A 71,254-nucleotide genomic window follows, 5' to 3' on the forward strand; every position below is an offset into this window, starting at 1 on the left:
AGGTCTTGGCTGATTTCATTTGATTTTCCCATGATGTCAAGCAAAGAGGCACTGAGTTTGAAGATAGGCCTTGAAATACATCCACAGGTACACCTCCAATTGACTCAAATTATGTCAATTAGCCTATCAGAAGCTTCTAAAGCCATGACATAATTTCCTAGAATTTCCCACAGTCAACTTCGCGTATGTAATCTTCTGACCCACTGAAGTTGTGATTCATTTAATTATAAGTGAAATAATCTGACGGTAAACAATTGTTGGAAAAATTACTCGTGTCATGCACAGAGTAGATGTTCTAACTGACTTGCCAAATTATAGTTTGTTAACAAGACAAGATTTGTGGAAGTGGTTGAAAAATGAGTTTTAATGACTCCAACCTAAGTGTATGTAAACTTCCGACTTCAACTGTATATACTGAAACCCTCAGTGTAATAGAATCGAGATGTAAGTTTCCAGGGGAAAATAGGATAGGTACTGTCATAACTGTAAGTTAAACAGAACTAGTAACCACAGCTACACACTGTACAAGACAGCAGTGTAATAGCTGAAAAGTGAGTTTCCAAGGGAAACTAGGATAGTCACTGGAAACTAGCATAGTTACTTCATGTAGTCTACTGTTAGAGGTGCAAAAGAGAAACTAAGGTAAGCCCAGCTACACACTGTGTGAAAAAAACAGTAGTGTCATAAAGCTGTCAGTTTCCAATGAAGTTGGATAGTTACTGTTTGTACTGTAAAGTAGTGAAACATAACTATAGTAAACACAGCTACACACCGAAACCGTCAGTGTAAAGAGCTGTGATATGCTATGATAGTTACTGTCTGTACTGTAAAACAGTGTAAAAACAACTATTGCAACCCAGAAACTGTGTGAAAATAACACCAGTGTAATCTCACTATGGTTGGGCTAACATAAACTCAGCCCAATACTGGAAAATGAAGCCAACAGTGTAATATTAATGGTCTATAGTATACATTGTGCAATACTGTATGATCATATAGAATGGGACCTACAGTATCAGCATTTGTCTCATACACTATCTGAATGAAGGAGAGGAGACATGAATGGCTGTAGCTTTTTCTTGTGGAAAAATAATTCATCTCACTGGCTGTAGCTTTTTCTTATGGAAAAATAATTAAGCCAACAGTGTAAACTGCCTCACCATGAAGGGGTAGGGCGTGAGTTTAGGGTGGGCAGTCTATGCAGAGCTGAGCGGCGGCGATATGAGGAGGCAGCACGGCAGCGCGACAGGTACGAGAGGCAGCCCCCCCAAAAAATTGGGGGGGAGGCACACGAAGTGTGGGGCTAAGCCAGGTAGCAGACCTGAGCTCACTCCTCGTGCTTATTATAAGCAGCGCTTTACTGGTCAGGCACCGTGTTATGCGGTTAAGCGCACGGTGTCACCAGTACGTGCCCATAGCCCGGTGCGCTATAGGGCAGCCCCCCGAAAGTGTCATGCGAGTGTGGGCATCGAGCCAGGGCGTATGGTGCCTGCTCAGAGTATCTGGTCGCTGGTAAGCAGTTTTGGTCCAGGGTATCCTGCGCCGGCTCTGCGTACTGTGTCTCCAGGCGCTGGGAGGGTGCAGTGCATCCTATGCCTGCGCTCCGCTCGTGCCGGGCAAATGTGGGAGTGGAGCCTAAGGGAGAGGTGCGAGTAGTAGGCACTAGATCTCCCGTGCTTACCCACAGCCCGGTTCAACCTGTGCCTGCACTCTGGAGGGTCCGGGCTAGAGTAGTGATCCAGCCTGGGGGAGTGGTGCCAAGGCTGCGCACCAGAGCTCCAGTGCTCCCCCACAGCTCGGTCCTTCAGGTGCCTCCTCCTAACACCAAGCCTCCTGGAGGTCTCCCCAGCCTGGTGGGTCCTGTGGCAGCCCCACGCACCAGGCTCTCTGTCTCCTCCCTACAGGTGTTCCCGCCTGTCCGGCGCTGCCAGAGCTTCCGCCCCTCAGTCCAGAGGCGCCAGAGCTCCTCCATCCAGCGCTGCCAGAGCTTTCCTCCTCTCCAGCGCTGCTGGAGTCTCCAGTCTGCCCAGCGCCTCCTGAGCTACCCGTCTTCCCACCGCCATCAGAGCCGCCAGTCTGCAAGGAGCCGCCAGTGCCGCCAGTCTGCAAGGATCCGCCAGTGCCGCCAGTCTGCAAGGAGCCACCAGTGCCGCCAGTCTGCAAGGAGCCGCCAGTGCCGGCAGTCTGCAAGGAGCCGCCAGTGCCGCCAGTCTGCCAGGTGCCGCCAGTGCCGCCAGTCTGCAAGGAGCCGCCAGTGCCGCCAGTCTGCAAGGAGCCGCCAGTGCCACCAGTCTGCAAGGAGCCGCCAGTGCCGCCAGTGTGCAAGGAGCCGCCAGTGCCGCCAGTCTGCAAGGAGCCGCCAGTGCCGCCAGTCTGCCAGGTGCCGCCAGTGCCGCCAGTCAGCCAGGATCCGCCAGAGCCGCCATTCAGCCAGGATCCGCCAGAGCCGCCAGTCAGCAAGGATCTGCCAGAGTCAGCCAGTACGGGGCTGCCCCTCTGTCCCGAGCTGCCCCTCTGTCCAGTGGGGTCATTTAGAAGGGTTGCCGTGGTTAGGAAGCCACAGAGGCGGACAAAGACTATGGTGAAGTGGGGCCAGAGCCGCCACTGCGGACAGACACCCACCCAGACCCTCCCCTATAGGTTAAGGTTTTGCGGCCGGAGTCCGCACCTTTGGGGGGGGGGGGGGTACTGTCACGTTCTGACCTTTATTTCCTTTGTTTTGTATTTATTTAGTATGGTCAGGGTGTGAGTTGGGGTGGGCAGTCTGTTTGTTTTTCTATGATTTGGGGATTTGTATGTTTCGGCCTAGTATGGTTCTCAATCAGAGGCAGGTGTCATTAGTTGTCTCTGATTGAGAATCATACTTAGGTAGCCTGGGTTTCACTGTTTGTTTGTGGGTGATTGTCTATGTTAGTTGCTTGTGTCAGCACAGGTCTCATTTATGGCTTCACGGTCGTTATTTGTTTATTGTTTTTGTATTCAGTGTTCAGTGCTTTCTTTTATTAAATATTCATCATGAACACATACCACGCCACATTTTGGTCCTCCGATCCTTCTCGCCTCTCCTCTTCAGATGAAGAGGAGGATGCCCGTGACAATTTGGGAACTTCACAGTCCCATTGATCAAACAACCATGAAAAGGGAGGCTCTCTTTACAATTCCACAACAACTACCTAATACACACAAATCTAAGTAAAGGAATGGAATAAGAATATATACATAGAAAAACAGTATATGGATGAGCCATGACCGAGCGGCATAAGCAAGATGCAATAGACGGTATAAAATACAGGATATACATGTGCCATGAGTAATGTAAAATATGTCAACATTATTAAAGTGGCATTATTACATTGACGAGTGATCCATTTATTAAAGTAGCCAATGATTTCAAGTCTGTATGTAGGCAGCAGCCTCACTGTGTTAGTGATGGCTGGCTGTTTAACGGTCTGATGGCCTTGAGATAAGAGTGGCTCGGGTGGTTGTTGTCCTTGATTATCTTTTTGGCCTTCCTGTGACATCAGGTGCTGTAGGTGTCCTGGAGGGTAGGTAGTCCCCAGTGTTGAGGATCAGTGAAGTGGAGATGTTGTTTCCTACCTTCACCACCTGGGGGCGGCCCGTCAAGAAGTCCAGGACCCAATTGCACAGGGCGGGGTTGAGACCCAGGGCCTCAAGCTTAATGATGAGCTTGGAGGGTACTATGGTGTTTTTTAATGAGCTGTAGTCAATGAACAGCATTCTTACATAGGTATTCCTCTTGTCCAGGTGGGATAGGGCAGTGTGCAGTGTGATGGTGATTACATCGTCTATGGACCTATTGGTGTGGTATGCAAATTCAAGTGGGTCTAGGGTGACAGGTACGGTGGAGGTGTTATGATCCTTAACTAGTCTCTCAAAGCACTTCAAGATGACAGAAGTGAGTGCTACGGGGTGATAGTCATTTAGTTCAGTTACCTTTGCCTTCTTGGGTACAGGATCAATGGTGGCCATCTTGAAGCATCCTCCCAGAAGCTAGCTAGCTAGCTAGCTAACGTTAGGCTCTGTGTTTTTAGCTTGATCAACAACTAATGCTAGCCAGAGCGAGAGCCAGAGCAAGATGAGCTAACAGTGCATTCGGAAAGTATTCAGACCCCATGACTTTCTCCACATTTTGTTACGTTACAGCCTTATTCTAAAATTGATTAAATTGTGTTTCTTTCTTTCATCAATCTATACACAATGCCACATAATGACAAAGCAAAAACAGGTTTTTAGAAATTGTTGCAAATGTATTTGAAATAAAACACTAAAATATCAAATTTACATAATTATTCAGACCCTTTACTAAGTACTTTGTTGAAGCACCTTTGGCAACGATTAAAGTCTTGAGTCTTATTGGGTTTGACGCTACAAAATTGACACACCTGTATTTGGGGAGTTTCTCCCATTCTTCTCTGCATATCCTCTCAAGCTCTGTCAGGTTGGATGGTGAGCGTTGCTGCACAGCTATTTTCAGGTTTCTCCAGAGATGGTCGATTGGGTTCAAGTCCAGGCTCTGGCTGGGCCACTCAAGGACATTCAGAGATTTGTCTCAAAGCCACTCCTGCTTTGTTTTGGCTGTGTGCTTAGGGTCGTTGTCCTGTTGGAAGGTGACCCTTCACCCCAGTCTGAGGTCCTGAGCGCTCCGGAGCAGGTTTTCATCAAGAATCTTTCTGTACTATGCTCTGTTCATCCTTCCCTTGATCCTGACTAGTCTCCCAGTCCCTGCCGCTGAAAAGTCCTGACAGCTAGATGTGGCCACCACCACGCTTCACCATCGGGACGGTGCCAGGTTTCCTCCAGAAGTGATACTTGGCATCAAGGTCAAAGAGTTCAAGCTTGATTTCGTCAGACCAGAGAATCTTATTTCTCATGGTCTGAGAGTACTTTAGGTGCCTTTTGGCAAACTCCAAGTGGGCTGTCATGAGCCTTTTACTGAGGAGTGACTTCCGTCTTGCCACTCTACCATAAAGGCCTGATAGGTGGAGTGCTGCAGAGATGGTTGTCCTTCTGGAAGGTTCTCCCATATCCACAGAGGAACTCTGGAGCTCTGTCAGAGTGACCATCGGGTTCTTTGTCGACTCCCTGACCAAGGCCCTTCTCCCCCGATTGCTCAGTTTGGCCCGTCGGCCAGCTCTAGGAAGAGTCTTGGTGGTTCCAAACTTCTTCCATGTAAGAATGATGGAGGCCACTGTGTTCTTGGGGACCAGATCTGTGCCTCAACGCAATCCTGTCTCGGAGCTCTATGGACAATTCCTTCAACCTCATGGCTTGTTTCTTTGCTCTGACATTCACTGTGAACTGTTGGAGCTTATATAGACAGGTGAGTGCCTTTCCAAATAATCTCCAACCAATTGAATTTACCACAGGTGTACTCCAATCAAGTTGTAGAAACATCTCAAGGATAATCAATGGAAACAGGATGTACCTGACCTCATTTTGAGTCTCATAGCAAAGGGTCTGAATACTTATGTAAATAAGGTATTTCTGTTAAAAAAATTTTAAATAAATTAGCGAAAACGTCTAAAAACCCGTTTCCCCTTTTTCATCATGGGGTATTGTGTGTGTGTATTTAATAAATTTTTGAATAAGTCTGTAACATATCAAAATGTGGAAACAAGGGGTCTGAATACTTCCCAAATGCGCTGTAAGTCATGGAATTTTTAAAACCTCTTAAAAGTTGGTTTTGAAGCACAAACTTGTGGTTTGATATATCTTTTTTTATATTATGATTCTGTTTGTTTCATGTCTGCAAAGTAGTTAAAACGCAGTCAGTTCCATTCTGTGGAACATTCATACATTCATCATCGACCTCTGAGCCTTACATAAATATAATTAACTCACAAGCCATACTCTTGAATTAAAAACACTATGATGGGACACAGGAAAATACAACTTTATTTAATTCCTGTGATGCTTTTTTTTATTGTCAGGAAATACCAGCCATGCCCTTGTGTCACTGCAGAGCAACACTGACCTTCCTACTATTTCTGGGAAATAAATAACATAAAGATCCATTGTGCTGGTGTAAACGTGTCTAGACAATGGGTTTTTCCTCCACTGCATACCAGTTGAATGAGAGGGATGGGGTTTTCCAGACCTGCCACTATATACCTTACCAAACCAAAAGTGCTAACTAACCAACACATCATATCTACAAGGACAGTAGTTACCTGGAATTATACTGCAACTTACAAGTTATTTATATGACAAGGGCACAGGACAGAGGATGTGCAATGATGAGTTATGGAGTGATTGACTGGGGTTTGTTACCTTGGACAGGGAAGTTATTTATTTTTGGGTCATCACGAAACTCTGGGGAATATACACGTTTGGTATATAGAATGTGGTTATCTGAGTTGGTTATATACAGTGGGGAGAACAAGTATTTGACACACTGCCGATTTTGCAGGTTTTCCTACTTACAAAGCATGTAGAGGTCTTTATTTTTTATCGTAGGTACACTTCAACTGTGAGAGACGGAATCTAAAAAAAATCCAGAAAATCACATTGTATGATTTTTAAGTAATTAATTTGCATTTTATTGCATGACATAAGTATTTGATACATCAGAAAAGCAGAACTTAATATTTGGTACAGAAACCTTTGTTTGCAATTACAGAGATCATACGTTTCCTGTAGTTCTTGACCAGGTTTGCACACACTGCAGCAGGGATTTTGGCCCACTCCTCCATACAGACCTTCTCCAGACCTTCTCCACTATCCATCTATCGGTGATATCTTCATGGATGGGAGGAATGAAGCATGCATAAGTTATCCCAAAGAAGGGGCATCATTCCTGTTATAGGCTATTTGTCTCAGCTATACCGCTAACTTAGGCTACCACTTGTTCACCTTATAGAGAGAGGCAAGTGGCTATACCTGTTTGCTGTTAGGTTATAATAATGGAACATACAATTACTCTTCTCAAAGGGGGCTTTACCCAAACCCCTGCCCATGCTCCGTGGCTATGCAAGGTCCATGACACTAGTTTGGGGGCAGCCCTTGAGCCCGACAGGGACACGTAATCCTTCTCCACGCAATTCATGACATTCACAAGATAATAAGCATAGGCCTATGAGCTACTTCATTGGAAGTGTAGCCAACATTAAACACCATGCCATTACGCACACGTTTGTAACTTAACCTTTCGTTTCGACATATAGGCTGCTGATCTAGCTGTTACTCTCTAGTCTAAAATATACTGTACAAGGTGTTGACATACCCAGGGGATTGAGGATAACATTGTAGCGAATTCAAAGGGCACAGTGAAGGAAAGGGAATTACCTAGTCAGCTGTACAACTAAATACATTAAACTGAAATGTGTCTTCCGCATTTAACCCAACCCCTCTGACTCAGAGAGGTGTGGGGGGCTGCCTTAGTCGACATCTACGTCATCAGCGCCTGGGGAACAGTTGGTTAACTGCATTGCTCAGGGGGAGAACGATAGAGTTTTACCTTGTCAGCTTGGGGATTCAATCCAGCAACCTTCCGGTTACCAGCCCAACTGTCCTACCTGCCAGTCCCTGTGACTGATGCTCACAACTCCATGTCTCTTCGCAGTCTGACAACTCACCATTGCTGTTAGAATGGTATTGCTTTTGGGATACTGTGTGTGTGTATTCTTGAAATATTGCCACTTCATTCTTGAAATATTGTCACTTTATTCTCAAAATATTGCCACTTCATTGTCGAAATATTGCCACTATATTCACAAAATTTTATTTTGACATTCTCTAAATATTTTTGTAAAGCACTATACCGCAAAATAAAAATATAATATAATATATTATCCAAGTACCACCACCCCTCACCATTTATAAATGTTTTTCTCTTCACTAGGCCCTAATAATCTTCAATACTTTTCTCACACCCAAGGCAAAAAAATTGTATAATAATAAAAACATTCCAAAACATAGACAACAAAGCTATTTACAGGTGTCATTAGATCCGGTGGACATGAGAACAGAATTAGCAGAGTTCCTTGAAAGCTTTTCTGAACAACATGGTCTTGAGCTGTGCTTTAAAGGAGGCCAGAGACTCTGCAGCCCTAATAGTCTCCGCTGAGCTGCGCAACTGAAAGCCCAGTCACCCATAGTTCTAATTACATATAGATTGTCATATTTATACAGTGGGGAGAACAAGTATTTGATACATTGCCGATTTTGCAGGTTTTCCTACTTACAAAGCATGTAGAGGTCTGTAATTTTTATCATAGGTACACTTCAACTGTGAGAGACGGAATCTAAAACAAAAATCCAGAAAATCACATTGTATGATTTTTAAGTAATTAATTTGCATTTTATTGCATGACATAAGTATTTGATACATCAGAAAAGCAGAACTTAATATTTGGTACAGAAACCTGTGTTTGCAATTACAGAGATCATACGTTTCCTGTAGTTCTTGACCAGGTTTGCACACACTGCAGCAGGGATTTTGGCCCACTCCTCCATACAGACCTTCTCCAGATCCTTCAGGTTTCGGGGCTGTCGCTGGGCAATACGGACTTTCAGCTCCCTCCAAAGATTTTCTATTGGGTTCAGGTCTGGAGACTGGCTAGGCCACTCCAGGACCTTGAGATGCTTCTTACGGAGCCACTCCTTAGTTGCGTGGAGAAGGATTACGTGTCCCTGTCGGGCTCAAGGGCTGCCCCCAGACTAGTGTCATGGACCTTGTATAGCCACAGAGCATGGGCAGGGGTTTGGGTAAAGCCCCATATAATAATTGTATGTTCCATTATTATAACCTAACAGCAAACAGGTATAGCCACTTGCCTCTCTCTATAAGGTGAACAAGTGGTAGCCTAAGTTAGCGGTATAGCTGAGACAAATAGCCTATAACAGGAATGATGCCCCTTCTTTGGGATAACTTATGCATGCTTCATTCCTCCCATCCATGAAGATATCACCGATAGATGGATAGTGAAAGGAGATATTATGGTAGGCTACCAAGTCATGTCAGATAAGTGATTATTTTGTTATTGCCTATAAGAATTTATCTAATAGGCCTATATTTAGATCAATGACTATTTCAAGAAAGGGAGAATCCAGCCATAAATATATTCAAACTATCACGTTTTAAGGTATGACCCAGGTGCAGACAGTGTTGAAGAAACAAAAGTTTATTCCTCAAACAGGGGCAAGCAAATGACAGGTCAAGGCAGGCAGAGGTCAATAATCCAGAGAGGGTGTAAGGTACAGGACAGCAGGCGGGCTCAGGGTCAGGTCAGGCAGAGGTCGGTAATCCAGAGTTCGTGGGGCAAAAGTACAGGACAACAGGCAGGCTCAGGGTCAGGGCAGGCAGAACGGTCAGAACCGGGAAACTAGAAAACAGGAGCAAGGAAACTGCGGGAGCAGGGAAACAAAACGCTGGTAGGTTCTATGAACAAAACAAATTGGCAACAGAGAAACAGAGAACACAGGTATAAATACACAGGGGATAATGGGAAAGATGGGTGACACCTGGAGGGGGGTGGAGACAAGCATACCTGGTTGAGCGGGGTGCCGGTGTTGGAACTCTGAGATGAGGCCTGTGTCCAGGGTGTCCCTAGCGGAGACCCAGCACCTCTCCTCCGGGCCATAACCCTCCCAGTCACCCAGGTACTGGAATCTCTTGCCCCGAGGTCGAACCTTCAGGAGACGTCTCACCATGTACGCTGGTTGACCATTGATGAGACGGGGAAGAGGGGTGGGACTGGATACAGGAGACAAAGGTCTGTAAGACATGGTTTTAGTACTAGACACAGGAAAGGTAGGAAGTATACGGAGGGCACGGGACAACAGAGGACAAACAGCAGAGAGGCTAATGATCTTGGAGCGGGGGGGGAAGGTCTCGGCTTCCGGGGGTGTAGCGGCGTGCCAGCGCATCTGGCTTGACCTTCTTCGATACCGGTCGGTGCTGCGGAAGTAAAGTGGCCCGGTCCCTACTGAACCCCTCCAGGAGGTCCTGGTAATCGGCGGGGCTGGCGGAGAGGTACAGGGCAATTTCCAAGCCCCCACGAAGACCTCCTGGGGCAGGCAGAGCTGACTTCAGGCAATGAGTGTGGCAGGACGGGCTCGAGCCCACGATGGCACCAGTAGCCTAGTCAATAGAGGGATTGTGTCTCTGGGCCTAGAGAATTCCAATACCATGGGAACCTGTGGAAATTCAACTAGCAGGAATTGGATCATCTCGCTGTGGTTCCCTGACACTCGTAGGTTGATGGGGGTGGTATGGTGGGTGACCTGGCCTACAGAGCGCCCGTCCAATACTCTAACATCCATGGGAATGGAGAGGAGTTGAGAGGGGTACCTGGAGAGACTTCGACTGGTCGCCCCACAGCAGGATGGCATGTAGAGGGGGGCGAATAAGGAAAGAAGAAAATTATCTTTAAGACCCACCAGAGTACCTACCCCAACAATGAGCTATGTCTCTTGAAGGGACAGGTAAACACCAGCAGTACCGCAATACAGACAACTCTGGGTGTCAAGTCTGCCTACACGTTCAGCTGGAGACAGCCTAGCCCTGCCGAGCTGAGGTGAATCGGCAGTCTTCGGAGGTTCTTGGAGGAACTCGGGTAAGCTCGGATCCTCTCTGGGACGTAGACGCCAGGGACTTCCGGAGTTCATCAGATGCAAGGTGGGATCCTTGAGTGAGCTATTGGGACCGCAATCAGACCTCTTCTCCCTCCTACATTCCCGTAGCCGACTATCGATCCGGCTGGTTTAAGCGATGAGTGAGTCGAGAACTGTCGGTAGTTCCTGGGCTGCAAGCTCGTCCTTTACTTCCTCCGATAATCCATGCAGGAACGTGTTGAACAGCGTTTCCGGGTTCCAGGCGCCCTACGCTGATAACGTGCGGAAATCCACCACATAGTCTGCCACATTGAGGGAGTCCTGCCGAAGCTGGAGTAGCTTACGGACAGCCTTTCTCCCGGACACCAGAGCCTCAAATTTATTTTTTGCCTCCGCCACGAATCCCTCCAGACTGAAGCAGGTGGCCGGCCGACTGTTGTTCCCACACGGCCGTAGCCCAGTTTTATGTCAGTTTTTTATGTTTTGTGTGGACCCCAGAAAGAGAAGGTTCTGCTTTCACATCAGCTAATGCGTGTCCTATTAAAATACCAAACACCAAATAAGCGTAACTCCTTGTTTGAACGAGTGTTTTAGATCAAAATTGATGGCCATTTGTTTGTTTTGCCACAACTTTTTACGGCCCACACACACACCTGCATACACACAACGCGCGATTGTAAGAGATGCTCTGAGGGTGATGATGCCCACTGTGGACAAAGTGAAAGCAGTTGTGGAGTACTTCCACAGGTGCTGAAAAATTACACAACGCCAGATGGGGATGCCTGAGCTGAGGCCTAAACAAGACTGTACTACAAGGTGGAATTCAACATTTTATATGTTGAAGCGGTTTCTTGAGTCAAAGGATGCCACCATCTCTACCCTGGCCAATGTCAATGCACCTGTTGATGCTCTGACCCAATAGGAATGGGAGGTGGTGGAGGAGGTGTGCAGAGTCCTGGAACCCTTTGAGCAGGTCACTGTGGAGATCAGTGGAGAGAGGTACCATAAGCAGTTATTACTACATCATTATTTAATCCAGTATTATATATGTATATGAGCAGTAGATGAGAATGTAGTTTCAGTAGACAAAACATGAACCTGAACTAATGTTCTCTCTTTTCAGCTATGTGACAGCCTCAAAAATGATACTCTGTGTAAGGGTCTGCAGTGAATCACATCCAGCCGCCAGAGAGAAGCAAATGTAACCACAGGACACAGTGACAGAGTTGATGGACACCCTACGTTAATCAATGGACAGGAAGTTCCACAGAGTGGAAAATAATCACGTGCTATCAGAAACCGCTGCACTTGACCCTAGGTTTAAGAAGTTAGCCTTCAGTGATAACAGAGCGATTGATGAGGCTCTTCAAAGAATAACTTCAGCAGCAGGGAGGGACAGCCCCAGCAGTCAGCAGGCTCAGGCACCAGGGCAACAGGAAGAAGAGGGATCAGATGGAGCAGAAGCACCAGCAGTAGTGCCACAAACGTCTGCTGTTTGGATGTTGTTTGACGAGAGAGCAACTGGGGATGCATCACAAAGATGCCATAACGGAGGTCAGATCCTTTTTGTTTTAAGTGGGATGCTGCAGTTTTTCACATTGTTATTTATTTTTATTTGATATGGTGCAACATTCTATTATTATGCTGTTCAGATTATATTAGTCTTGAATTGTTACATTTATATGCACTTGGTTTATATACATAAAAAAGTTATACTTTAAATGCAAATGTTTAATAGCATTATTTTTCATAACAAACCAATGCATTTTTAAATATGATTTTATTTAATAATTGAATTAGAGTTGTTTTAACACCAATCATAGTCAAACTATCGAAAACTGTGTGACTTGAAAAAACACAAAACATTTTTTTTTAAAGAGCCGTTTGGGAGCCAAAGGAGCCGTTTGGGAGCCAAAGGAGCCGTTTGGGAGCCAAAGGTGCTGGCCCTTTTTGGTGAGCTGAGTCGAACAAGCCGGCTCACTGAAAAGAGACGGAATGCCCATCACTACTATTTTCACCTCTTAATTTCACCTACTGTTCTAACTTGGTAGCGCACAAATAGCCTATAACCTGTTTTAGAGCAATGTAATCATTGAATATTGTTAGCGCTTTCATTGTCTGTTTATATGCCCCATTTATTTATCCTACGGTTCTAACTTGTACAGGGAGTACACTGTAAGAACGGCCCTTGTTCTGAATTCTGTCACTGTACATTTTCAAAAGTGCTAAACAAATAGTTATAGTGACTATTTCCGTCGTCACTTGCTCATGTCTTAATCGAAATTACGGTTTGCCTCTTATCCGCTTGTCTTCCCATTATGCCATAGTTTGTACATCTCAAATGTCAGTATTAAGCAAGTCAGCCATATCAGATATGTTTTTTTTAAAGACAGTAAATGAGGCTGAATGAATTGTTTCGATAACAGACAAGGCTCCGCTGAAAGCTAGGTGTAGCGGTGGTAAGGTGTTGGGACTCTGCTGTTCGGACTCTGCTGTAGGGACGGCTTTATCTAGGCCCTAACAGTTTGTGGGCACCGTTTGTCACCGTTATAGTGCAATGAATGTATTGTTTAGTGTTGTGTTGTGTCGTGTCGTGTCGTGGCTTTGCTGGCATGCATCACACATTTTTTGTTTGCTCCACCAAGATTTACATGCTAAAATCACCACTGCATCCACCCATCACGGTTGTTATTTTTCTCTTTTCACCTGGCCCTAATACTTCCATAGAAAACTGCTTTACAAATGAATTACTATTATTATTACCTTCACAAATAAGCAGTTTATTCATCAATCCTGTAAACGTTTTTATTTTAATGTTTAACGTTATATTATCAAAGAATAGATAGCAGGGTTGTATCAATGGGGTTTGCTCTACAAGTCTTTTGCTGTTCTCTTGTGGTCATTTGAAAAATATCAACAACTTTGGTCCTGATTTCAAGCACTGCCCTGGGGTTTATCCAGTGACCTGGGGTTTATCCAGTGACATGGGGTTTATCCAGTGACCTGGGGTTTATCCAGTGACATGGGGTTTATCCAGTGACCTGGGGTTTATCCAGTGACCTGGGGTTTATCCAGTGACCTGGGGTTTATCCAGTGACTGTCACGACTCCCGCCGAAGTTGGCTCCCCTGCCTGTTCGGCGGTGCTCGGTGGTAGTCGTCACCGGCCTACTAGCCGCCACTGATCCCTTTTTCCTTTTTCTGTTTGTTTTGTCTTATTAGTTACACCTGTGTCTAATTGTGTTTTCCTGATGTGCTTCCTTATTTAAGCCTAGTAAACCCGCCCTTGTTTTGTGCGGGATTAATTTTGTGTTATGTGTTGTGTCGTTGTGTTTGTTAGTAGTCCGGACCGTGTACCCTGTGTTTTGGGCATTGTATTTTGGTGCCAGATTAAAGTGCACTTTTCCCTTTGCAACTCTCTGCTCTCTGCGCCTGATTCTTACCTCACACACCCAGTCCCTCGTGACAGTGACCTGGGGTTTATCCAGTGACCTGGGGTTTATCCAGTGACCTGGGGTTTATCTAGTGACCTGGGGTTTATCCAGTGACCTGGGGTTTATCCAGTGACCTGGGGTTTATACAGTGGAGTGCACTGTACTGTATATACAGTGAGCTCCAATAGTATTGGGACAGTGACAAATGTAGTTATTTTGTGTCTGTACTCCATCACTTGGAATGTGAAATTATATAATAACTATTTAATTTGAGGGTTTTTGCATCCATATCAGCTGAACCGTTTAGAAATTACAGCACTTTTTGTACCTAGTCCCCCGATTTTAGGGGACCAAAAGTATTGTGACAAATTCACTTATGTGTACTAAAGTAGTAAAATGTTTAGTGTTTGGTCACCATATTCCTAGCAATGACTACATCAAGCTTGTGACTTTACAAACTTGTTGGATACATTTGCGATTTGTTTTAGTTGTGTTTCAGATTATTTTGTGCCCTATTGAAATGAATGGTAAATTGTGCATCACCGCCTGGTACGGCAACTGCACTGCCCGTAACCACAAAGCTCTCCAGAGGGTGCTGCGGTTTGCCCAACGCATGGGGAAAAACTTCCCGCCCTCCTGGACACCTACAGCACCTGATGCCATAGGAAGGCCAAAAAGATCATCACGGACATCAACCACCCGAGCCACTGCCTGTTCAACCCACTATCATCCACAAGGCGAGGTCAGTACAGGTACACCAAAGCTGGGACCGAGAAGCTGTTTTTCAGTCTCTATCTTAAGGACACCAGACTGCTAAACAGCCATCACTAGCACATCAGAGGCGCCTGACAATAAGCATAGATTAGGAATGTATAAACTGCACTTCACACTATTCTACAGTATCTTAGTCACTTTAAATTGTGTTTACACATTACATCACCCATTTCATATGTATATACTGTATTCTATACTACACCACTGACTGTTAAACAGCCACATCCAGCACATCAGAGGCTGCTGCCTATAGACATAGATTAGGAATCACTGGCCACTTTAAGGAAATGAAACACTAGCCACTTTAATAATGTCTCCGTATCTTGCATTACTCATCTCATATGTGTGAACTGTACTCTATACTATTCTACGGTATCTTAGTCACTTTAATTGTGTGTAAATACTGCATCACCCATCTCATATGTATATACTGTATTCTATACTATGCCACTGTATCTTAGTCCAATGCTGCTCTGACATATACAGTATTCTTAATTCATTCCTTACTTAGTTTTACGTGTATTTTGGGGTATATGTTGTGAAACTGTTAGATATTACTTGTAAGATATTACTGCACTGTCGGAACTAGAAGAACAAGCATTTCGCTACACCCGCAATAACATCTGCTAAACACTGGTATGTGACCAATAAAATTGATTTGATTTGGATTTGATTTATACCCTCTAGGCCTACTTTATATTGGCAGCTCATACCCTCTAGGCCTACTTTATATTGGCAGCTCATACCCTCTAGGCCTACTTTATATTGGCAGCTCATACCCTCTAGGTCTACTTTATATTGGCAGCTCATACCCTCTAGGTCTACTTTATATTGGCAGCTCATACCCTCTTGGTCTACTTTATATTGGCAGCTCATACCCTCTAGGTCTACTTTATATTGGCAGCTCATACCCTCTAGGTCTACTTTATATTGGCAGCTCATACCCTCTAGGTCTACTTTATATTGGCAGCTCATACCCTCTAGGTCTACTTTAAATTAATTGTGAGAGGACAGAAGATGTGGTTTTTGAGTCTCGCCTCATAAATGGAAGTGGAAAACAGTGGAATTGAATCACATGTTGTTAGTCTCTGAAACACTGTTACCCCCCTCCCATCTGACCACACATGCTTGGTGTTTAAGACTTCCAATAGGTGTCCTCGAAATAGTGATAAGATAGTACTTTATTAATCCCCCAGAGGGGAAATTTGATTGCACCAGCCAACACTTACACTGAAAACCTTCCTAATATTGAGTTGCACCCTCTTTTGCCCACAGAGCAGCCTCAGTTCATTGGGGCATGGACTCTACAAGGTGTAAAAAGCCTTCCACAGGGATGCTGGCTCATGTTGACTCCAATGCTTCCACAGTTGTGTCAAGTTAGCTGGATGTCATTTAGGTGGTGGACCATTCTTGATACACACAGGACAACTACAAATACCTAGATTTCAGGTTAGACTGTAAACTCCTTCCAGACACATTAAGCATCTCCAATTCAAACTTAATTCTAGAATCGGCTTCCTATCGCAAGAAAGCCTCCTTCACTCATGCTGCCAAACATACCCTCTTAAAACTGACTATCCTATCGATCCTTAACTTTGGCGATGTCATTTACAGAATAGCATCCAACACTCTACTCAGCAAACTGGATGTAGTCTATCACAGTGCCATCTGTTTTGTCACCAAAGCCCCATATTCTACCCACCACTGCGACGTGTATGATCTCGTTGGCTGGCCCTCGCTACATATTTGTTTGTTGCCAAACCCACTGGATCCAGGACATCTACAAGTCTTTGCTAGGTAAAGCTCCGCCTTATCTCAGCTCACTGGTCACCATAGCAACACCCACCCGTAGCATGCGCTCCAGCAGGTATATTTCACTGGTCATCCCTAAAGCCAACACCTCCTTTGGCCTCCTTTCCTTCCAGTTCTCTGCTGCCAATGACTGGAACGATTTGTAAAAATCACTGAAGTTGGAGTCTTATATCTCCCTCTCTAACTTTAAGCATCAGCTGTCAGAGCAGCTTACCAATCGATCACTGTACCTGTACACAGCCAATCTGTAAATAGCCCACCCAACTACCTCATCCCCATATTGTTATTTATCTTTTTACTCTTTTGCACCCCAGTATCTACTTGCACATCATCATCTGCACATCTATCACTCCAGTGTTAATGCTAAATTGTAATTACTTTGCCTCTATGGCCTATTTATTGCCTTACCTCCCTAATCTTCTACATTTGCACGCACTGTACATAGATTTTTATATTGTGTTATTGACTGTACGTTTGTTTATGTGTAACTCTGTGTTGTTTTTGTCGCACTGCTTTGCTTTATCTTGGCCAGGTCACAGTTGTAAATGAGAACTTGTTCTCAACTGGCCTACCTGGTTAAATAAAGGTGAAATTAAAACATTGTTTTAGAAATAAACTTTTTGTGTGTATGGAACATTTCTGGGATCTTTTATTTCAGCTCATGAAACATGGGACCTACACTTTACATGTTGCGTTTAGATTTTTGTTCAGTGTAGTATGATATGTTGGACAGATGGTTACTTGAGGCAAACATGATTAACGCAAACGTTTAGCATATGTGAGTTCGAAGCTCATCACGGGTAAAATTTAGCATCTAATGATTCTCCATTCCATTTGTATTTGGGAAAATGAACATAAAGTCAGGTGTAAAGAACCAATATCGCCAGGCACCCCTATTTGGAATAACCCCACTGTACCTCCAGCGTTGACCTTTAAATTCTGCTTCCAAAGCAGCATCATACATTTTGAGCATGTGTACTATGATGGATCTCTGCTGTCATTCAATCAATTACAAGAAAGATTTGGATTATCCAAAGCCAATTTCTTTATGTTCTTACAACTCAGAAATATTATTCAATTCGCTTCAACAAATCTGGATGAACCTAAGGGCATCTAGAATAGAAGACATAACGAAAGAAGCTTCTACGCCAAAGACGTTGATCGTCAAGTTATATCAAGGGTTGATTGAAACTACCTGATCTAAAGGAAGAAATGGAGAACTATTGGTCACAGATATTTGAAAATGCTCATACCGTCTCCTACAACATGGGACAGAAACTACAGTGATTTAAGATCAATCATAGGATTTACCACATTCCTGCCAGAATTAATGTAATGCACCCAGAAATGTCACATCGCTGTTGGAGATGCAAAAAGTTTCCATGTGTTTTCTGTGTTCAATACCTTTCCATGTATTAATTCCAGCCATTACAATGAGCTTGTCCTCCTATAGCTTCTCCCACCAGCCTCCTCTGAACACTATTTTGGGATAATGTATGTGCTATCATTTTATTGTGTCTAGGAATTTGATATCCACCCATCTCCAAGATTGTCTGTTGGGAAATGTAAATATTGATCAATATCAGAGAAAGTTTTGTAATCCAGGTCTAATTGCTACGGAAAAATGAAGAGAGATCAATTGGTACGCCTCATATTCACCCTTAACTACCAAGCTACACCCCATTAGATTCTATATAATATAACATCGAACATAAACCAGACACATTTGACAGAATTTGGAAATCGTATGTTGACTATTTTAGGGAATGATTTGTATAGTGGGCGTTTTGTTTTTGTGAACATAAACAAAGTAATTGGTTACTTTTTACTTTCACTAACCGCCAACGATTTAATGAAGGCGATTAAGCCAAAATATAAGCCTGTTTTTATGTCAGATCAGATCGATGTAGAAACAGAGCTTCGTTTTTCTTTATTTTCCAGGTGTTACCGGTCGAAGCGTCCTTGGGTAAGGAATCCTTTTTTTCGTTATGACCCAGATTACTTTGTAAACTATTGACACAACATTGTGTATCAGATAGTTACGACCACTAGAGGGCAGTGGTTTGTAGGTAGGAACAGGGAACCAAACACTGCACACATTTTTCCCGCTGTGTATTCTTGACCTTGATGTGGTTCAGAATATACAACCAGATAGAATATTTATTTAGTTCATTGTAGGTGTTTGTATGAAGAAATATAAAGAGCAGGACTCATTGCTAGTATGTCATTGCAGTACAGTTAATACAACAGTCATTTATTTTTCAAGAAAAAGACAAGGCGTTTTGATATGATTTACTCCATTCCTCATAGTCACACCAATCTACTTTCAGTCCACACACACACACACATTTTGATAAGCTTTAAAAAGATGGCACCATTCCATGGCAAGGGACTGCTTTAAAAGGCAATTAGACACAATATTTCCTTTAATGAGAAAGAGACACGTTTAATACTATCATAATAGAATAAATCTGTTTTCTGAAAACGAGTTGTATGGTTGAAGTCAGAGTTGTACTGTTAAACAATGTTGCATAGTTAACGATGAGGGGGCATGGATTTTTTGTCAGTGAAAAGTAAAACGCTGCCGACTGCATGGGGCTAATAACATGATTCCATGTCAAATCCAACCAGGATCTATCTACGTGTGGCGTATGTACACTGAGTTAGCAGTGTTGCACTGGAGTTAAACGTGTGGCAAATAAATCCAGTAACAGAAGCAATCATGAATGTTACCTCGTTAGTCAGAGACCTCCAGACACTCATTACTCTGTCTTCTGAAGCTTTAGAATGGGTAGCTGAAGATATAACTTGCAAAATCTCTTCACAGGCAATCAGAGAAGTTAGCTGAGATTTCCAATAAAACAATAACACTGTCATTCAATGAGCTATAAAGTCTTTAAAGCTCCAATCCAAAAGATGCCTGACCTGTAGTTCAAAGATCAGTAAACTTTATTCCAAACGCTGACATTCAGCTTCAAAATTGACCCAGCATTTGATAGAGTAAAATTCTAGAAGAATCCTTGTCCAATATCTGTTCAGCTGTGATTGGATAACAGCAGACAAGTCCCCAAGAGGGAATCTTCAGCTGTATTTATAGTGTCCAAAGATAAGTGCTGTAGTAATGGAGTCCAGGACTCGACCTCAAAGCAGCAGAGTGAAAGAAAACAATATATTTTAAACCAGACATTAAAACAAATTAAGAAATTATAAAGCATCACACTGCTGCAACTGTCTGCCCCAATCTTACGACTGAAGTTCCTGCCTGCCCTGGGGCAGAGCAGTCCTTTCCCTCAGTCTTTTGCATCCATCTTTCCATCTCTTAATCTGTGAAAGCTCCAGCCTAAAAGACCTCCTTCCATCTGTCCATCAATAAATCCATAATTTCCTCAGACGTACTCTTGGTAATCGTAACAACAGTTTCCATGTTCCCTTCTCCCCAGTCCTTCCCCAGCCTCAGTAGCTTCTGCAGGCCTTTACAGTCCTTCTGAGCCAACAGAGCCACAATTCCTGGGTCACCGAAACTCATAGATGGCTGCACTGTGTTCTGGAACATGGGTGAGGTTCAGAGACTGGTACCTGTGAAGGAGACAGACAGAGTCAGACAGTGCTAGTTACTTTGGAAAGTCAAGAGAGGAGAGATGCATTGGCCTGTCCCAAATCAACCTCTAGTCCTTGACTCATATCTAACAGAAAACAGTGCATTCTGTTTAACTTGACAAATAAAAATCACATAACTTCATGCCCTGTTTCTGTGGGGCATGAACACCATTCTGACCTTGATAACACAAATATTTGCAAAACCAGTCTAAATAAAAAAAAGATTAATTTAGAGAAAATAAATCATCAGAACTGATGATGCACAGGAATATGTTCTAAGTTATCAGTCTCAAATGTTCATGAATTAACCCGTTGGTATTTAATGTCCTGTTACCATTCTGAGCTCCTGTGGTAGTAGTACCCCTCAATGGTGGCTGTGGACTTCTGGAAGCAGATATAGTAGAAACCAGCAAAGGAAGCACCGCTGATGTCTTTAATGGTGTGATCAGGGACCAGGAACTGCTCCTGTGGAGGAGGAAAACAACAGTTAGTACATCCTTATAACAACATTATACAGGGGAAATGTTTCCAAACTTCATATGCATGTTTCAGGTTTTCCTTGGTCGGGGAAGAAAATGTGATATGCGGTCAGGTTTAAGCTTACCTTCCACCTCATGAAAATGTAGTCAGAGTTCTTCAGCTCATCATAGTCAAACTCATCCGAGTTGAACGTTTTTGCATACTGGTAGAAGGCTTGGAATTTTCCCTGAAGCCCAAATAGAAAATGGTTAAAACACACCACAAGGGGTCCTTTTGCTGGAACAGTACAATCTGTTAATCAGAACTATTGTTGACGACAATTCTACTGATATCAGACAGTAAAAGCCAAACCACTGTTCTGTAGCAACCTGATCTCAGAAACACAGAACTAGAATCCTGTGTAATTGCATCAGATGCTGGTTAAGGGGAGATATTAACCAGACTAGTGAAGTGCCCCTACTTTCAGCACAACCTTCACTCAATCCTGATATGACCAAATAAGCAGTGACTGCAAACCAACATCAATCATGGGGGGTGGGGGGGGTAATGCCCCCACATTTTCACCAGACAACATTAGCCTACTTTATTTGGATCTGAGGTCTAAAGCAGAGCAATGTTGGTGGAATCACGTTTTTCTTTTTAAAGGGCTAAATTAAAGATCACATCTTCAATTTACCCAGTGCTTGCGATCCACATCCTCATCTGCATCCCACTTCCTGGTTAGAAATGGACGCTTCCTGCTGATGATCTCCCCAGCAAAGAACGTAGTCAGAGTGGGGTACTCCTATGGAAGAAAATCACAACAGAGAAACAAGTTATAGGCTGGGAATCAAATCAACCCACATTTTATTTGTCATAAGTGAAAAGCTTACTTATACAAGCCATTAACCAATAATGTGGTTCAAGAAATAGAGTAGAGAAAATATTAACTAAATAAACTACAGTAAAATATTACAATAAACAATAACGAGGCTTTAAACAGGGGGTACCGGTACCGAGTAAATGTGCGGAGGTACAGGTTGAGGTAATTTTTTACATGTACAGTTGAAGTCGAAAGTTTACATACACCTTAGCCAAATACATTTAAACTCAGTTTTTCACAATTCCTGACATTAAATCCTAGTAAAAATTCCCAGTCCTACATCAGTTTAATTTAATAATTGTGAAATGTCAGAATAATAGTAGAGTGGTTTATTTAAGCTTTTATTTCTTTCATCACATTCCCAGTGGATCAGAAGTTCACATATACTAATTGAGTGTTTGGTAGCATTGCATTTAAATAGTTTAACTTGGGTCAAACGTGTCAGGTAGCCTTCCACAAGCTTCCCACATTAGTTCGGTGAATTTTGGCCCATTCGTCCTGGCAGAGCTGGTGTAACCGAGTCAGGTTTGTAGGCCTCCTTGCTTGCACACCCTTTTTCAGTTCTGCCCACACATTTTCTATAGGATTGAGGTCAGGGCTTTGTGATGGCCACTCCAATACCTTGACTTTGTTGTCCTTTTTGCCACAACTTTGGAAGTATGCTCATTGTCCATTTGGAAGACCCACTTGCGACCAAGCTTTAAATTCCTGACTGATGTCTTTAGAAGATGTGGATATATTGAAGCAACATGTTCCTGCCTCATGATGCCATCTATTTTGTGAAGTGCACCAGTCCCTCCTGCAGCAAAGCACTCCCACAATATGATGCTGCCACCCACATGCCTCACGTTTGGGATGGTGTTCTTCAGCTTGCAAGCCTCCGCCTTTTTCCTCCAAACATAACGATGGTCATTATGGCCAAACAGTTGTATTTCTGTTTCATCAGACCAGAGGACATTTCTCCAAAAAGTACAATCTTTGTCCCCATGTGCAGTTGCAAACCATAGTCTGTTTTTTTTAATGGCGGTTTTGGAGCAGTGGCTTCTTCCTTGTGGAGCAGCCTTTCAGGTTATGTCAATATAGGACTCATTTTACTGTGGATATAGATACTTTTGTACCCGTTTCCTCCAGCATCTTCACAACGTCCTTTGCTGTTGTTCTGGGATTGATTTGCACTTTTCGCACCAAAGTACATTCATCTCTAGGAGACAGAACGCGTCTCCTTCCTGAGTGGTATGACGGCTACGTGGTCCCATGGCGTTTATACTTGCGTACTATTGTTTGTACAGATGAACATGGTACCTTCAAGCATTTGGACATTTCTCCCAAAGATGAACCAGACTTGTGGAGGGCTACAATTTGTTTACTGAGGTCTTGGCTGATTTCTTTTGATTTTCCCATTATGTCAAGCAAAGAGGCACTGAGTTTGAAGGTAGGCCTTGAAATACACTGCTCAAAAAAATAAAAGGGAACACTAAAATAACACATCCTCGATCTGAATGAATGAAATATTCTTATTAAATACTTTTCTTTACATTAGTTGAATGTGCTGACAACAAAATCACACAAAAATTATCAATGGAAATCAAATTTATCAACCCATGGAGGTCTGGATTTGGAGTCACACTCAAAATTAAAGTGGGAAACCACACTACAGGCTGATCCAACTTTGATGGAATGCCCTTAAAACAAGTCAAAATGAGGCTCAGTAGTGTGTGTGGCCTCCACGTGCCTGTATGACCTCCCTACAACGCCTGGGCATGCTCCTGATGAGGTGGCGGATGGTCTCCTGAGGGATCTCCTCCCAGACCTGGACTAAAGCATCCGCCAACTCCTGGACAGTCTGTGGTGCAACGTGGCGTTGGTGGATGAACTGCTGACACTCCAGCCACATGAGGTCTAGCATTGTCTTGCATTAGGAGGAACCCAGGGCCAACCGCACCAGCATATGGTCTCACAAGGGGTCTGAGGATCTCATCTCGGTACCTAATGGCAGTCAGCACATGGAGGGCTGTGCGGGCCCCCCGCGGGCCCCCAAAGAAATGCCACCCCACACCATGACTGACCCAACGCCAAAACGGTCATGCTGGAGGACGGCGTCTCCAGACTCTGTCACATGTGCTCAGTGTGAACCTGCTTTCATCTGTGAAGAGCACAGGGCGCCAGTGGCGAATTTGCCAATCTCTGTGTTCTCTGGCAAATGTCCTGCACGGTGTTGGGCTGTAAGCACAACCCCCACCTGTGGACGTCGGGCCCTCATACCACCCTCATTGAGTCTGTTTCTGACCGTTTGAGCAGACACATGCACATTTGTGGCCTGCTGGAGGTAATTTTGCAGGGCTCTGGCAGTGCTCCTCCTGCTCCTCCTTGCACAAAGGCGGAGGTAGCGGTCCTGCTGCTGGGTTGTTGCCCTCCTACGGCCTCCTCCACGTCTCCTGATGTACTGGCCTGTCTCCTGGTAGCGCCTCCATGCTTTGGACACTACGCTGACATACACAGCAAATCTTCTTGCCACAGCTCGCATTGATGTGCCATCCTGGATGAGCTGCACTACCTGAGCCACTTGTGTGGGTTGTAGACTGTCTCATGCTACCACTAGAGTGAAAGCACCGCCAGCATTCAAAAGTGACCAAAACATCAGCCAGGAAGCATAGGAACTGAGAAGTGGTCTGTGGTCACCACCTGCAGAACCACTCCTTTATTGAGGATGTCTTGCTAATTGCCTATAATTTCCACCTGTTGTCTATTCCATTTGCATAACAGCATGTGACATTTGTCTATCAGTGTTGCTTCTTAAGTGGACAGTTTGATTTCACAGAAGTGTGATTGACTTGAGTTACATTGTGTTGTTTAAGTGTTCCCTTTATTTTTTTTGAGCAGTGTACATCCGCAGGTACTCCTCCAATTGACTCAAATGATGTCAATTAGCCTATCAGAAGCCTCTAAAGCCATGAAATCATTTTCTGGAATTTTCCAAGCTGTTTAAAGGCACAGTCAACTTAGTGTATGTAAACTTCTGACCCACTGGAATTGTGATACAGTGAATTATAAGTGAAATAATCTGTATGTAAACAATTGTTGGAAAAATGACTTGTGTCTTGCACAAAGTAGATGTCCTAACCAACTTGCCAAAACTATATTATGTTAACAAGAAATGTGTGGAGTGGTTGAAAAACAAATGTTAATGACTCCAAACTAAGTGTATCTAAACTTCCGACTTCAACTGTAGGTGTAGTGACTATGCATAGATAATAAACAGCGAGTAGCAGCAGTGTAAAAACAAAGAGAGAACAGTCTATGACTTGGGTGACTGGAGTCTGACAATTTTTTGGGCCTTCCTCTGACACCGCCAAGTATATAGGTCCTGGATGCGATATACTGGGCCGTACGCACTACCCTCTGCAGCGCCTTAAGATCGGATGCCGAGCAGTTGCCATACCAGGAGGTGATGCAACTGTTCAGGATGCTCTCGATGGTGCAGCTGTTGAACTTTGAGGATCTGGGGACCCATGCCAAATATTTTCAATCTCCTGAGGGGGAATAGGTTTTGTCATGTCCTTTTCATGACTGTCTTGGTGTGTTTGGACCATGATAGTTTGTAGGTGATGTGGACACCAAGGAACTTGAAACTCGAAGTGAAAGGGGGCATGTTCAGCCCTCCTTTTCCTGTAGTCCATGATCAGCTCCTTTGTCTTGCTCACATTGAGGGAGAGGTTGTTGTCATGGCACACCACTGCCAGGTCTCTGACCCCCTCCCTATAGGCTGTCTCATCATTGTCGTTGATCAGGCCTACTATTGTTGTGTCGTCAGCAAACTTAATGGTGTTTGAGTCGGGAGTACAGGAGGGGACTAAGCATGCATCCCTGAGGGGCCCCAGTGTTGAGGATCAGCATGGCAGATGTGTTGTTGCCTATGCTTACCACCTGGGGGTGGCCCATCAGGAAGTCCAGGATCTAGTTGCAGAGGGAGGTGTTTAGTCCCAGGGCCCTTAGCTTAGTGATGAGCTTTGTGGGCACTACGATGTTGAATGCTGAGCTGTAGTCAATGAACAGCAATCAGAAACATGAAAATAAAAGCATGAGATTCAACCTCTATTTAACCTCTTTTCAGTATCACGTAATTCATTCTCACCTCTGTCAACCCTTTGATCTTCAAGTACCCACACAAGTATGAGGCTTCCATGGTCACATGCTGAAAGAAACAACACTTCATTGTGAATATAAAGGCTGGACATACAGAAAGTAAGATCAATGAAAAGCTGATTTCTGCTGGAGTCTCAGGACTGATAAGAGAGCTGGTAATTAAAATGTTAACCCTATCACATGTCACTTCAATTAATGATAGGGTCATCCTAAAGCTAGGTTTAATTAAGCATTAAGCACAACTATGCGGCGTGCCTGGACACAGCCCTTGGCCATGGTATACTAGCCATATTACAAACAGCCCTTAGCCGCCTTATTGCTATTATAAACTGGTTACCAATGTAATTAGAACAGTAATAATATACATTTTTGTGGTATATGGTCTGATATACAAAAGCTGTCAGCCAATCAGCATTTAGGGCTTGAACCACAAAGTTTATAATGGCTGTTAGAGCATCCCTGACAAAATGTAAGATGACACTGGCAGTAGGGCTGGGCAATATGGCCAAAATGTCATATCAAAGTATTTTCCAAATTTAATGGTATGACGGTATTTAATGTTTTTGAAAAAAAGTTTTACTTTGAGTTGTGCGTGACCCTACGGTGGCAACACATTCAATGGGTCTTTCTTCATTCTGATTGTTTTATACTGTTCAATTCAACCAAAAATAATTTCCCTCAATTTCTGCATTCCCTGCACTCATTTGAGACAATTTCCACACTGTCACATAGGGCTGCATGATATGGGCAAAAAAAAAATAGGCCTCTTTTTTACCCAAATGTTGCAATTGCGATTTGACTGCCGACTTAGATCAAAACACTTGGGTGAACTGTTGGAATCATGGAAATAGAATGAGAATTATAATTACACTACTGTTCAAAAGTTAGGGGTCACTTAGACATGTCCTTGTTTATGAAAGAAAAGCAATTTTTTTGCACATTAAAATAACATCAAATTGATCAGAAATACAGTTTAGACATTGTTAATGTTGTAAATGACAATTGTAGCTGGAAACGGCTGATCTTTTAATGAAATATCTACATAGGCGTACAGAGGCCCATTATCAGCAACCAACTCCTGTGTTCCAATGGCACGTTGTGTTAGCTAATCCAAGTTTATCATTTTAAAAGGCGAATTGATCATTAGAAAACCCTTTTGCAATTATGTTAGCACAGCTGAAAACTGTTCTTCTGATTAAAGAAGCAATAAAACTGGCCTTCTTTAGACTAGTTGAGTATCTGGGGCATCAGCATGTGGGTTTGATTACCGGCTCAAAATGTCCAGAAACTAAACACTTTTTTTCTGAAACTCGTCAGTCTTTTCTTGTTCTGAGAAATGATGGCTATTCCATGCGAGAAATTGCCAAGAAACTGAAGATCTCGTACAACGCTGTGTACTACTCCCTTCACAGAACAGCTTAAACTGTCTCTAACCAGAATAGAAAGAGTGGGAGGCCCCAGTGCACAACTGAGCATGAGGACAAGTACATTAGTGTCTAGTTTGAGAAACAGAAGCCTCAAATACCCGCAAAACACCAGTCTCAACGTCAACAATGAAGAGAGGACTCCAGGATGCTGGCCTTCTAGCAGAGTTCCTCTGTCCGGTGTCTGTGTTCTTTTGCCCATCTTAATCCTTTCTTTTTATTGGCCAGTCTGAGATATGGCTTTTTCTTTGCAACTCTGCCTAGATGGCCAGCATCCCTTAGTCTCCTCTTCACGGTTGACGTTAGACTGGTGTTTTGCAGATACTATTTAGCGATTAGCTGCTAACACGATTTAGCTAAAACTTGCTAAGAAAATACAAACGAATAGTGTAATTATAGCACGCACGAAGGAAAGTGACATCGTTGTCAACAACATTGTTGCATTGACCATGCAGACCAAACAAGTCTCGTGGTCAAGCAACAAATGCTTGAATGACAGGGGGCGGGACTAGGTCTGTGTGGAAAGAAGCATAGAGAGAGAGCAGAGACGAATCAAGTAGCGGAGTAAACTAAATTTTTTGCATTAACTTGGTGGTAGTGTAACTAAATTCAAATATGTGTAGTGTTTTCAGTAGTTAATTTACATTTTTGCCCTAAAGTGGTATAGCTTACTACTGGAACACATGACAAACATAAGTACAGGTAAGGGTTTTCAGAATTAACATTTTTACAATAAAGGAAGGATGGCGTCTCAATGCTGATGCTAGTAAATCCCGCGACCAGTCATCAAAACTCAACTCCGCCTCGATATAAGAGAAAGGAGTTGAGGGTTCCTCAGGTAATTTCTGGAAGCTGTCAATCATTACGTGTTATGACATGTCAGCAAAATGACTCGTCAGCTGACTGGCAAATTAAAGTTTCATAAATCGAACTTGCCTGCAAAACAACCTCGACATCGTAGGAGTTGCCTTTGCTCTTCTGGTGTCCTCGGAACTTGGAGCCGCTGTACAGAAGCGAGGCGACAACCCCGGGCTGGTGGGTGTTGATCGGGGGAGCCGGGATAAGCGAGGCCGAGGATGTGAAGGCCATGGGGGTGTTACGGAGGTATCCAGCGGGGACAGGCATGATTCGGGTACCGCGGGGAGGACACCGACCGCAGTCAGTGGCCGTCCGGGCGATAGAAGGGGGTACGGAGAGCACGAATGAGGCGGCTCACCTACATCCAAATGCCTCCAAATCTATAAGCACTTCAGTCACCACCAGTCTTGAGTAAAGTAAGCTGACTTTGACGCAGGTGCCGTAAGGCAGCAGCATCCTCCTCTCTCATTAGCTGAGGAATTTCAGTGATCTAAAACCTCGCTCCCTACTGGCTTATTTAGCGCAATGCTGTCTGGGAAGTGTGCGGATGTAGTTTTTTCCCGCTCTAGTACTGTTCCATTCTGGTTGATTTTATAACCACTATGGAACTACGTTTCCCATGTATCTGGGAATTCTGTCGAATCTGCGGTCTGTCAAACACGGAAGGTCACGCTCATGTAGAGATGCGATGCATTGCAGTGAGAGGTGTGTGGAAATACAATCGTATTTCTCCAAATGGTGAGTCTTAGTTCAGTCAACCTTCAACTACTCTTTGGTCATTTCTTATAGTGACCGCAATGTTTCCTACATTTTGAATAGCGACAATATCCGGCATTCATAATTCCTGCTAGCTAACGTTAATGCAAGTTTTGAACCCCACTTGAATTGGGAAAACCTGTTTGTTAATAACTCTCTGTCACTGACACGATGCTGAGGAATCTTGTGAGATTGCACAGTCGTGTGGGGCATGCCCTCTCTCCCCCCATTGTCTGCCCAAGAAGTCAAGCTCTCAAGCTGCCGCTCCCTCTACTCTCTGTGAACTCAAAATATTACTCCATTATCACAGGTAAGAGGTGCACCATTTGATCACCTTTTTTCATCAAATATCTGGCTATATGCACCATGGAGGTTGCACAGTTCTTGACATGTTGACTTTGTTATGCTGTCATCAACAGAAAGAAAGAAATTCTACGAGGATGTCAGCATATCCCACGGAGAGGGTGAGTACTGGACCGGGCGAGTGAGATACTTTCTCTCTTGATTGAAATAAGTCTGAGTGCTAAGAATTCAAGAACTTACTGTAACATTACCTTGATTTTTGGTCAGCAGGTGGCATGTTTGAGATCAACCTGGACCAACGGAAACTGAAGACACCAGGAGGAAAGCTGTTCACAGCCCCCAACGAAGCCTTAGCCATTGCCGTGGCGAATGAGTGGGATACTCAGAAAGACACGCTCAAGTTCTACAGCATGCATATGGTATGACCTTTTACCTTAGTTATTTTGTTTGATGCTTCATGTTGGCAGTATCTGGAATGACACACTGTACCCCAAACAGGACACTACTTTCATTAGATATTTTGACTTGGGCACTGATTTAAAACTAATCGGGGAAAAGGGGTGCCATTTGAGATTTGTTCTCTCTCCTACTTCAGACCACTCTCTGCAACACAGCCCTCGATAACCCTACATTCCGCAGAAAGGACCAAATAATCACTGCTGCCCTCAAGTATCTGGAGACTGACACAATTTGGTACGCAGAGGTCTTTGTAGTAGCATAGGGTTTTAGTTTATGGTGAATAAAAGTAACCTGCCTAACAAAGGACAAATATAATACACAGGTTCTCTCCATCAGATCATTAATGCGTGTGATTTTGTAGGAATTATAACTCTGATTATGTTGTCTCCTTGTAGTTACAGAGTTGAGGAGCCTCCATCTTTAGTGGAGCTTCAGAATAATGAATGGGACCCTGTGCTGAACTGGATTGAAGAGGGGTTAGTTTCACTTTAACATGATCATTGACTCATTTGCTGTGAGCTACCTTATTAGAAGTTCACTGGACATGTCTACTTATTTGCATGTCATCTTCAGCAAAGGAGGGAAACAGATTTGTAGCGTTGTCTTGAGAGCACTTGAATTAATGTTTTCCACTTGCAGGTACAACGTAGTCATTGGCTCTTCTACCAATATACTGGGGCCAGAGATCCCACAGGCAACAATGAATACTTTTCGCCAGCACCTGGGTTCCTATAACTTCTGGTCCCTGACAGGTAAAAACAACTAAAAGTGTAATTAGAGATACTCCCATCCCGTGCACATGTGCAAATTCTGAACTGTGTGGGTGCTAAAGGAATCAGCCTCTTGCCTAGACCAATTGAGAGAGAACCCTCAGAAGTTGCACCGCTGTTCATCATCATATTGCTGAGTCTCTCAGTTAAATAGAGAGTACACGACTGCACTAATACTATTTGCGTGTCCTCTGTGTGTAGGACTGGAGTATGTGATCACCCAGCTGAAGTCTGTGGTGCTGGCATTTGCATTGATTGACAAACACATTACAGTGGAGCAGGCTGTGCTGCTGTCACGACTAGAGGAGGAGTTCCAGGTATGAACTCGCCACATAATCAATGCACATACAGAGATTAGAAAAGCATCTTGGCTATGTATTCAATCTCCCTGTCTGTTTCTGTCTTCCTCTCTTACTAATGATTTATTTTCCCCCCCACTCTCTTTCCCCTCTCCACAGATCGGGCATTGGGGAAATGTAGAGTGGGCTCATGATGTTGACCTGTATGAGCTGAGAGCACGTACAGCAGCAGGGGCTCTGTTTGTACATTTCTCCTCTGAGAGTTCAACGGTCAAACGCAAACTCATGCAAGACTAAGGAGGCGCTTCCCTGAGTCAAACATACAAGCTCAGACAGCACTCTAAGAGCAAAGACAACAAAGGCGGTGTACTGGCCTCTGACTGGGAAGAAATCCCAACTCATTAGGACTTGAATTTATCTCTGGTGTTGTCCTTGGTGGAACAAAAACACATATTTTATCTACCCAGGTCCGTGACATAATATGCAGTTTATAAAACGTCCTGTGATGATTAATTTCAGTAAAGAGGAACTGTCTCCTCTGCCACTCCTTCCCTGTAAAGTACAGCCAAGTATGATGATCATCTCTTCTACATGTGTTTTGAATCACTAACCAGGTTTCCATCCAACCTTTTTATGGGAGTAAAGTACACCTGGGACAAAAATATCATGGCAGGTTTGATGGAAACAGAACATTTGTCTGCAAACTTTACAAATGTCGACAAAACACAATATGATAGACAAGTTGGGATCTTTTTGTATCTGTCAAATTAATTACATGAGAAACGTTGGTGGAAATTACTTTAAGTATTGATATATTAACCATCATATCGATGTAAATTTGGGAACCACTGTATTGGGCTACGGATTAAAAAAAGGGATTATCTCAATTGATGCCCCTTTCCAATAAATATAGAGGGTCTTATTCTGGTGACATGATCATCGATGCTTGGCTGCTGTTTGACACAAAATAATCTCGTCATGTACAATGGCCTATCCGCACGTGGTGTTTGCTAGAGCGCACGTGCCAATACCAGAGTGGGCACACTCGCTATATAACGCACATTGTTTTGTGAGAGAACTATCAATAGAGTTGAAAATTCGATTGAAACCAATTTAACTTGTTTTTGTTATTCGGTACATGGGAATTTAACGCAACGGGTAGGTGCGTTATGTCATCACGCATCTACGTCATTGATGGAACCATATCTCTGGGTGGGAAAATGCGTATTTTGTTCTTATGCAGATTTTTGAATATTCGTATGAAAATCTGTTCCCAATTGGATGAAAACCTAGCTAGGTACCTCAGTCATCAGTGACTTTTTGGAACGTCGGATGTTGTTATGGAAACTGTAAGTGTTACCCTCTGTCTGTTTCTGCCCAGACGTCTCACCCACTCCCACTGTATTTATTATGTGGTGACTAGCTTGTACAAAGTTTACTCTTTTGCTTCAGTAGAAATTGAACAAATCTATCAATGGGTCAAACTGACTCAATTATGTTTGTTACATGCACAGCAGGGACATGTATACCAGCTTTTTTGTCTAACAACTTTGCATCAAACCCTAAATGCATTAGAATAAAAATGACATGGGGAAACACTTTTGTATTTTTTTTGTTAGAAAACATTTTGAAATCTTATTGTAAATTCATTGAATTATTGTCTTGTTGACGTGAGAAGGTTGATATGTAAACATACTTTCTCAAGGGTTTACATTGGATTGTGTCCACTGCACAGATAGTAAAATCCTATTAAGTTTAAAAAACCTAAAACCAAAATGAGTAGGTTTTATTGTTGGTTGTCATTTATTTACAATAATAATGTAAAGATAGATGTTAATGTTGCTCAATCAGATTGACATGCGGGCGGGGCTTACTTGTGCCTTTCCCATGAACTGGTGACTTCGTACAAATTGTTTGTTGTCGATCAAGATGGAGTTCCTTTTGGGAAATCCATACAGCACTCCTGTGGGACATTGCATTGGTAAGTCTTTATAAAATAAACTGTGATTGAAAGGAAACGTCAGATAATCGTGTTTCACGTTCTTGAATCGCATTGACATTTGATTCTTACTTGCTATCGTCTTTTAAGCTCTTTGGCTATCGATCCACTTATTAGCGAAGCTATATGCCTGGCTGACTTGCTATTATTTTGGTTATTTGCAGGCTGGTTGGCAATAAAGATGTTAACTAGCTATGTGTATATACACATAAACAATAGTTGGTGGTAATCTTGCTAGTTCGTGGTGGGGATCTGGAACAGTATGTTGTATCGCTAGCCTGCTATAGCTAACGTCAACTAACTTGTATTAATTCTCACTACTAAACTAGCTAGTTAGCAACCAAGCTAGCTAGGTTACGGTCTGTACTGTATCTGGTTGCGCTAACTGGCTTACTAGCGAATGATTGTAGCTGGCTAGCTAACTATTCGATTGAACCATGTCTGTCGTTTGCCATACATTTGTCAACTGATACAACTGGATCACTGACCTGGGCGCAGTTGTCCTAAGCCGCAATAACCAGCCCTCCCCAGTACGAGTGTGGGCAACTAGCTAGTTAGCACTACCTGTCTGTTCCCCAGTATAGAGTTGACAGTGGTTGTGAGACAATTAGCTAGCTGACAAGTTAGTATGTGATCATTAAAGTCATGAAAAATATATTGTTTTCAAATTACAATATTTTTCTACTGCTCTGACAAGAGGAAATGTAATGTTCTGTCTTCTTTAGAGAGAGCCACTGATGGCTCCCTTCAGAGTGAGGACTGGACCCTCAATATGGAAATATGTGACATCATAAATGAAACTGAGGATGGGTAAGTAGAAAATAGCTTTCAACTATGCCAATGAATAATATGAAGTCAAACACATTTTACACCTCTTCTTGAGCTATGTGAAGTTTGACTCCATTTGTCCCTAGTGACCTACATGTGAATATGACCACGCTTTCTTGTTGAAGATCTCTGGCTTTGTTTGCCGCTTATCAAATACTTGTCTTACCAGAAGGAGTAATGGACTTGAGGATGGATTTGCTCCAAGTGCTCTTCTACTATCTAAGGCTTGGGTGGCAATCTGGTCCATTAACCTTGTTTGTGAAAGTGTTGAAAGCCATTGCCTGTTTCTGTTTGATAAATGGGTGGGAAGTTAGGGTATGTTGATTTGCCCCTACTCCCAGTTTATCTCAAAGTATGAGATTTGATAAAGATTTGATAAAGCCCTATATGAAGAATTCAAGGGAAGGCCACACCTAACTATCACAGTACGATTGATTTGTTATCTGCATTATAGTGTAACCTAAACTAGAGCCCTCTATTAGACCATGTAAGTAAAACATTGAGTGTTAAAGAGTTTAAGTAAAGTGTTACTAACATGATTTCAGTCAACATGGAGAAATTATGCTTGGTGGTGCTGTTACTACATTGTTACTACACAGTAGACTATATGTTTTGTGTATCATGCATATCATGTGTCTGTCTCCTCCCTCTCTGACCCTGTGCTCTGCTCTGTGTGTTGTTGCTGCAGGCCCAAGGATGCCATCAGGGCCATGAAGAAGAGGCTGAACGGGAACAAGAACTACAGGGAGGTGATGCTGGCACTGACCGTCCTGGAGACATGTGTGAAGAACTGTGGGCATCGTTTTCATGCCCTCATCACCAGCAGGGACTTCATAGACGGCGTGCTTGTGAAAATCATCTCTCCCAAAAACAACCCTCCCACTATCGTACAAGACAAAGTGCTCTCACTGATCCAGGTAAAGGATCACACACACTTGTGTGAATGTGTATGCATGACATGTTTTCCTTTATATTTGACGACTTGAGTAATAGAGTAATATTGAGTAATAGAACCAGCTTTCATTGAGTATTCTGACAGAATTGTCTGAGGAGATGATGATAGATTGTCCTTGAGAAAATGGGAGTCATTTGAGGAAGTATACTGTATGGCAAGTGCTTTGAGAATGTACTGTATGGTATAGGCTACATACTGAGGCAGTGGAGGAGGGTGTTTGGTTACATGTAGCTGCAGTGTTAACCAGGCAGCGTCTTCCTGGTGTGCTACCTGCAGCCAGGCCACTGGTTCTCTGTTTACCATGGGGATCTCGGGTAACCCTGGCCGATTACCTCAGGTGGCTTCTAGTTTCCCGCTGACATGGTGGCTGTTGATGTCTGCTAGAGCACACAGACCTGACAGCAATGAGGAACCATACGGTTTTTGGCTCAGACTCTGTTCCTATCATCTTGTACAAGTACTGTAACACAAAACAGAGACCTGACCGCAATGAACTGAATGGTTTCTCACCTCGTGCAAGTGTTATATTACAAACACAGCACAGTTTTCTCACAAAGATGTATGTGTAATGATGATACACCAAAGATGCTTCCTTGCTCGGCAAGCAATAGCTTCTGTGGTAGCCTACATTTTTTTTTTGACACCTCTGACCTTAATACTTTGACCACCTAATGAATACTGCACTGAGAAACATGAGAAGATTATACAGTGTATATAACACTTGTCTTTCTCATCTGCTTTCTCCCTCCCTCCTGTCTCCCAGGCGTGGGCTGATGCGTTCAGGAGTAGTCCAGACCTGACGGGTGTGGTCCAGATCTATGAGGAGCTGAAGAGAAAGGGTATAGATTTCCCAATGTCGGACCTGGATGTCCTGTCTCCCATCCACACACCTCAGCGGGTACAACTGCCACTGTCACATCCATTTGCATGCATTTCCTTACTCTAAATTGAGTATGAAAATACATCTGTTGTTCTGCCATTTTTCAACAAGTTTATCTGAGTTTTTTGGGGTTTGAGTCTTCTTTTCTTTTTTTCATTTAAAGCTGTTGACTGGCCCAGAAGAGAACCAAGCCACCGCCCCTCCCCTGGCCCAGCCTATCCCCCAACCCCAACAGCAGCCTCCTCCCCATGCTGTCTCCGCCCCATCGTTTGCATCGTCTGTTCCTCCCACCTACTCCGCCCCGCAGGTCCCCAACCTTGGCGCCTCTGGGTCTATCAACCCTTCACCTGAACAGGTAGGCGAGAGTGAATTTCCGTTACAGTTGCACAATCTGATCCCTTCTCAGATTTGTAAGAAGGCTTTAAAATCTTCTGGATAGCTTGCATTCTAAGGTGCATGGAGATGGATCTGAGAGGCGTTGACATGGTATTCCCTGTTCAGATCTGCCGGCTGCGAAGGGAGTTGGACATTGTGCGTGGCAACACAAAGGTGATGTCAGAGATGCTGACAGAGATGATTCCTGGACAGGAGGACCCCTCGGACCACAAGCTCCTGCAGGTCATACTCCTTTCTCTCTGGTATTCTTATAGCGTGTAAATAGGGCTGGGCTTCTTGGGCATGTGACATGACAAGCGAAAACTCCTAGGCTTTATTTTATGGAGGCCACTTCATTGTTTCTGGTGTACTGGTCAAACTATCTGTAATATCAACAAGTAATTTCAGCCTGGGCAGCACTATATCTTTTGACGGCTAGCCCTCCTGTGCTTTTTGTAGGAGCTGAACCGAACGTGTCGGGCCATGCAGCAGAGGATAGTGGAGCTCATCTCCTGTGTGTCTGACGAGGAGGTCACAGAGGAACTACTGCATGTCAACGACGACCTCAACAACATCTTCTTACGCTACGACAGGTAGGCTAGCTTACACACACCCACCCACCACTCAGAGATGGCTAACATTTCTGTCTCAACACCTTTCTCCTCTGAGAGGCATGCATGACTTCATGTAATAGTCGTTGTGAGCAGGTATGGACTAATTGTTATTTGGCTTCTCTCTCAGGTACGAGAGGTACCGGTCAGGCAGAGCATCTCAGGGTATCAATAATGGGGTGAGTTAGCAGTGACAGCCATAGAACGTAACCCCCCCACACACACACACAATGACATCCCTTGCTTATTTGTACATGGTTGTCGCATATTTCTGTGGTGAAGTTTCTGTACTTTGTCTTCCATAGCTTGCCTGTTTCTCACATTTCCTCATTCTGTAACATTGTCGAGTCTGTCTAAAATACAACTGTTCTGTCTAGAGATGTAGGCATGTTAGATCGTCTGTCGATGTCCGCACCGTACCATTAATATGATGTACACACTGACCGTGGCGTGTTGCCCAGGCATGTTAATGATTTTCATGGTCTTTCTCCTTTCTGTTTGTCTCTATGTCTAGCTGAGGCAGGCAAGTATGAAAGTCGCCCCAATAAGTAATATGTCACGTATTTGGACCCAAGGTGGCCACTGTTAACACATGGCTGAACTATATGGACCCTGTACATCCCGTTTTCTCCATGTGGCACGTTTTAACCACCCACTCCCCTCACTAACTGACACAGAGACAGTCTAAAGCTGGGAGTAGTTGCAACTAGACACTGATCTATGGCCTGGTGGGTTTCCTCCCCGTATGGTTAAAGTTGGGATTCAGGGAGGGTAAACTGATCCTAGATCTGTGCCTAAGGAATAACATCTACCTGTGTCTAAAGATGCACCAACCCCTTCCCCACCACCACCCATCATTCTCAAGAGGAAAGATTATTCTCTTTCGCAGCCAGAAGAAAAAACGCCCACCCAGTGCAAAGGTCATTGCATGGTTACTGTGGTCACTGCTCATAAATACATGATAATATCACAGACACACCAAACAGCTCATTCTTCGCCACAAGAAATTGTATTATTGCAATTCTCTCACTAACCCATTCTGGCTGAGTACCTACCCCTCCCTTCAGAAAAAGTCCCACAAACAACAACTGTTCCTCATTCATGGGCAGATTCATGTTTTCCTATGATATTCCCTGACCTCTCACGTGCTTTATTTGCCTGTACCTTTCTGTTCAAGGTAATCATGTTGATGTTAGTCAAATTGATGAACAAAACTGAAGCCAAATGTCAGAGCCCTTTCTGTAATCCCTGTCCCCTTACTTCAGGACTCGTTTGTCACTTTATTGTAGTGATAGTAATGGAAAATGGAATTAGCATTCTGTTTCGGAATGGCTCCTAAAAGAGTGGTCTTACATTGTCTTCAATGGGTCTCTTTCTCTCTTTCCCCCTCTGTCATCCCTGGATCCCAGGTCCTCAGTGAGGCTACAGAGGACAACCTTATAGACCTGGGCCCTGGATCTCCTGCTGTCGTCAGCAACATGGTCACTTCCACCGCCACGCCTCCGTCCTTCACCGCCCCCGCCGAACGTCCTTCCTCACCTGCCTCCCTCGCTTCTCGGCTGGCCGTCCTCGGTATGTCCTCCAGACTGTTACTCTACACCGAAGTCTATTTAGTAAAAATAAAATCTACTTTAACAGTGCTGAAGCATTTTGTTCTCTTTGAACTGTTTGCCAGGTAATTTAGCAATGTGACTAGTTCTTAAAAACATAAATATTGATATATTTAATTTTAATTTTGTTGGAACAATATGGCGGCTGTCTTTTTGTTGTTCCTCAGACGTGGGTGCCAGTGTGACCAGCACTCTGAGCTCTCTGCCCAGCTGTAAGCCTCAGGACGACTTTGACATGTTTGCCCAGACCAGGACTGGAGCTCTGCCACTGACCACCGAGACACTCGTCATGTAAGAACACATCATACATGTTCTCCTGTTCAGAGACAGCCCCTACCTCCTAGGCTTGTAATGAATAGAGCATACACAATTAGCTTTTCTACATGACTGACAGTGTCTGTTCTGCACCATACATTTGAAATCTGAATGTTTTATAACTTGCTGTCCTCCTGGTCATTACCTCTATCCTGGCAGAGCTCCTATAGAGGACCTTAATGCTGTAGGTGGGATTGAGCTGCCTCCTACTCTGGAAGTCAGGCAGCAGCCTGCAGGAGGAGTGAGTATTGTGGCTGGTCAACCTTTAGAAGTGCGCTAACATCACTAATGATCACTAACTTTTCCATGCGGTGTGCTGTTACTGTCGGATAGGGCTGTCCCCAACAAAAGATAATCTTGGTCGACTGAGAGTCTTCTGTTCTTTTTCATATATACACACCCTATGTGTTTGAATAAAATTAACTATATGCACTGCGCTTGTCTGATTCTTTAAGCGCACTGATTGATGAAATAATTAAGACACATTAATGATTAAAAAGGGAGCCCGAGATCAAGATAACCAGAAGAAAAATAAAATAATAAATAAAGTGAACAATGTTACTTTAAGTTTTCAACCATACAGTAAGTAGAGCAGCAGTAGTAACAACCTAATGAAGTGAGGAAAATACTAGGAAATTAATTATACAGTAACAAAGAGTACAGTTTTAATTGAACATATTCACATTTAAAAAGCTGTTTTTTATGCTTGATCTGGCAATGCGGTCAAGATACTCAGTACGGAGCATTTGCAGAGCCGCCTGAGGTCTGTGGAAGCCAAATCAAGCACCTCCAAAATGTTGTAACATTACAGAGGGCTCTGTAAGGCTCCGCATTGATGTGAATGGTAGGTGGGAGCTGTACGTGCTGTATAAACACAAACTCCCTTCCTTGACAACTTTCTTTACCACAATTCTACCAGACTTCTGCAAAGGCAGCATCGCAGTAAATGCTGTACGGCCAATGCAGATGCCGGATTGACCATGCTGCTAGCTTAACTGTCACAGTGGTATTCAGTACAGTATGAATGGCCATGGCCCTAAGTCTGATTGGACTGCACCAGAAGAAGTGCACCTCTGCAAGACCCACTTTAACCTTGTACATTTTCCCATTTGTAAGTTAATATTTGTCTGTATCCTTTCCTCGAAATTAAAATTTAAAACCTGTTTTCCCCCCCAAAAATCTGCATGCCCCCAGACCCCCCCCCCAATGTCGGAGTCGCTCCAACGCCCCTGGCTTCAAGACTGGTGATTATAGACAGCAGACTAATACTTTCTGTTTGACCGAATCAACTAGGTAGCAACTTGTGGGAGTCAACCATCTGAATTAGACCTATAGCAGCCTAGGTTAAAACGGTCAAAGATAAGCTTTCCACCGACTCCTCCAAACGTGAATAGCCTGTCTCTCAAATATAAGATATTGCAAAATGGAAAAATCTTATAAGCTATGTAATAAAGAGCAGATAAAATAAGACATTTTATTAAGAACATAACAAATTGAACAGTAAACAATTAAGTTGTTCTTAATTAAAATAATGAACTGCAACAGTTACAGGCCTAGTATTCAATCAACATACAGTGCCTTCAAAAATTATTCATACCCCTTGACTTATTCCTGATTTTTGTTATGTTACATCCTGTATTCAATATTGATTCAATTTGGCCATCTACACACGATGACAAAAGTGAAAACATGTTTTGGGAAATTTTAGCTAATTCTTTGAAAATTAAATGCAGAAATATCTCATTTTAAATAAGTACTCACACCCCTGAGTTGACAACATGTTATTCACCATTGGCAGTGATTCTGGTTAAGTCTCAGAGCTTTGTGGACCATGATTGATCCAAAATTCTTCAAGCTATGCCAAATTGGTTGTTGATCATTGCTAGACAACCATTTTCAAGTCTTGCCATAGATTTTCAAGCAGATTTAAGTCAACATTAAATTGGGAACATTCAGCATCTTCTTGGTAAGCAAATTGAAAATACATTTGGCCTTGTTTTAGTTTATTGTCCTACTGAAAGGGGAATTAATCTCCCACTATCTGGTGGAAAGCAGACTGAACCAGGTTTCCTCTAGGGTTTTGCCTGTGCTTAGATCCATTTTATTTTTATTTTTTTATCCTGAAAAATTCCCCAGTCCTTAACAATTATAAGCATACCCATAACATGATGCAGCCACCACTATGCTTGAGGATATGGAGAGTGGTACTCAGTAATGTATTGGATTTGCCCCAAACATAACACTTGTATTCTGGACAAAAGTGGATTGCTTTGCCACACTTTTTGCAGTATTACTTTAGTGCCTTAAACAGGATGCATGTTTTTGATTTTTTTTGATTTTTCAAATGTTATTGTGTACAGGCTTCCTTTACACTCTGTCAATTAGTTTAGTATTGTGGAGTAGCTACAATGTTGTTGATCCATCCTCAGTTTTCTCCTATCACAGCCATTAAGCTCTTACTGTTATAAAGTCACCATTGGCTTCCTGGTGAAATCCCTCTGCAACTGAATTAGGAAGGACGCCTGTGTCTTTGTAGTGACCAGGGGTATTGATACATCATCCAAAGTGGAATTTATAACTTCAACATGATCAAGTGGATATTCAATGTCTGCTTTAAACATTTGTTTAAACCCATCTACCTTCTTTGCAAGTCATTGGAAAACCTCCCTGGTCTTTGGTTGAATCTGTGTTTGAAATTCACTGCTCAAATGAGGGACCTGTATGTATGGGGTACAGAGATGAGTTTGTCATAAAAAAAAATGATGTTAAATTTACTTTTTGTACACAGTGAGTCCATGCAACTTGTGACTTGTTAAGCCAATTTTTTTCCTGAACTTATTTAGGCTTGCCATAAAAAAGGGGTTGACTACTTATTGATTCAAGGCATTTCAGCTTTTCGTTTTCAATTAATTTGTTAAAAATTTTGAATAACATAATTCCATTTGTCATTATGGGGTATTTTGTGTTTGCCAGTGACGACAAATCTCAATTTAATCAATTTTAAATTCAGTCTGTAACACACTGTGGAAAAAGTCAAGGGGTGTGAATACTTTCTGAGGACACAGTAATTGAACAGTATTACAGTAAATATATTATGTTTAGTAACTAATAAAATAAACGAAGAACAAGTTGTGGCCCATCACAACAGTAGGCTATTTAAGTCACCTTCAACAGCAGCTTATGATCTCTAATGCTGAACATGGCATATTTAGGCCTAGGCTTCTTGCAAAAAGCATAGACTATTAAGCATAGACTATTGCACAATTCCAAACGTTAATCCGCCTGCATAATAGCTTAGTCGTCTCTCTTGTCAGCTGTATCGGACTGGCTTACTTAACTTCCTCACATAGACCTGGGCTGCCACTTATTACCCTACTTCCCCAATCTTTTCAAGTTATGAGACAGGAACACCAGCTTGTCAACATTTTCGGACAGAAGGCAGCTCCTGGTTTTATTGAATATAAGCCCTGCCTTGGAAAAGATCCGCTCTGATGGAGTAGAGGTCGCCGGGATGGAGAAGAGGTATTTCGCTGCTCTGGCCAGCTTCGGATACCTGTCCTCATTTTTTCCCCACCAAGCTAGCGGTCCACCGTTGACTTTCGTTCTATCTTGGAGATAATCCTTAATTTCTTCTTTGCTATCTCGTTGATCCTCTTTCTCTTCCTCATCTCCACACATGAGCATCTCCATCTCTCGCTCCTTGTCCGTTTTCCTTTTCTTTTGTGCAGGTTCCTCTTCTTCCTCCGTGGATGTAGAGTTGTCTCGTTCTCTCTCGTGGGGCCCTGGCTCCTCTATCTGTGACGCGCTCAAACTGTCGGCCAGCTGGGACAGGTTGACATAGGCTTCATGCCGTTTTGCAACGTCAAGGAAGGAAAGCAGCTTGAAGCGGGGGTCTATGACTGCTGCTTGGATGTAAAGACTACTGTCAAATATTTGGTCGTTGAGCTGCCATCTTCTGTCAATTTCCTGCACCAGCTTTGTTTTGAGACTCTTAGTGGCAGGGCTGTCGTCCTCCGCCACGGCTAAGTGGCGGCGTTTGAGATGGGCCAGCATGGGTAAGGTTGCAGATAAAGATGTGTTGTCCTCCTCAGACAGCAGCTCCATCAGGGTGACCATAGGCTTCAGCACATTACAAATGTCTTCTGCCATGTTCCATTGCGCTGTGGTGAGATCAAGGCTGGGTTCCCTTTTCTCTGTGTAGTTGGGGCTGGAGAGCACGTCGGATATGGGCCATCTATGTTCTAGCAGACACTCTAGCATTGTCCGAGAAGAGTTCCACAGCGTGGAAACGTCTTGGGTCAGGAGGTGTTCAGCCACCTTTTGTTGTTTCTGCTTCAGTCCCTTTCTGGCTTCCTTCTTAAAATGAGCAGTGAGGTGTCTGACTGCAGCCGCAGTGCGACAGATGGGGTCTTGTTCAAGAGCGGCATTGATGCACAGCTGTAAGGTGTGCACGGTACATCTGACTCCTTTAACGTCTGCCCATTCCGCTTCCTGCCTCAGTATATCCGCACACAAAACCATGTTTGCAGCGTTGTCATGTACCAAAGCAACCCTTTTACATCCTGGGATTTCATATGCGTCTGCAACTTCTCCTAGTCTCTCTGCAATGTTGGCTGTGGTGGGATTCTCCTCCATTTGTTTTGTCTCCAGCACAAGACACTGCGGTCTCCAGGCCTTGGTAATGAAATGGGCAGAGATGGTCATGTAAGACTCCATTCTCAGGGAGGTCCACATGTCGGTTGTAAAACTTACTGCCTGGCTGTTTTGGATCGACTCCAAAACCTTCTCTTTTGTGTTATGATATTTGGCAGTCAGAGCATGCATAACAGTCTCTCTCTTGGGAACGGTGTAACCAGGCTCCAAGATTTTCAGCATCTTCTTAAATCCCACGCCTTCTATCAGGTTAACGGGCCTCATGTCCAGGGAAATGAAGTCCACGATACCATCGGTTATTTCTCGTTTTATTTTTTCTGAGATGTGGGGCTTTTGGTCCAAGGTGGTTAAACCTGAGCTAGCAGTGGAGGCGCTGTACTGGGGATGCGCCTATAAATACACAAAGTACATTTTAAATTCTGTATGCTAATATTATGTTATTACATTGTAATAGGCCTATTAAATCTGGTAATGTTCCTTTTTCAATCATATAAAACCTGTCAATGTTTTAGCATGCAACTAGAAAAACAAAGGAGGTTAACTTACTGTTTTCAAGTGGTATGTCATATTTGTTGTCGAACTATGGTAAGCAAACCGCTGTTGGCAGAGTTCGCATTCCACTTTTTTGGTGTCATCCTTTACTACATTGAAATGTTGCCATACTGCAGACTTTTTTGACATTTTGCCTTTAATTAGACCTAATAAGAGTTTCAAGTAGCTACCGTATGTAGCAGTAGGTAAGTCTTAGGCAACAGTTAGGCAGATTCGCGTGTGCTGTCTGCAAAAAAATATGGCAGATACAGTTAAATGAAAGGGGATGTTTGGCATTATATGTTAATAGTAATTAACCACACAATTCGTCAAACATTTGTTATAAAATAATAATAAATAATTATTAACCTTGCACCATTTTGTTCTTGCATAATATAACTATATACAATTTCAGTAGCACATATGTCTTAGTGATGGACTGTACCATCCCCACGGCCTCCACAATGGATTAGGCCACTGAGACAGGCGAGAATGAGACGGGTCTCTCCGTCGACCAACAGCCACACAATCGACCAGTCGACTAAATTGGGTCAGCCCTACGGGCAATACATTATTTTCCACCATTGGCGCGTGTGTGTTTACTGTTGGCCTCTGCTCTAACCATTGATCCCAAGCTTACACTCACTCAGAGAAGTAAGGATTTCATATAGAGATTTGTTTTTGATGGGATAGGTCTTTTTAGCTGGCCTGTGGTAGTTTGTGCTTGTTGAGCAGACAACCTCTCTCCCTAACAACTCTAACATTAAAGTCTAGTGCATGGCCATCCCATCCCACAGTTTTTCATACAGCTTGGAAGATGCTGCCTCTTCATATTGACTGTCACTGCATGGCGTTGCAAAGCTTTCACATGGCTGTGTGTTAGTTGGAGTGTTTCATGGTGTTTGGTACTGCATGTCATCAATCAGTAGCAGAGGTCTATGTACCATTTATCAAATGGTTTGTTTGCGTTTTTATTAAATGTTAGGTTTAAGTATTGCTTTTCGTGTTATTTCAGTTATTTTTATATTTAAGTTGGGTTTGTTTTTCTTTTTTTTCTGTGGATATTTTTGTTGTGGTGCTGTTTGTCCATGACGTTGCCCTGTAGATTCCCATTGGCCAATCCTCTGTCATGGATGACATAGAGGAGTGGCTGTGTACTGACGTGGTGAGACTATGATTTTATTCCGCCTGTTTTCTTTTCTCTTTCCTGTTGCATCCTTCCATTTTTGGACTCCTCTTGTTCTTCAGAAATCTAACTAACACATTCCACTTTCTTTGTCTTTCAACACATTTCCTCATCTTTGGCCAATCACGTTTCTGATCCATTGTAGCTTTCTGTGTAGTATTAAGTAATGGTGTGTCCTGGCAGGGAACAAAGGACGATTTCTGTCCTCTTTGGTGCATGGTGGTTTTGTCTTAACATTTAATTTGATGTACGAATATGTAGTAATACTGTGTGTTTGTTGAAGTTCTTTAACCTAAATGGCATTGCGGTTTGGTGAAATGGGGGATCCGCCGTTGTGTGGGTGTAATCCTGTCGGTGGTTTTAAGCACAGAAACTTGTCAATGCTGGGTCTGGTTGTGTTTCAATCAGCACTTTTGGGTAAATGAAAAGTCAAAATGTAAAAGTATATTACAGGAGTTTAAATTCAGAATTCAGGTTATTCTTAAGATAGTTCCACAATTATGCTTTTCCTTCCTCGACAGCAAGGAGAGGAGGGCGAAGAGGGGGTGACCAGTGAAGGTAGGAAACATTTATTCACCTCTAGTAGCTAGCATGTATAATATGCTTCCTCTGATCCCTCTCGTCCTCCTTCTAGAGTTTGACAAGTTTCTGGAGGAGCGGGCGAAGGCAGCAGAGACGGTGCCCAGCCTCCCCTCACCCCCTAGTGGTGATCCCGGTGCAACTACCGGTGCTCCCCAGAAGAAGTCTGAAAGACCAGAGGACGCCCTGTTCACTTAGTTTAGTGGTTTTCAAACCTCTCCTCGGGGACCCCTAGACATTTCATAATGTTATAGCCCTGAACTAGCCCACTGATTCACATAGTCAAGGGCTTGATGATTAGTTGAGAAGTTGAATCAGGTGTGCTAGCCATGGAATAGTCTAAACGCATGGAACGCCTGGGGGTCCCCGAGGAGAGGTTTGAAACCCCTCGCTTAGTAGACCTCTCTTAACCTTTTGACTTCTGACCAGACCAGTGCCTGGAGTCCCCAGACTGTTGTCTGTGACAAATCCACTTTCTCATCCTCCCACTCTGGAGCTGTCTACCATCAGCTAAACGTCTGCTACCCAGTAACACATAGTCATGTTCTCGGGCAATTTACTACACTGCGAAGGGAACCCCCACGCATTGTACTTTTTTTTTGTTGTTTTTGTTGTTGAAAGAAACCAGCTTCATTAGGGACAAGGTTGCAATGTATTCCCATAATCAACAGTCCCTATCTAACAGTTGGTTTGGAACTTTCTCCAGCGTAAGAAGGACTGTGGAGTATCAACAGCCATCTTTATAAACCAGCAGCTCACTCTGTCCCGGGGCTGGTCTTCCTCTGAAGGGTAATATGAGACGTACCCTGCCTACAGCACTACACATATTCTGCTCTGTTCTGACAGCAAGAGGCCATCCCTATCCAGTCGTCCCCTACTCTACTGCATGTGTTAACAGATCCATCCACCCTTCAATCCCTCCTCGGACTGAAAGGGACGTCCAAAGGGAGCTAAATGAAGTCCAGGGACAGTTCATGTTAACCTTTTTTATAGGTCAGACGAGGGCAGGTAGTATTGAAATATATCATGATATGTATGATTGGGGAATATTCTGGATCATTGTATTGTTTTTGCGATGTGTTTAATTCCAAGTATATTATATTGTCCATTATAGCCCCTGACTGGATGTCTTACTTTATCCATTTAACTTTTGTTTTTGAGTGTGTAGAATTCTAGAATATTAGTTTGTAGATATTTATTTTCGGGTTATTCATTGTCATTTGATGTTTTTTAGAGTAAGACGACAATCATTAAATCATTAAATGCACTGCTATGGTTGTTTTATTTAGGTGTAAAACATTTTATTTTAACGAACAAATAAGTAGTATCTACCTGACAATGATTTTCTGTTCATCCATATATTGGGACAGGTGCAATGCTGTTGGGAAGCCAAAGACCAGATATTGTCGTGTTGCCCAAGCATGATTGCATTACATTCATAGTGAATAGAGTAGCTGATAATGCTGTAAGAGTCAGTCAGAAGTGATAATGTGTTAGTCAGTCTTATGAGAACAATAACTTTAAACCTAAAGTCTGTAATGTGGTTTTCAGTACAGATATGGAGGCAGACTGAATATTGTATGTCTGGTGTTGAATAATAACTGAATTAATGGACTGAAGTTTTGTCTAGTTGATGTAAAAAATAAACCTATGGAAGAGATGTTTCTGAACACTATGAAGGGGACATTTGGTCTCCGATTGGGGAGTCCAATGTTATATTTTCACCTGAACTCTACCATGTTCTTGTCTCTTGCTGGCTGTGCTGGCACATCACTCAGATGCTAGCCAGTTAGCTCAATGGTCTCAACAGCTGATCAGAAACAGTGACTGTGCTGAAAAGAGGGATGGCCTGAGTGGGAGCCAGGCTCTCACCATTTAGCGAAGGTGACATTGATGTTTTCAGAAACACTGCTTTACTGGTATGTGCAAGAACATGGAGTACTGAAATCATCTTTATTCTCTTTCTTGTTTCATATAATCACAAACACATGACAGTCCTGCCGTTGTGTTATTATTAAAAGATCTAGTTGAGTGAGTTGGTACGTTTAACATATCTGTAATCAACAGAGAATTTTGAAATATTGACATGTGTAGGAATAATTTATTTAGTATTTTCTTCTGCTCTATCAGTATTTGAAATAGTTTTATTTTACAAAGCAGAATGAAGTCATGAACTGCTTTATGAGACCGATCAAGGTTTTTCATGTGTTAAACATGTTTTGATCGTTTATGGACTTCCAACAGTTTTTCCTACACTGATTTATGCTGATTCGATGTTAGATTGTATAAATGTATTCGTTAAAGTTGTTGCAAATTAATCCGGTCACTATTTATGGCAAGTGTCCACTCGTTGGTTTGTAACTAAGAAAATAACCCTATTGAATTTGTTTTTCCATGGTTTGTTGAACAAGCAGTACAGTCATGTTACTGTATCTTCCCCTCTGTCTTTTATATATATATATATATATATATATATATATATATATATATATATATACACACACACACACCATGGGACAGCCTAGCACATGATGAACCAACATCATAGGCGTCAGAAATGACCTCGCTTCTGAAAGACACTTTAAAAGAAGTGTTGACATTGCACATTCTGAAAAGGTTTTCCGTCTCTTCTATATGGTGGAAATATGGTGTGTGCATGTAGAAGGGTTGCCCTGCTATAAGCCTGTACATCTGATGTATTGGAGGGGGAAGAAGTATTGCTATGTGTGCCATCCAGTATACATAGTTTAATATAGCTTGATATTGATCTAGCTTGCTCAGTGGAACTTTGATTCTATACTTTATATTGTATAATCAAGGCAGGTATGACTTAGCTTGCCAGGTGGTCACTTTGAAGCCTGCTCTTAGAACAAATAATGTGTATATGGTGAAAAATAAAGGGTATTTTATAAGGGAGTTTGTATGTATGCCTACTGCTTCTGCTGTTTACTGTGTTACAGTGAGCTTCAAAAGTATTGGGACAGTGACACTTTTTGTTGTTTTGGCTCTGTACTCTACACTTTAATTTGAAGGTGTTTTCATCCATATTGGGTAAACCGTTTAGAAATTAGAAGCACTTTTTGTACATAGTCGTCCCATTTTAGGGGACCAAAAGTATTGGGACAAATTCACTTATGTGTATTTTTTTTATTTATTTTTTACTTTTATTTAACTAGGTGAGTCAGTTAAGAACAAATTCTTTTTTTCAATAATGGCCTAGGAACAGTGGGTTTAACTGCCTTCAGGGCAGAATGACAGCTTTTTACCTTGTCAGCTCGGGGATTTGATCTTGCAACCTTTCGGTTAATAGTCCAACGCTCTAATCACTAAGCTACTGTACCTGCCTGCCCCAATTGAAGTATACTGAGCAAAAATATAAATGCAACAATTTCAACAATTTTAGTTCATGTAAGGAAATCTGACAATTGAAATACATTCATTAGGCTCTAATGGCTTTCACATGACTGGGCAGGGGTGCAGCCACTGGGGAGCCTGGACCAGTCAATCAGAATTTAGATTTATTAACAGAAAAACTCCTTAGTTTCATCAGCTGCCCAGGTGTCTGGTCTCAGATGATCTCGCAAGTGAAGAAGCCAGATGTGGATATCATACCTCCCAAAAAATGCTAACCTCCCCTGTTATTATAATGGTGAGAGGTTAGCAAGTCTTGGGGGTATGATATTTGTGCCTCTAACTTTCTCACTCATCTTTATTCACAGTTCATTCAGGAATATCCATAATCATGGTAGCATCCACATTAATGTAGATGTGTTTAGAAACATATATTCTTATTTACAATAAAAGTGACTCCAAAATGACACAACATTAATTACCATTAATTTCTATTGGGCACAAAATAATCTGAAACACAACCAAAACAAACAGCAAATGCATCCCAAAAAAATGTGTGGAGTCAAAAGCTTGATGTAGTCATTGCATGCTATGGATATTGGACTAAATACTTAACTTTTTAGTACTTTGATACACAAGTGAATTTGTCCCAATACTTTTGGTCACCTAAAATGGGAGAACTATGTACAAAAAGTGTTTAGTTGTTAAACAGTTCACCTGATATGGATGGACATATCCTTCAATTAAAAAGCTGTCAGTCTGCACTTTAATCTCGTAGTCATTGTATCATTTCAAATCCTAAATGCTGGAGTACAGAGCCAAAACAACAACAAATGTGTCACTGTTCCAATACTTTTGGAGCTCACTTGTTTGACTCATGCATGTGTTGAACACCAATAAAACGCTATAGCAGTGTAATCTGCTCCAACTTTATCCCTTTGGTTTTTTCTTCTTACAGTATATAGTTTAATGCTGTATATATACTTATGTTGAGTCTAGACTGTATCAATTTGTCTGATACATTTGTGTGCAGTTTTGGCTGTGCATGATTACATATGCTTGCAAATAAATAAAACAAAGTACATTACTGTACATTAGTGTACTGTGGAACAGAATTAAACCTTTTCATGGCTTCTGCCTCACATACAGTACTCTAGTCTAATTTGACCTACAGTAACCATTCACCTTGCTGTGGAAACACTGCATTCCCTCCAATCCTCACCCCATGGCTCTCTATCATCCGTATTCTTCCTTAGGGGGGCAGGACCTAACCGCCAGTAGTCTAGGGGCTCTCCCATTGGTTGTTTAGGATCACCTCATCTGGAGCATAACTGGCTCCTCACATTCTGCTCCATACTGCCTGCTGCATTTTCCCGGTCAAAAATATGGGCGTGTCCTATTGCACAACTGTTGCTTTGCACAAGCTTGCTGACAATGTGTAGACACTTGTCCACAAATTATGTTCTGTTCTATTCCATAACGTGTGGATTTCACTTTGGAAGGTAAATCTTAGTAATAATATATTGTTGCATTAGATGGATGTTTGTTCTTCTTGTTGCGAAATTGTATGCCAATGTACATGTATTTTGCAGTGTGTTCATATTTCATATTTGATTAATTATTTACTGAATTATCTCAATCTTGTATAATAATCCATTCTCATCATTTCAACGCTATAATTTACTATAATCTGACATTTTTGGAAAATGTGAATGATTTAAGTGACCCCGCCAAAACACTTTCATTATAATAACTAGAAGATTCAAAACCTTTATGAAAACCAGAGTCTATGAAAACCTCGAAGAAAAACATGTGATCATGCCACATGCGATCGAGTACTGCATTGAAGACTTCCGTATTGTCCAGTAATGCGATAGTGGTAACAGGATATCGATCTGAGAGAGAGGAAAGCTGCCTCTGCGTTATCATTGACTGAAATAGATAGAGATGTCCTAATAATCAATTACATTATTAAAATCATAGAACTCTTGATTAAAGTATGTGTGTAGAGGGAGCAGTCTGAGCATAGGCCAGGGATAATCAACTAGATTCAGCCTCGGGATGATTTTTTCTGGAACAGATGGTTGGGGGCCGGGACATAATTACAAATACTTTGTAGACTGCAAATTGAACACAGAAAACCCAAGCAGATATGTTTGTCTAAAGCATAATAACTTTAAACCTTGCTTAAATGTGTATACGATCACGTGTTTCAATTATGCGTGGGAATACCTGGGAACAAATGTATTTTCTTTAGAGTCTAAGACATTGTTGGAGGATGGGGTACTAAACTGACAAGGAATTGTTTTAAACTGGTCATACTATGGATCATTTAGCTGTTACATTTAGAATTGTAGGACCCCTTTAGGTATCAAAAAATATATACAAAATGTAATTGATAAAATTTAGATTTTGGGCTTTACTACTAAAGCCTAGAGAAACACATTGAATAACACATTCATAAATGGCAAAAAAGATAGTCAAAAAAGAAACCATAAGAAACAAGGTTTTGAAGTGTCTGTCCTAAATCTAGGAGATATAAGAAAATTCAGGAAATACATATATATATATATATATATATATATATATATATATATATATATATATATATATATATATATTTGTACACATATTTAACCCCTTTTTTTGGGTATGCACAAAATCACCTTCATCCTTCCATTAGTTTTTTAAAACCGGTACCGCGACACTTGTGGGGGTCGTCGAGCAAAACGGAGAACACCATCGTTTTTGTGAGAGTCTCCCCTTTCCATTGCCTGGTAGTAGTTTAGTTTGTAGGTCAAACCATTCGTACGCTACAGATGTTTACGTGAGAAGACCGATTTCAGGATGTCTCATGGTCTCACAAAGACCGCTCTAGCTTTGCCATCTTTCACCGCAGATGCGGAAGTGTGACACTGGCGGATGCAGTGGATTGAGATGCATCCAATGCAAAAACCAACTAAAATCTAGCTTAAACTGACACATTTTTATTGGGATTGTTTTGTGATGTCACTTAGATTGAAGCAACGGTGCGTCAATCGACTCTAGGAGGTTAAATTAAAATCACTTGGAGCTGATTTCCTGGTGTTTTTGCAGTGTTTTATGTCCAACAATGAACATATTGATACAATCTTCGGCAAAATCATTCGCAAGGAGATTCCCGCAAAAATATTATTTGAAGATTATATATATATAATGTTAAATTATAGACAAAAATGTTTTTAGTTTTTGTTCAGAAAACTTGGGGGGCCAAATAAACCAACCACAGGACAAATTTGGCCCGCAAGCTGCCAGTTGGGGAACCCTGGCATAGCTTAAATAGCTTAGACTTACACGACAACATGAATTAACAAGTGGTCTTACAGTCGCCCAGCCTCTATTAATGTCAATGGTCTCTTGCCCTCCCCTTTTCTAGTGGTTGTTTACATGGGACCATGGATCTTTGCAGTACATAGTAGTATCAAAGATACTGATAACCTTTTATCTGTGGTAGAACCCACTGAAGGCAGTAGCGGTGTAAAACAGACAGGATTAATGACGTTCTTCTCTCTTCAGTTTCAATGGAAACATGACAATCACAGTTCACATTCGAAGCTGTGAGCAGCGCCTACTGGCCAAACTGGGTGTGAGAAGGCAAATGGCCATGTGCAAGCAGCGCTGGAAGGGACTGGGACTAACGACCGTCAATCAGCCCGTACACTCATAGCAAAGCAGCAAAATTGACTGACGTGTGTGTCTCTGTGTGCATGTGTGTGTGTGTGTGTGTGTGTGAGAGAGAGAGACTGACTGGCATGCGTGCGTTTGTGTGTATTGACCAGGGCTGTGGTGCATTGTAGTTGCATTGCATGTGTGTGTACATGGTGTGCAATGCACCTTCCATGCAACACAGAGCTGTGTCATGATAACACACACATTGTGCATGCTGTGTAATTCAGTCTTTAAAATTGCAAGGAAGAATTAAATAAAGTCAAGGTCTGATTCTGAAACTTTTTAATCTCATTGTCTGCCGTCTTCTGATCTATCATTTCATGATAAATGCATATTAATTATTGTATTTTCAACCCAAAGGACATGACTGTGAAGTGTGAGTACTGAAACATGGGACAATATAATGTGAATATGCTAGTTAGCTTTTTAAAGCAGTCTGCTGTACCCTTATAGATGTTGTCATAGATAATATTCTTGAAGATGGTTTACAAGACGTTGACTCAGCAACAACAAGTGGCTGTCTCAGATTGGTCCATCAAACATTGGATTAGACATTGTGTTCTGTCTATGGTCTTAGTAAGCTGCTTCCCAAATGGCACCATATTCCCTACATAGTGCACTACTTTTGAGAAGAGCCCTACGGGTCCTGCTCATAAATACTGCACAATATAGGGAATAGGGTGTTATTTGGGACATATACTAAGGGAATAAGGTGTCATTTGGGACTCACCGTAAGCTCTGCCAGGCTTCCTGACTGGAACAAGTAGACATGTAACTGGAGGTGGAGGAGAAATGAGGCAGGCTGAATTGAAAATGAGGGCTTACGCTTTATTTTACAGTCCGATGTTTACTTGCTATTTACTAAGCGTCGCAAGCTACCGTAACTACATAGTAATTAGCTAACAAATTACTCTCATTTCTTTTGAGATTCACTGAAGTGCCTCAACATATAAAGTGGTCCCTGCTTGCTAGGCAGTTAGATGCCAATTCTCAGTGAATAGTGATGTAAAATAAGGGATACTTCCCATATTTCTCTTACATCTTATTTAATTTCTTACACCCTTCTAGTCATTTTTAATCCCCCGCTTTGGGTTTAGCAGGGACATCCTAACAGGTCTCCAGTAGCAGGAGGCATACAGGGCCTGAAGGAGCTACAGTAAATATAATCTAACTGTAAACACATCTAAACTGACATTGATTTGACATCCAGTGTTGATGTTCTCATTCAAAAGACATTTAAAAGCCATTTTAAAACTGGCATATTCCACCCCGCAGAACCTACCCCTGGCCCTTTAACTTGTTCTGTAAATGGGGCTTCGAATGGATTCAAATGTATGTGAGTCCTTTCTGGCTTCTCAGGCTATTCCAACCCATCTTCATTAGCTAGATGCAAGCCTGATATCATTACCCAGCAATCTGCATTCCATTGTAGGACTGGTACATAAGCAAGTCCCATACAACAAACTGCACCCCTACCCCCTCCAATCCCCTCCTACCACAGCTCAAAGAAATGGTTGTTAGTCAAGTAAGGAGAAATTACACAGCCTCCCCCATATACAAAAATACACTGTATTGTATTTTTTATAAACAACAACACACATATTTATAATGAGATTCACATAGTCATGTTGAAAATTACTCCCAAGAATGAAAATCCAATTATAAAATAAACACTAGATTAAATGACTTACTTGTGTTTATGATTTAGATGTTATTAACGTTGCAGATCATTCCTTTCCCAATTTCCTTCTCCCTATTCCACTCAATCTACCCTGCGCTGCACATTTCAACATTACCTACCTGCAACATAGCCCACAGCAGGTTGACGTTTATTGGGATGAGTCTTGTCCTGGAGGTAGGCAGAACTGGGTGATTTCTGCTAGATAGGCCAGCTGCAGAGTCAGTTTTTTTTTGCCCAATATGACATAAATAAAGGTAAAAAATATTGACAGCCTCAAAATGCTTTTAAAATATTTTGCGAAAATGTTTGGATTAATAAAAAAATATTTACCAAGAAAAATAAATCAAACATGAAATGAAGACGTTTAATAAATGTAATAGACGCCGTTCTAGAACTCTTGAGTCCGCAGCTACAGCAATAATAGGAGGATTCATTGACAACATAATGTGTGTACCGACTTTTCCCCTGCCTGTGTTCTTTCTCTTTGGTGTCTCAACACAGACCCATGCAGACCCAGACCAGCCTTGCAGCACTTTATGCTAAGTTAATTTACCCAAATAGGCCTACATCCACAGCGCCACCTTACATCAACAGCTTCGTTAATGGAAACCTACTGATCCATAACAGTGGTGGTGCTAGACGTTGGCTGGAGGGCCAAGCAGGTATGAATGTTAATATCACTGATCGATCACAGGATTTGCAAGGAGGCATACGCCGGTGTGTTTAATTATAATTGCGTCAGGGTGGTCGGGAGGGGGTTGCGGCAGTGTTATGGCAGGCCTCGTGTATTTGACTAGGGTCACATCTCGGTCTCACCTTGCAGGTGTAATGCTATATTAAATGCCACTCATGTTAAGTGTTGTTGTGTTCTGTTGAACCCCCTCCTGTCCTGAATGATGTAGTCACGGCATAATATAAAGGTTAAATTGAAAATTGTCCCTTCAAACAAGCTAGAGAAACCCGGCAATGATTGATATCCCTCCTCATAACGGAAATAAATGTTAGCAGAGTAGACCCCATGTTTAAACTCCTGCATACAATATATGAATATAATGTATTTTAATGGAGTGCCTGGATTAAATATGGACTACATCAATCTCAGGAGAATTTAAAAGGTCATTGGGAAAGATTAGGTTTGGCGAGGGCTCAGCCTGGATTAATTCAACCTCATGATAATTGCCTTCAATCACAACAAGGTTGAAGCGGCTGAGTACCAGCTGTGACATGTGCCCTTTACCCTGTTCATTGCTTTGACACTTTCACTAACCCAAAACATTGTAGAGATTATTACCTTTTAATCTTAATAGTTTATGATGATATCACACTCCCTTCAGTTTTATCAGATTTCTCATACAGTCAGCATACTCTGTATTATCCTGTCCTTAAAATAGGCAAGATATTATATAGATTATTGATATTATATAGATTATAGATATTAAATAGGTAAATCATTATTTTCACAGACCTTCGTAACAGAACGTCCTACTTTATGAATAAAGCGTAATGTAAACATGTATGCCTTGGGACAACACTATGAACAGTGTACAAGTTTCTTTTGAGTGTAGACTAATGTATATTTACTATAATCAGCTAGGATCCACAGCACAATACTTGACCTCTCTATGTTATTTAATCACAGGACAAGTCAATAAAATATCCCCTTGCACAAAAGGGCAGTCTTTCGATCTCTCCATTTACTAATTCAGATATGGAGGAGAAACCATCCAGTCTTTCAGATGTAGTCTCACTCTCTTTGTAGTCAAGACTGTGACACTCACAGGGTCCAGAAGTGCAGGTTGAGGTGTTGGGGCTCCAGAACGTGTATGTGGGGATCTGTTGTACCACTATGTGGGGGTCTGAAGCCCGGCAGAGGGGGGTCTGGGGTGGAGAGGATGTAGTCAATACTGAATTTAATTTCCGGTTCTGGTTTACCCTGGCAGTTTGGGTTGAGGGGGTTGTGGTGACCTGGTCTGTGGGCAGGGCTGATGGAGCAGAAGGAGTCCGGGTTGGGGTTAGGATCGGACCGCCTGGTGGAGCCACTTTGTTGGTTGTTGATGTTGTTATTGTTGTTGTTGTTTACTGGAAGGAAAGGCTCCCCAGGCTCTCTGAAACCAATCTTCATGTTGCGTCGACGCCGGCGACGGCGAAAGTTGCCATTCTCAAAGAGGTCGAGCATGGACTCACAACCGGTGGCGAAGGTCCAGTAGTTGCCTTTCCCCTTGTCATTTCCCTCTGTGCGGGGAACCTGGAGGGAAAATTAAAAAACACACCAAGAAGAAAAAAGAAATAAACCCATAATTTTTTAGATCACGCTCAAATGTGAATTCTACACACAGTACTGTAATGAAACAGTGTTATGACTGTTACCATTTTTGCTGATATTGTGTGCAAAAAAGTATTTGCTAACAATTAATACAGTCGATTGGTAAATGTGTATGTAAACGTGTATGCCTGTCTTTACTGTCACCTTATTATTGTAATACATTTTCTAAGTTTCATACAATATTTAATCAATGAGGATAAAATATTATAGTCTTATATATTATTCTGACTGATATCAAGTGAAACTTGTATCGAAGATTGTGATAACATTTGTACTCTGATAATGATTCTTAATCAAATGATCAAATATCATCACACAACATGTGATAAAATGTCCCTTACCTTAACAAAGCAGCTGTTGAGAGAGAGGTTGTGTCGTATGGAGTTTTGCCATGCCCTCTGGTTGGACCTGTAGTGGATAAAGGAAACACTACTCTGTCAAACTGAATTTGTGGAAGGTATCCAGAAAATGTCTGTTGAATAGACATGTGAAGCTCCTGACCGGTAGTAGGGAAAGCGCTTCATGATGAACTCATAGATCCCTGACAGGGTGACCCGGTGCTCTGGACTCTGCTGGATGGCCATGGCTATCAACGCTATGTAACTGAGGAGAAAGGGCAGACAGAAAGTTACAAAAAGTAAAATTATTTATTTGTTGGTTTTCACATTGAAATTCACAAGAACATGGTTGGAGAGTAACTGATTACATGCCTCTTAAGGGGAAAGTAATCCAAAAGTACCTGAAAGTAATCAGGTTACATTACTTAATTTTGGTAATCCAAAAGTGACGTTACTGATTAAAATTTGGGACAGGTAACTAGTAACTGTAACAGATTACATTTAGAAAGTAACCTACCCAACCCTGACCAAGAATATATTGATAAAACGGATTCAAATTATATTCAAGGAAACTGGTTTAATATTCTTAATTATGATACTAATTTAATTTGGATATTGGTTGAAATACCACAATCTGATTAAAATAATACAACAATATTTGGTTATTTGAAATTAAGAAAATAAGGAAACTGAGAATCTGGCTGGTCTATAGCCTACTTATAATTGACTTTGTTTTGTTTCTTATAGGTTAATCTCTTTAACAGAATGTAAACTAATCCAGTAAAATGTTTTTAAAGTGTTTTATTACATTCCTTTGGGATTTATATTATGGTCTATAAAATACCAAAATAATGTACATTTTTTTAGTACTTTTTTACACATTAAAACTAACTAAACATAATGTAATATTTTAATACATAATTTATAATAGCTTAGATCATGAATAATGCTAATAACAATACTTGATAATTATATTATAAATTCATAAGCCTATATTAATCCTAAGAATTCTACCTGTAAGCAGGTCGACACATCTTCTTGTCTTCATCAGTGCTGCAGGAAGGGTATCCATCTCCATCATAGTTGAAGCAGTTATATGGATACTGTGAGTTATCAAACATGTCTACACTTCCACACTGGCTATTATCGGACTGCTTCATCTAATTAACAAATAAAGGCGAGTTTTTACCACCCTCGAAATACCAACAAAAGCAGACACTTGTTTCCTTTACAGTGAATGTCAACGGTCTTCTACTCTAGCATACTCTACTCATAGTGGTAGCTACTGAGAATGAAGTCTACCTTCTCCCTCGTTGATGACTGGGTCCCAAGGAACCCCCACTCTCCTCCTGACTGGCTGACTGTTGGTCCCCAGCTACTGTAGGCTAGGCTAGCGCCGATAAGACATGCCATGCACCAAATGACTTGGCCAGCCCAACAAATGCTGTCTGCTTGAATGTCTGAACCCGGGGCGTGATCAACTGGTAGCTAGACTAATCTCTGTCTCACTTTGAATCTGGGTGGTCTATAGCCTACTTAGAATTGACTTTGTTTTGTTTCTTATAGGTTAATCTACCTAACAGAATTTAAACTAATCCAATTCTAGCAAACCTCACATCTCCATCGCTCTCTTTCTATTGTTTGTCTTCAGCCTAACTCTTTAAAAAGTGTGTTGTGTCAAGATTATACTTTTTTCTGTCCAATGTTGTTTTTTGTGTGTGTGTGTGTGGGGGGGGGGGGGGGGGGGGGTTCCTTGCGTTTTAGTCAACAAGGAGAGTTTTGTAGATGCAGTCTATAACACTGTATAATGACCGCAAATTGTGTTTCCGTGAAACAGGGGATGTGTGTTCAGACAGGCTCCTAAAGGGGCATGAAGGTCTCTCCAGGCAGCTGACACAGACCGGAGAAAACAGCCCGTGGGCTCGAGGCCTCCATGTGTGGTCTGCTGGGATCCAGTAGATTAATTGTTGTAGCGGCCCTAAGTGTGATTATATCGATGCGACCAGAACTGTTTTAAAACGCAATTCTGTGTTTACAAATTCTATACTAATGGGGCAACGAAGTGTCAACACCCAGGTCAATTTTAAAGAGGCAAACAAGATTGAACATTTTAGATGTCTATGTCCAAATAAAAAGAGTCCTATTCTCAGATCATGTAATTGTGCATTTTCCAAATGAATAAAACGTTCAAGTAATGGCATGAAAAATGTGCCCAACCATATGCTGGCAGCCTAGGCATGGTGCATTAGGAACGTTTTCAGAAAGTATTCAGACCCTTATCCTTATTCTAAAAAATATCAAATAGGTTTTTCCCCCTCATCAATCTACACACAATACCCCATAACAGGTTTAGCCATTTTTGCAAATGTATAAAAAATATGAAACATAATATTTACATAAGTATTCAGACCCTTAATTCAATACTTTTTTGAAGCACCTGTGGCAGCAATTACAGCCTTGAGTCTTCTTGGGTATGACACTACAAGCTTGGCACACCTGTATTTGGGGAGTTTCCCCCATTCCTCTCTGCAGATCCTCTCAAGCTCTGTCAGGTTGGATGTGGAGTGTTGCTGCACAGCTATTTCCATGTTTCTCCAGAGATATTCGATCGGGTTCAAGTCCGAGCTCTGGCTGGGCTAGTCAAGGACATTCAGAGTCTTGTTCGGAAGCACTCCCGTGCTGTCTTGGCTGTGTGCTTAGGGTTGTTGTCCTGTTGGAAGGTGAACCTTTGCCCCAGTCTGAGGTCCTGAGCACTCTGGAACAGGTTTTCATCAATGATCTTTCTGTACTTTGCTCCGTTCATCTTTTCCTCGATCCTGACTAGTCTCCCAGTCCCTGCCACTGAAAACATCCCCACAGCATGATGCTTCACCATAGGGATGGTTGCAGGTTTCCTCCAGACGTGATGTCTGCCATTCAGACCAAAGAGTTCGTTCTTGGTTTTATTAGAGCAGATAATCTTGTTTCTCATGGTCTGAGAGTCTATAGGTGCCTTTTGGCAAACTCCAAGCAGGCTGACACGTGCCATTTACTGAGGAGTGGCTTCCGTATGGCCACTCTATCATAAAGGCCTGATTGGTGGAGTGCTGCAGAGATGGTTGTCCTTCTGGAAGGTTCTCCCATCTCCACAGAGGAACTCTGGAGCTCTGTCAGAGTGACCATTGGGTTCTTGGCCAGCTCTAGGAAGAGTCTTGGTGGTTCCAGACTTCTTCCATTTAAGAATGATGGAGGCCACTGTGGTCTTGGGAACCTTCAATGCTGCAGAAATATTTTGGTACCCTTCCCCAGATCTGTGCCTCAACACAATCCTGTGTCGGAGCTCTACAGACAATTCCTTCGACCTCATGGATTGAATTTTGCTCTGACATGCACTGTCAACTGTGGGACCTTATGTAGACAGGTGTGTGCCTTTCCAAATCATGTCCAATCAATTGAATTTACCACAGATGGACTCCAATCAAGTTGGCTGCTTTTCCTTCCCTCTGCAGTCCAACTCATCCCAAACCATCTCAATTGGTTGAGGTCGAGTGATTGTGGATGCCAGGTCTTCTGATGCAGCACTCGATTACTCTCCTTCTTGGCCAAATAGCCCTTACACAGCCTGGAGGTGTGTTTGGTCATTGTCCTGTTGAAAAACAAATGAAATTCCCGCTAATCGCAAAATAGATGGGATGCCGTATCGCTGCAGAATGCTATGGTAGACATTCTGGTTAAGTGTACCTTGAATTCTAAATAAATCACTGACAGTGTCATCATCAAAGCACCCCCACACCATCACACTTCCTCCTCCATGCTTCACAGTGGGAACCACACATGCAGAGATCATCCGTTCACCTACTCTGCGTCTCACAAAGACACGTGGGTTGGAACCAAAAATCTCAAATTTGGACTCATCAGACCAAAGGAGAAATTTCCACCAGTCTAATGTCTACTGCTCGTGTTTCTTGGCCCAAGTAAGTCTCTTCTTCTTATTGGTGTCCTTTAGTAGCGGTTTCTTGCAGCAATTCGACCACAAAGGCCTAATTCACAGTTTCCTCTGAACAGTTGATGTTGATGTCACGTCCTGACCTTAGTTCTTTTTTATGTCTCTGTTTTAGTGTGGTCAGGGCGTGAGTTGGATGGGCATTTGATGTTTTTGGTCTATGTTTTGTATTTCTGCTTTTGGCCTGGTATGGTTCCCAATCAGAGGCAGCTGTCAATCGTTGTCTCTGATTGAGAACCATACTAAGGTAGCCTGTGTTCCCACTATGATTTGTGGGTAGTTGTTTTCTGTTTTGTGTATTCACCTGACAGAACTGTTTCGTTTCTTCCTTTCACTTTGTTATTTTGTTTTGTGTGTTCAGTCTAATAAATGAACATGGACACTTACCACGCTACATATTGGTCCGATCCTTCCTACTCCTCCTCAGGTCTTTCTTTCCTGTGGGGGTCCTCATGAGAGCCAGTTTCATCATAGCGCTTGTTGTTTTTTTGCGACTGCACTTGAAGATACTTTCAAAGTTCTTGAATTGTTCCACATTGACTGACCATCATGTCTTAAACTAATGATGGACTGTTGTTTCTCTTTGCTTATTTAAGCTGTTCTTGCTATAATACGGACTTGGTATTTTACTAAATAGGGCTGTCTTTTGTATACAACCCCTACCTTGTCACAACACAACTGATTGGCTCAAACGCATTAAGAAGGAAAGAAATTGACAGGCACACTGTCAATTGAAATGCATTCCAGGTGACTACCTCATGAAGCTAGTTGAGAGAATTTCAAAATTGTGCAAAGCTGTCGTCAAGGCAAAGGGTGGCTACTTTGAAGAATCTCAAATGTAAAATATATTTTGATTTGTTGAATTTTTTTTTGGTTACTACATGATTCCATATGTGTTATTTCATAGTTTTGTTGTCTTCACTATTATTGTACAATGTAGAAAATAGCAAAAAGAAAGAAAATCCCTTGAATGAGTAGGTGTATCCAAACCTTGGTACTGGTAGTGGCTGGTAGTGTATGTAAATAAGGTATTTCTGGTTTATATTTGTAATAAATGTACAACATTTTCAAAAAATATATCTATATTTTCGCTTAGTCATTATGGGGCATTATATGTAGATTGATGAGGAACATGTTTTATTTAATCCATTTTAGAATACGGCTGAAACGTAATAAAATGTGGAAGAAGTCAAGGGGTCTGAATACTTTCCGAAAGCACTGTAGGCCTATACCAGCAAATGTGTATTATATCAACTATAATCAGGTGTCAGTCCAACTGCAACAATGAGGTGTCCACATCTTTATCAACTACAGGATATTGTATTCACATTTAGAGCCACGGTGTATCCTCTCTGTTTGTAAGCAACTTTTGTGACCTTTGGTTCGTCTTCCTCAAAATTATTTAGCAAATAAAGTGATTAGCCAGTTATTCTAATAACTGATAACTGATTATCTATTCTAAACATGCCAGTACACTAATTCCCTTTCTTTAGTGATGCAGTGAAATCAACTGCACCACCGTCTTCTGGAGCAAATCCAGGGCATGGTGTACCACCCACATTTTCAAACAAAGAGTCACTATCATAGAATTAGAACCTCAACCAGATTCCAAAACTATGTCCATTCTATTCTATTCTATGGTCACTCCATCGGAGCAGTGCAGAGGAAAGAGGGTGGGCGCAGGATCAGATAAGGCGTCCTGTTTAGTCGGATTCCTGGTTTATTCCCATGACGATGATTCCTCTGCTGTCCCGTCTGCGGTCAGGCTGATTACCCTAGTTAGGCCTGTGGTCTCTGTCTATTAGATGTTTGTCTCAGACAGCATCCCAAATAGCACCCTATTACCTTTACAGTGCAATACTTTTGACCAGCACATAGGGTTAACATTAGTGCACAATATAGGGAATAGGGTGCTATTTGAGTCGTAAACTCAGACTGGGCTTCCTCCATTCAGTCCTATGGATGTGTTTATAAAGCATAGCGGAGGCTTTTACGGGGGCCAGGGAAAGGTTATCAAAATAAAAAGACTGTAAACATGTTGATGTTGGGGTGCTGTAGTAGACATCATTACTGTACTTATATGTATTCAATTCACTTGATTGTGTCAATTAAGCTACAGATGAGGCACTGTACTCTGAACGTATGGACACATAGATATTAGACATATTTGTTTTCTGTAAGACTTGACTGTTTCTGTGGTGCCTACAAGGATCAGAATCAAGTCAAGAGTTTTTTGCCCCGTCTCAATCATTATTGGATCTATTTTTCTAACTTTGAGATATATAACTGATGAGGTTAAATGACACATTTAAATGCACATCTTGTTTAATTGCACCTTTACAAACCTCCACATAAACCGTCCATACATACAGTATCAACCAGACAGACCTAAGGAGACACAGATAAAAACAGGATGGGATGGATGGAGTATACGCACAGAACTCCCCACCTAATGTATATAGCTTTATATCAGGAATTCATATTTTCCTGCAATTACTCTCTTAGTAATGATCCCAAACGTTCAAATAGTTCTATCATTGCACAGGCACTAGGTTTATCTACTGCAGTGGGGGCTGGTGGGAGGAGCTATAGGAGGATGGGCTCATTGTAATGGCTGAAAATGGAAAAGATGGAGTCAGAAATGTGGGTTCTATATGTTTAATGTTTTTGATACTGTTCCATTTATTCCATTCCAGCCATTACAATGAGCCCGTCCTCCTTTAGCTCCTCCCACCAGCCTCCAATGATCTATATATTGACTTTAAGTAGCAATAACTGAAATGTTTTCTCCAGCAAAGCAGATCTGCCATTGGAAAGTTAAGAAATGTACATCCTGAATATCTGTAGACCACATTTCCATCTGGACATCAGACATTCATCACACTCTAAAGGAACCATCATCATACAAAACCCCGGTGTCACGTTTAGCTTCTTAGTACCATAATAGAGGACTACTTTTAAATCTTAACTTCATCCTCAAATCAATAAAATAATCTACAAGCAGAAGAAAAATAAGAAAAAAAAGTACAAAGGAATAATCTGAATAATTGCTGTAATATAAACATAGATTTGAACATACATTTTGATTTGATTTAGTTCCACCAATGATTAATGGGTCTGTGAATTGTGATACAGCTCTGGACTGGTGCAGTTCTTGAAAAGTCAAAAGAGCCTAAATTGGACTCAGCCTACTGTACCCTGGTTAGGTTTTGACACAGTTCAAACAGAATCCACAAGCGATTCAGATTCCTTTCCACTAACATTGAACAAAAAGTTCAAATTTATTGAAAAAGGACATTGCTATTTGTAGATGCACTAGTGCTACCCTCTACCTGACAAACTTTGAACTGTGACCACTTTGTGGCAGGGGTAACTAATAAATACTCTCGGAACAGGTTGCATTTGAAAGATGAAAAGCAGAAGACACAATTTGCAGTAAACCGGCACTCCAATCAAATATATTTATAAAAAAACACATCGACAACAACGTAAAACAACAGAAGTAATTAAACAATTAGCAATAAAACATTTTTCTTAATTAAGACAGAGTCGATCTCCTCCAATAGGCATGTTGTTTACAGGCCTTTGACAGGTCCCAACAATGCGTATAAACACACATGATTCAGGTGACAACAGAAGGAATAATATCAGTCTTGGAATTCACTGAATTCAAAAATCTCTTCTGAACAAGACAAACATCTCTCAAGACTTTCATGGTCTGTAGCGCTGTGGTGGGCAAAAAGGGGCCTATGGTGATAGCGTCCACATTTGTTCAATCCAGTCCAGTTAAGTCCGATCCACCCTTGTTCCGGCCAGTGCGATTCAGTCCAATCCAGTCTAGTCTATTCTAGAACGGTTCAGGCCTCGCAGCTACCTCCCCCTGGGTGATGTGTGCCCCCACTCCCTCTCCCCTGCCAGGTCATCCTCCACAACATTACTATAGCCCTCCTTCACGATGCAGTCTGCCAGGACGTTGAGTGTGTGGTGTAGTCGTCTGTCCATAGCCTTCAGGTGTGGCTGGATGAGAATGGGTGTCAGTTTGTCCCTCAGCAGAGACTCAGACATCAGACCACTCAGCTGGTACTCCTCCTTCGCCAGCAGCTGCAGACGCAGGTGTGTCGACTTCTTCACTCTGGAAGGACAGGAGGGAATGGAGGAAGTTCATTAATGCTGTTTGATTACAACTTCATATAAAGTCATCAACTTATGATAAGTGAAAACTCAGGTTAAGTGCATTGCAGTTCACCAGTCCCATTTCAAGTAAATTCTGAGAGTTCACGAAAACAACAAACAAAAATACAACAAAAGGGCTTAACAAGAAAATCTTCCAAAATTAGTAATTCGAGGCAGAACGGATTTGGAGCACTCAACAAAAAAAGAAGAGATTAATTTCTAAAAAAGTTTCAATAGGAGACAGAATGCAATCGGATCATCATCTAATTGGCATTCACATAACTCTTATAGAATTTCCACGTGGACATTGGAAATGTAATCAAAGTTTACTGGAGGACAATTTATTTTTTAACTATAACCTAATAATTCATAATTGAATTTTTCCAGTACAATATAGGTTCAGCAAATCACCTTATTGTTTGTGATACCTTTAAAATGTACCTTCAGAGGTCATTCAATTCAATGTTCATCAATAATAAAAAAGCAGTTTCTGGCGAAAGAGACAAGACTAACAAGGGAAATACATGAACTAATAGTACAGGTAGATGGCAATAAATACTACAGTACAGAGATACAAAATATGTCAGAGGAAAAATAAAAAGAACTGGAAGAACAAGAACGATCTAATGTAATCTATTACAAAAATAAAGCAAACTGGATGGAATATTGAGAAAAATGCACCAAATTATTCCTGAATCTCCAACACAGGAACGCTAACAAAAGGAATTTGCAGAAACTCGTTACTGAAGACGGAGTCATCTATGACTCCAAATTATATTTTAAAAGAGGAAGCTAAATATTTTAAGCAGATGTTCTCTTTTCCGTTTCATCCTCACCCACTTAATGACGATTACTGTAAGGAATTCTATCCAAATAATACAAAAAATAGAACATTAACAAATGTACAGAAAGATCTTGTAAAGGTATTGTTCATCCTGATCAGACAGGTTTTTTTACATGGACGATACATTGAAGATAATATACGACAACTACTAGAAATAATAGAACATCATGAAACATCTAAGAAACCAGGCCTGGTATTTATACCGGATTTTGAAAATGCCTTTGATAAAGTAAGACTGGATTTCATTTATAAATGCCTTGATTTTTTCAATTTTGGTGATTTTCTCTAAAAGTAATGTATAGCAACCCCAGGTATAAGTTGTAAATAGCAGTTACTTCTCAGAGAGTTTTGAATTGTCAAGAGGAGTTAAACAAGGGTGTCCTCTGTCACAATATCTACAGTGGGGCAAAAAAGTATTTAGTCAGCCACCAATTGTGCAAGTTCTCCCACTTAAAAAGATGAGAGAGGCCTGTAATTTTCATCATCTGTACACTTCAACTATGACAGACAAAATGAGAAAAAAAATCCAGAAAATCACATTGTATGATTTTTAATGAATTTATTTGCAAATTATGGTGGAAAATAAGTATTTGGTCACCTACAAACAAGCAAGATTTCTGGCTCTCACAGACCTTCTTTAAGAGGCTCCTCTGTCCTCCACTCGTTACCTGTATTAATGGCACCTGTTTGAACTTGTTATCAGTATAAAAGACACCTGTCCACAACCTCAAATAGTCACACTCCAAACTCCACTATGGCCAAGACCAAAGAGCTGTCAAAGGACACCAGAAACAAAATTGTAGACCTGCATCAGGCTGGGAAGACTGAATCTGCAATAGGTAAGCAGCTTGGTTTGAAGAAATCGACTGTGGGAGCAATTATTAGGAAATGGAAGACATACAAGACCACTGATAATCTCCCTCGATATGGGGCTCCACGCAAGACCTCACCCCGTGGGGTCAAAATGATTACAAGAACGGTGAGCAAAAATCCCAGAACCACACGGGGGGACCTAGTGAATGACCTGCAGAGAGCTGGGACCAAAGTAACAAAGCCTACCATCAGTAACACACTACGCCGCCAGGGACTCAAATCCTGCAGTGCAAGACGTGTCCCCCTGCTTAAGCCAGTACATGTCCAGGCCTGTCTGAAGTTTGCTAGAGAGCATTTGGATGATCCAGAAGAAGACTGGGAGAATGTCATATGGTCAGATGAAACCAAAATATAACTTTTTGGTAAAAACTCAACTCGTCGTGTTTGGAGGACAAAGAATGCTTAGTTGCATCCAAAGATGCTGCCCAGCAACAGCCCCAAAACATCACTGCTCTAGAGGAGATCTGCATGGAGGAATGGGCCAAAATAAGAGCAACAGAGTGTGAAAACCTTGTGAAGACTTACAGAAAACGTTTGACCTCTGTCATTGCCAACAAAGGGTATATAACAAAGTATTGAGATAAACTTATGTTATTGACCAAATACTTATTTTCCACCATAATTTGCAAATAAATTCATTAAAAATCTTACAATGTGATTTTCTGGATTTTTTTTTCTCATTTTGTCTGTCATAGTTGAAGTGTACCTATGATGAAAATTACAGGCCTCTCATCTTTTTAAGTGGGAGAACTTGCACAATTTGTGGCTGACTAAATACTTTTTTGCCCCACTGTATTTGTTATGGCCATCGAAATGCTAGCTATTAAAATCATATCAAATAAAATTAGAGGATTAGAAATCCAAAGCTTAAAAACAAAGGTGTCTGCCGATGCCTCAAGTTTTATATTAAGTCTGCAACCTAGATCCCTGCAATGTCTCATTGAAGATCTAGATAACTTTTCTGGACTCAATTATGATACATATTGGATCTTTAAAAAAACTTTTACATTACCCTGCAGTTTACCTATACAATGGGCTGATAGTGAAGTAGACATACTTGGTATTCATAACACAAAAGATATCAATTCATTTCAATAGAAAACTTGTAAAAATAGACCAGATCCTGCAGCCATGGAGAGGTACCTGTCTATTTATGGAAAAATAAGTCTGATTAACTCTGTTTACTCACTTAGTTATGGCGATGCCTACTCCTGATGATTTGTTTTTAAAATCATATGAGCTAAATATATTTCACTTGATCTGGAATGCTAAACGATACACGAATATGAATTGGGTAGGTTGAGATGATTAAATATAAAAGCACTAAACCTCTCTCTAAAAGCTTCACTCATTCAAAAGTTTTACTTGAACCCTAAATGGTTCTCAGGTGGATTACTAAAAAAATAACAACCATTCATTTAAAATAATACTTTTTTAAAAGTGTCAGTCTTTTTCAAACAAGCATTGCAGAGCTGGCTACAATTTCAATTTCATCCCCCTGAAAAGATAGAACAAATATTACAACAAATATTATGGCTGAACTCAAATGCGCTGGTTGACAAAATACCTGTATTTATACTGTAAATTGGAATGGTAGAGTTATGTCTTTCATGTAGTTATCAGAATTGTGTGGGAAGGTTTGCTCAATCCAAGATTACAACCAATTGATTTCAGCATTACCCCAAAAATGGAGCTGGAGGAGGTAGGGAACTGGTCTGTCTCCCCAATATAAAGGATCAAAACTGGCAGAGGAATAATAATAGCATTAATAGGAAAGTATAACAGTTTCATTTGAGGACAAGGATGTTGACAGCTGTGCCATACAGATTGCAAAATAGTTGAGAAGAGATTTTTCATGTACAAATTCCATGGTACAGGGTGTATGAGTTGATATATAAAATGACGCGAGATTCAAGATTTAATGCCCTTCAGATAAAATTATTATATAGAATTCTTGCCACCAACAAAATCATAAATATTTGGGGCATAAAATCATCAAAGCTCTGCAGATTCTGTTGTGAGAATAGAGAATCAATAGACCATTTATTTTGGTATTGCCCTCAATTAGCCTGTTTTTGGACTGAAAATGCATAACATTGATCTCAAATTGCACCGTTGGGAGATCTGGAGAAACCGGGTCTGTCAATTACTAATATACTAATACACTTAGTAAAAGTATTTATCTTTAACTCGCAATCTGTGGATTCTATTTGATTAGATAGATTGAAATTGTATGTTAAACATCACATCACAGTTGAAAGATATATGGTGCATCAAAATCTGAAGATGGTGGCCAGCAGAGATAGGTGGGATGGGCTGAGGGAAGCTGAGGGTTGGGATGTGGAATTGGAGACAAGTGGGAGTGGAGTTGCAGGGCGGAGGATAGAATGCTTCTACATCTGTATTGCTTGCTGTTTGGGGATTTAGGCTGTGTTTTTGTACAGCACTTTGTGACATCGGCTGATGTAAAAAGGGCGTTATAAATAATGTGATTGAAAGATAAAAGATAAAGATAAAAGTTGTAAAAAATACGTAAAAATAAAATATAACAAAAAGTACATTTGAAAGACACTGAGGGGCAGTGTTGTTACAGCTAATGCCGGTTTTCCTGAGGCTGATGCAGTGCAGGTGTTTTTACATATGCAATATACGCACACTCATTCAAATACACACACACACACACACACACATGTAAATAGTGTCATACGTGCACTCAAACATATTCAGTTGGCCTTGCTGTTATGATTTTTGTTGTCCTTGATGTCTCTTGTTTTTTGCATTGTTGTTTCTGTTTTCCTTTGTCTTTCTATTTTTTCCTCTTTTGTTCATTTGGTTGGTTGTTGGTTCATTGGGGGGGGTCTTGGGGGTGGGGAATGGAATTATTGTATTTATTTTTTCTCGGGGGGACTGGGGGGGGGGGGGGGGTAGCTCTTGGAGAACTGTAGGGGGGGATCTTGGAGGGCTGGTAGGAGATCTGTCGACATGCCCTTGAGCAGGGCGTTGACCCTGGTTGCTTCTGTATGTCGCTCTGCATGGGAGGCTGTTAGATGACTAATGTGATCTAGTTGTTGAGCGGCTTGTTTTAAATATTCAATAAAAAACAAATGTAAATAATGTATTATTCTGAAAGAATATCTGTCAAATAATTAGCATACAGGAAATCTGTTCAAAATGCGGACACAGTGGACCGATAAGACCATGTGTAGACGCATTTCTGAAAATGTGGGCACAATTAGAACGTGGACACGATCAGGACAAAGGACACATGTTAGCGCCTGTCACGGTCGTTGTATAGAGGAGACCAAGGGGCAGCGTGATATGAATACATTCTTCTTTATTAAAACGAAGAACACTAAACAAACTAACCAAATAACAAAACGACCGTGAAGCTATATAACACAAGTGCTGACAGGCAAATAACTACACATCAACAATAACCCACAAAACCAAAATGGAAAATGGCAACCTAAATATGATCCCCAATCACAGACAACGATAAACAGCTGCCTCTGATTGGGAACCAATTCAGGCCACCATAGACCTACATTACCTAGACATACAAAACACCCATAGATATACAAAAACCCTAGACAGGACAAAAACACACATACCCACCCTCGTCACACCTGACCTGAGCGAAATAATTCAGAAAACATAGATAACTAAGGTCAGGGCGTGACAGCACCAGAAGTTTATTTATAAACTGGGTGGTTCCAGCCCTGAATGCTGATTGTCTGAAAGCCTTGGTATATCAGACTGTAGGTGGCAATCAACACCCATGCCCACACACTACAATCCTCCACCTCTCCTCCTGTTGCTGCCCATGAACTGTCTGATACAGTTTCCCCTCATGAGACCATCCTCATCCAGGTTGAACACCCAGTATCCCCCACCACCCAGGAGACCAGCTACACCCAAACCCGAATCAAAGAAGACGGGGAGAAAGTCCTGTATTCCCTCCATTTTAGGGGACCAAAAGTATTGCGACAAATTCGCTTATCTGTACATTAAAATAGTCAGAAGTTATGCATTTTTGTCTTTTATGTTTGAAATTATTCATTTTACTATGTTATTAAAAATCGACGTTTAATATATATATTTTTTTTAATTAAAATATTAAATAACTTATTTCTCATTGTTCAGGATGAATACAGGTGTCTGACGTTTCAGTTTAATTGGTAAGCCCTTGATGTCTGCATGCCCAATGATACATCAAACATGCCAGTTGATGGAAAATATGAAAAAAATCACTAACCTGCAACATTGGCTTAAAGGCACCAGAATAGACACCTCGTCATGAGAATGCTTTCCAAACCCTCTCCCATTGTCGAGATGGATGATGAAGCTCTCGTTGCCAAACTTCTCAAATGTCTCATAGTGATGACGATCCATGTTGCCTAAGGAGAGATGTCATTTTAGAAAGGGAGCCATGTTGTAGTTGTAGGGGAGAGTGCGGTTAGTCAGCCAAAGGGGTAAGTTGAGCCACCCTTGTTTCTAGAAAACCATACACAAAATTAATAATTTGACCACATAATTATGAAGAGGTCATCATTTCATGTAGTCTGTGAACCAAGAAACCACATGGAAAAAGTGGTAAGCGAGTTAGGTCCAAAAACAGATTTTCACCAAGTCAAATGAATGTATTGTGTTAGAGGGTTCATGATGCCAAAGTAGATAATTGTAAGGTTGTTCTATATATCATTATGCATCCCTATAAGATTCAATATGAGGTCCCAAACCTAGGATGAAAGTGTATCCTTGTCGCTGTGTGGGCTAATATAGTGCATTGCGATTGGAAACCCTAATTGATCTACGTGGACAAGTTCTAGCCTTGTTTAGATGTTATCTGTCGGAAAGATATCAGTTTGTCTTTGTGGATGGTTTGTCCTCTGACAAATAAATAGTACGTTTCGGG

The 71,254-nt window shown here is 41.7% G+C and overlaps 5 protein-coding genes across 7 annotated transcripts in view; 2 read left to right on the plus strand and 3 right to left on the minus strand.

The window, feature by feature from the left end:
• Nucleotides 1-18,516: 18,516 nt before the first annotated feature.
• On the minus strand, nt 18,517-28,423 carry LOC139381589 (glucose-induced degradation protein 4 homolog). The gene is made up of 6 exons (XM_071125239.1): nt 28,036-28,423; nt 25,665-25,724; nt 21,347-21,454; nt 20,795-20,896; nt 20,525-20,655; nt 18,517-20,169 (listed from the first exon to the last, which is right to left on the minus strand). The coding sequence occupies exons 1-6, from the start codon at nt 28,222-28,224 to the stop codon at nt 20,106-20,108; spliced, it is 654 nt and encodes a 217-aa protein (XP_070981340.1). The 5' UTR covers nt 28,225-28,423; the 3' UTR covers nt 18,517-20,105.
• LOC139381588 (ATP synthase mitochondrial F1 complex assembly factor 2-like) lies at nt 28,409-32,140 on the plus strand. Of its 2 annotated transcripts, none has more exons than XM_071125238.1 (8): nt 28,409-29,023; nt 29,133-29,177; nt 29,287-29,435; nt 29,612-29,709; nt 29,871-29,951; nt 30,115-30,227; nt 30,447-30,562; nt 30,704-32,140. In XM_071125238.1, the coding sequence occupies exons 1-8, from the start codon at nt 28,885-28,887 to the stop codon at nt 30,839-30,841; spliced, it is 879 nt and encodes a 292-aa protein (XP_070981339.1). In that variant the 5' UTR covers nt 28,409-28,884; the 3' UTR covers nt 30,842-32,140. The 2 variants fall into 2 exon arrangements, with proteins under 2 accessions (XP_070981339.1, XP_070981338.1); XM_071125237.1 differs by having other exon boundaries at nt 28,617-29,023; nt 29,284-29,435.
• LOC139381586 (TOM1-like protein 2) lies at nt 31,723-45,637 on the plus strand. 2 transcript variants are annotated; one of them, XM_071125233.1, is made up of 16 exons: nt 31,723-31,893; nt 32,396-32,525; nt 33,269-33,353; nt 34,060-34,288; nt 35,090-35,224; nt 35,370-35,561; nt 35,708-35,824; nt 36,041-36,174; nt 36,323-36,371; nt 37,602-37,764; nt 37,970-38,093; nt 38,277-38,358; nt 44,407-44,466; nt 45,009-45,045; nt 45,122-45,271; nt 45,443-45,637. In XM_071125233.1, exons 2-15 carry the CDS (start codon nt 32,474-32,476, stop codon nt 45,262-45,264), a joined length of 1,602 nt encoding a protein of 533 aa, XP_070981334.1. In that variant the 5' UTR covers nt 31,723-31,893; nt 32,396-32,473; the 3' UTR covers nt 45,265-45,271; nt 45,443-45,637. The 2 variants fall into 2 exon arrangements, with proteins under 2 accessions (XP_070981334.1, XP_070981335.1); XM_071125234.1 differs by lacking the exons at nt 44,407-44,466; nt 45,443-45,637 and having other exon boundaries at nt 45,122-45,423.
• A 9,943-nt stretch (nt 45,638-55,580) lies between these two features.
• Nucleotides 55,581-57,627, minus strand: LOC139382042 (forkhead box protein L3-like). Its single transcript, XM_071125992.1, has 4 exons — nt 57,482-57,627; nt 56,631-56,732; nt 56,471-56,537; nt 55,581-56,051 (listed from the first exon to the last, which is right to left on the minus strand). Exons 1-4 carry the CDS (start codon nt 57,625-57,627, stop codon nt 55,581-55,583), a joined length of 786 nt encoding a protein of 261 aa, XP_070982093.1.
• Nucleotides 57,628-63,183: 5,556 nt separating this feature from the next.
• Nucleotides 63,184-71,254, minus strand: part of LOC139381371 (extracellular serine/threonine protein kinase FAM20C-like) — an 84,335-nt gene continuing 76,264 nt past the window's right edge. Inside the window, exons 8-9 of the mRNA XM_071124847.1 lie at nt 70,595-70,736; nt 63,184-64,581 (exon numbers count right to left, since the gene is read on the minus strand). Of these exons, the coding sequence (XP_070980948.1) occupies nt 64,320-64,581; nt 70,595-70,736 (404 nt within the window). The 3' untranslated portion in view covers nt 63,184-64,319. The remainder of the gene's footprint in view (nt 64,582-70,594; nt 70,737-71,254) is intronic.

The sequence above is a fragment of the Oncorhynchus clarkii genome, chromosome 23, assembly GCF_045791955.1.
Source record: "Oncorhynchus clarkii lewisi isolate Uvic-CL-2024 chromosome 23, UVic_Ocla_1.0, whole genome shotgun sequence".
NCBI classification, from domain to species: Eukaryota; Metazoa; Chordata; class Actinopteri; order Salmoniformes; family Salmonidae; genus Oncorhynchus; species Oncorhynchus clarkii.

Excerpts from the sequence above, each read along its gene's own strand:
- LOC139381589 (XM_071125239.1), bottom strand. The coding sequence starts at position 28,224 with ATGCCTGTCCCCGCTGGATACCTCCGTAACACCCCCATGGCCTTCACA. Across the intron at positions 20,897-21,346 it reads ATGTGGATCGCAAGCACTGG|GGAAAATTCCAAGCCTTCTA; the intron begins GTAAATTGAAGA and ends TTTGGGCTTCAG. Across the intron at positions 20,170-20,524 it reads TACCACAGGAGCTCAGAATG|GTACCAGTCTCTGAACCTCA; the intron begins GTAACAGGACAT and ends TCTCCTTCACAG.
- LOC139381588 (XM_071125237.1), top strand. The coding sequence starts at position 28,885 with ATGCTGAGGAATCTTGTGAGATTGCACAGTCGTGTGGGGCATGCCCTC. Across the intron at positions 29,710-29,870 it reads CTGGAGACTGACACAATTTG|TTACAGAGTTGAGGAGCCTC; the intron begins GTACGCAGAGGT and ends GTCTCCTTGTAG. Across the intron at positions 30,228-30,446 it reads TAACTTCTGGTCCCTGACAG|GACTGGAGTATGTGATCACC; the intron begins GTAAAAACAACT and ends CTCTGTGTGTAG.
- LOC139381586 (XM_071125233.1), top strand. The coding sequence starts at position 32,474 with ATGGAGTTCCTTTTGGGAAATCCATACAGCACTCCTGTGGGACATTGC. Across the intron at positions 36,175-36,322 it reads ATCTTCTTACGCTACGACAG|GTACGAGAGGTACCGGTCAG; the intron begins GTAGGCTAGCTT and ends CTTCTCTCTCAG. Across the intron at positions 45,046-45,121 it reads AGAGGGGGTGACCAGTGAAG|AGTTTGACAAGTTTCTGGAG; the intron begins GTAGGAAACATT and ends TCCTCCTTCTAG.
- LOC139382042 (XM_071125992.1), bottom strand. The coding sequence starts at position 57,627 with ATGAAGCAGTCCGATAATAGCCAGTGTGGAAGTGTAGACATGTTTGAT. Across the intron at positions 56,733-57,481 it reads ATGTGTCGACCTGCTTACAG|TTACATAGCGTTGATAGCCA; the intron begins GTAGAATTCTTA and ends CTTTCTCCTCAG. Across the intron at positions 56,538-56,630 it reads AAGCGCTTTCCCTACTACCG|GTCCAACCAGAGGGCATGGC; the intron begins GTCAGGAGCTTC and ends TATCCACTACAG.